General features: G+C 53.9%; 3 protein-coding genes across 5 annotated transcripts; 2 read left to right on the top strand and 1 right to left on the bottom strand.

The window, feature by feature from the left end:
* Nucleotides 1-12480: 12480 nt before the first annotated feature.
* Nucleotides 12481-17158, top strand: GPR132 (G protein-coupled receptor 132). Its single transcript, XM_063090183.1, has 3 exons — nt 12481-12707; nt 14388-14467; nt 16047-17158. The coding sequence occupies exons 1-3, from the start codon at nt 12481-12483 to the stop codon at nt 17156-17158; spliced, it is 1419 nt and encodes a 472-aa protein (XP_062946253.1).
* A 21119-nt stretch (nt 17159-38277) lies between these two features.
* CDCA4 (cell division cycle associated 4) lies at nt 38278-48551 on the top strand. Of its 2 annotated transcripts, XM_063089188.1 has the most exons (3): nt 38278-38365; nt 44235-44346; nt 46458-48551. In XM_063089188.1, exons 2-3 carry the CDS (start codon nt 44338-44340, stop codon nt 47172-47174), a joined length of 726 nt encoding a protein of 241 aa, XP_062945258.1. In that variant the 5' UTR covers nt 38278-38365; nt 44235-44337; the 3' UTR covers nt 47175-48551. The 2 variants fall into 2 exon arrangements, with proteins under 2 accessions (XP_062945258.1, XP_062945259.1); XM_063089189.1 differs by lacking the exon at nt 44235-44346.
* Nucleotides 48552-60639: 12088 nt separating this feature from the next.
* Nucleotides 60640-68346, bottom strand: CLBA1 (clathrin binding box of aftiphilin containing 1). Of its 2 annotated transcripts, XM_063091751.1 has the most exons (5): nt 67887-68346; nt 66481-66626; nt 64648-64777; nt 63193-63309; nt 60640-61405 (listed from the first exon to the last, which is right to left on the bottom strand). In XM_063091751.1, the coding sequence occupies exons 1-5, from the start codon at nt 68328-68330 to the stop codon at nt 61241-61243; spliced, it is 1002 nt and encodes a 333-aa protein (XP_062947821.1). In that variant the 5' UTR covers nt 68331-68346; the 3' UTR covers nt 60640-61240. The 2 variants fall into 2 exon arrangements, with proteins under 2 accessions (XP_062947821.1, XP_062947823.1); XM_063091753.1 differs by lacking the exon at nt 63193-63309.
* Between the last annotated feature and the right edge of the window lie 845 nt (nt 68347-69191).

Raw genomic sequence — 69191 nt, 5'->3', positions numbered from 1 at the left:
GGTGGTGAGGGGCGCCCGCCTCCCCTCCCCCATACCTTGCCCCGTGCAACTGCTCCCTCTGGCTGCTCTTGAGTTGTATCCTTTTATAATAAACGGGTAATTTACTGAACAAACATTTTTGCTGAGTTCTATGAGCTGTTTTAGTGAATTACTAAACCTGAGGCGGGGTAGTGGGAACCTCCAGTTTGTAGCCAGGCCGGACAGAAGTCAGGGGTGACCTGGGGACCCACCCTTGCAGCTGGTGTCTCAGGTGGGGTCAACCTTGTGAGACTGAGCTCTTAGCCTGTGGGGCCTGCACAGATCCCAGAAGTACAGGGTCAGAAGTGTAGTGAGTGTGAGCATAGGGGGAGAACTGCGTTCTTCCTGTACACCAGCTTCTCTGGCCTCTGGGCTCCACCTTCCTCTTCTGAGATCAACAACCCCAAGGACCCTTTTTCTCATTTGGGGCAATTTAGTCCTGTGGCTTGGGCACTGTGGGGAAAATAGGATAATTTAGACGGGCTCCCTCAGCTCAGGTCTGGTTGGGGGTCGAGCAGCACATTTCTTGTAAACAAGTTGTGTGTGGGTGGAGTTAGTGTACATGTGTGCTAATGTTTCTTTTTAGTTGTTGCTATTGTGTGTTCTTCAGTTTGTGAGGCAGGCTGGCTGGCAGAGCTCGCATCTAAAAAAAGAGTGTGTTTACTCTGCCTACAGCTGCTCAGTTTTCAGTTTATCTTTGGACTTTGCTTGTAGCAGTTGAGTTTTGGAGTTTCTCTTTGTACTGCCTAGCTCCTAGACATGTGTGTGCTGAATAAAGACTATTCCTTCTTCAACCAAGGCTCCAAGCACATTTTTGCCAGTTCCCTAGCTCATAGACCTGCATGTGAAGGGTTTGTGAATGGGCTCGAGGGGTCTGTGAGCTCCAGACCCAGCCCTAGCTCTACAGGCACCAGGCACACTCTCTGACCTGCCTGAGACCTGCCCTTGCTAGGTTGAGGAGAAGCTGGTGACAATGTGTCCACAGCATCACACGTCTTCAGCACCCACACACCCCTTCCTGCTTAGGAACAGCGCCCAGTTTTGGCCAGCACAGCTAAATCAAAGACTAGATTTCCCAGCCTCCCTGCCACCAGGTGTGGCCTGGGGACTACATGCTGCTGAGGAGACAGGACTGGAAGAGTTGGGTGGGGATGCTGGGGAGACTCCTCAAAGGGGAGGGTCTGTGCCATCTTCTCCTTTGTTTCTTCCTGGGACACGTGTGAAAGGCGGAAGTCAAGTAGCTGTCTTTGACCACAAGTTAAAGCGCTAGAGCGCGGGGGTTTCTGATGGTTGTGGGAGTTGCCAAGCCAGTCTTGAGAAAGAGAAAGCCCTTGAGTTATCGGCATGCTTATCTGGGGCTTCTGTGGTCATAGGCAGCCTGTCCCGGGCCTAACTAGGACACAACCACTTTGTCGAAAGCGCAACTTCTGACTCGCACTCAGCGCGCCCCAGTCAAAGGCGCATGGGCCGGCAGCAAGGAGTTTCAGAGTCGTCGAGTGCTTGGGCTGACGCTTTACAAAAGCCCCTTTCTTCCCCCACCTCTTCCCTCAGGGCGGCTGTCTTCTGAAAAAACCCCTCTCCTGCCCAGAGTCTGGGGGCCTCTTGCCCTCTTTCAATAGCGGCTGTGCCCCCACGGAAGCCCAGGGAAACCCCTGCTTCCCTCTTCTCTGTCCGGCCCCTGATCTGGCATCACTGAGGCCCAAAGGTCAAGGACAGAGCTAATCTCCAATGGGCAGGGGTGGGGGGGGGGTGGCCAGAGGAAGGGGCCAGAAAAGGCTGGGAAGACGCATTGTAAGGGGGAGATAATCCATCTTAGCAAACAGGACCGGGCGTCGCATTAACAGATGGGACACCCAGTGAAGCGTGGCTAGTATTTGGAAATTGATGGACACAATTTACCATAATAATGAATCTAAGGAGACAACTCAATATAAGGCAAGTGGATAACTTGTCAAATCTAGGTCAATCTGAGTATCAAGAATAATGACTGTGTTTGACATAAACACATGGAAGATATAAAAATCCACGAATCCTGTACATCCATGTTTCTGGAGGTGCAGTTCACAGTAGCCAAGAGGTGGAAGCAGCCCAGGGATCCAGTGACAGACGAATGGGGAAACAGAGTGTGATCTCTCCATACAATGGGATATGATTCAGCCTTTCAAAAGAAGGAAATTCTGTCATTTGCTACAACAGGGATGAACCCTGAAGACATCATGCTAAGCAAAATAAGGCAGACACAGAAGGACAAATACTGTATGCTTCTACTCACAACGCGCTGCCTGGAGTAGTCCGATTCATAAGGACAGCAGGTAGGACGGTGGTTGCCAGGGGCTGGCGAGAGGGGGAACGGGAAGTCACTGTACGATGGGTGCAGAGTTTTAATTTTACAAGATGAGGAAGTTCTGGAGATGGATGTTGGTGATGCTTGCACAGCAATGTGACTGTGCCTAACGCCACTGGACTGTGCACTTAAAAATGATGGAGATGGTAGTTTTTTGATGTGTATATTTTATCACAATACAATGAAAATAAAAATCCATGAGCCCTTAATGATACTCAGAGAAAGAGAAAAAAATAATAAATCCAAGTCCTTAGCCAACATTGGAAGAGACGGTTTTTCCGGACGCTTAGGAGGACACACGGTTTAGCCCCCGTCGATGAGGGGGAGCTCATCTCCCTACGAGCACGGCAGCTGGTGCATGTGCGGGAATCGCACAACTAGCAAACGGCCACGGCTTGCCCAGAAGGAGCGTGACTGAGAGGCAGAGCTCGCTGGACAGCTGACCGGGTGCCTCACCCACAAATACCCACACCCTCCTGGAGCCTCCTGGTGTGTCAAAACATGACCCACAGAGGTGCCCTGGCTGGAAATGCCAAACCGAACCTTACCAGGGCCTTAGGACCATCTTTGCAGGTGGAGGAAAGGCAGGCGTTAAGGGGATCAGATAAGTGACCCTGGGAGGACCCAATCAAGCAAATTCAGGATGTGGGACATTTTACAGAAAACTGGCCAGGTCACTTCCAAAAGTCAATGTTGCAGGTTAAAAATGGCAGCACCGCTTCCTGTGGAAAGAGACTTCAGAAGACACAATGGCCCGTTGCAATGCTGTCTGTGCTGAACCCTGATTTGAACAACCCACTGAATGAGCATTTGGGATATACCTGGGGGACTTGGCGTTGGGCTGGCTATCAGATGACCAAGGGGCCACTGGTGCCTCGGTGAGCTGTGAGAGTGGCCCTGGGATGGGCGGGGCACGCCCTGGACCTGGGACATGCAGGCGGAGGTCTCCGGTGCGGAGCATGGGCTGGATCGACTTTAAAATGTGGACATGTATAGATGAGGCCACCTAAGGACATCTTCGCCTTTGTCGAATCTAGGTGGTGGGTCTACGGGCGTTCGTGACACTCTCCTTTTCGTTATCAACCCCCTAGAAATAGGCAGGAGAGCACACACAGGTTGCCTGGGCAGGAAAGTTACCCGGGAAGGTTCCCGAGAGCCTCGGCCGCTGCGGGAGCTGACCGGGCGGGCGGGAGGCAGAGTCACGCCTGCCTACGCTGTGATGCCTTTTGAATTTTTTTTTTGCGTTTGGCTGGTATGGGGCCCTACTCTGGGCCAGATTCTGCCCGGTGCTGGGGAATGGACACAGCAGGAAGCGGCCGCCGTCTTCCTCAGTCCCTCAGTCCAGGGAGGAGCCCCGTGAGGGAGGGAGCCCCGAGACACCCGTGCAAACTTGTGCACTCCCATCGCCAGCCCCATTCAGGCTTCCTGCCCCTCCCCTCTGTCACAACCTCCTCCCCCGCCCAGGCAGTCTCCCCAGCCCCATCCATCCTCTGCACAGCCCACCTCTCCCACGGCCTGGCCCAGGCCCCGGGCACGCTCAAGGAGCCCATCCTGTTCCGGGTCCTGCTGGGGACATCCTTCCCCACCTCATGCTCTGGAAAACCCCTGGTGCCCTTCAGTGCCATTGGGTGCCATGTGGCCTGACTCTGTGGGTGCTGTGGAAATCTCCCATTGTGGGTTGCTGTGCCAGCCAAGACTTTGTGTCTCGTGTGGCTTTCTTTTTCTTTTGGTTTACATCCTGATGTGCCCCACTAGACTGGGAGCAACTCAAAGCGAGGAATGCGTCAGGGTCTCCAGCGCGCAGTGCCAGCTGCGGCCCCCAGCGCATGCCCAGTAAACCTCACCGGAGGAACTATTGGCATGGCTGAGCAGGGAGGGCTTCGTCCCTCTGAACCCTGTGCCCGACTCCAACCCACGGTCACATTTATGCCCATGCCGGGTACACGGCTTCCATCCCCTCCTCCAGCCCAGGCACCCCACCTCGAGGGCTAGTCCCCACCCCCAGGCCCTGAGCTTCCTCCCGGCCTCACCTCCTTGGGGTCCCGGCCCCTACCTGCCCAACTGACCCTCCCTGCAGGTGGCCTCTCAACTGTGACTGAGCAAAGACCCCCAACTACCCAGGGGAGCAGCCACTCGAGCCACCTCAGTCACGCTTGGCTCGGGAGGCAGCCATGCCCCCAACGGTGGGGCTAACCCTACAGGATCGTCTGTTTTGGGCCTGCCGGGTGGGAAAGGCTAGAACTGGCTGTTAAGACCGTGTCTGGCACCAGACGAAAGTGAGGACCCCGGGTGAGCGGGAGGCGGTGCTGCTGCCCTGGCCTCACGGCCCGGAGCAGTCCCCGCGTCCCCACTTCTGCCCTCACCAGCCCCCGCCAGCTCTGCCCGGGACGTCTCTTGCTCTGTCCCCCTCCACCCTATTTAACCAGGCCTCCTCTCCTTGGGCCCGGTGCCTTCGCAGACCGCCTGGAGGAGCTTTGGCAAGCCGGTTACCACTTTCGGCTTCTGTAGGGAAAAGCTGAGAAAGACTTTGAAACAGACCAAAACTAATGCTGGAGCGTTCAGGGGAACCGGGAGGTTCCCAGCGCGCTGTTGGTGGACGTGAGCTTGCTGTTGGGATCTGCACAGGGACCCCCCAAGAAAGCCAGGGGGTGCCGGTGTCCCCCTGCCTGTGGAGGGAGGTGGTCTGCCTGGGAAGTGCACGCTCAGCTGGGGCCGGAGCGGGGGGTGGGCGGACCAGCTCCATGACCCACACACCAGTTGTCCAGCCCAGGGAGGGCTGGGGACTGGAGGCGCCACAGAGGCCCAAGAGCCCTGCAGTCTGTGGGGTGCTCCCAGAACCAGCCGGCTGAGCCTCCAGCTCCAGAGGGGAGGGCGACCAAAGGCCAAGAGAGAGGAGTGGAGACCAGAGCTTGGAGCCCCAGGCCTGACGCTCAGAAACAGGCAGCGGGGAGCGGGCAGCCTGGCCCCTTGGTGGCTCAAAGACCTGGAACTCTCGGACGGGCCATGGGACACCAGCGGGAGCAGGCAGGGGCTGCCAGGAGGCCTGACCTCCCCTACTGGACAGGCCTGGACATGCCTCCTCTCTCCTCTGTGGGGGTTCAACCTGCCCACCCAGGGTGGCCCCAGCTGGTCTCGACAGGAACAGGCAATATGGGTCCACGCCCACAGGCTGTCGGTGGCCAGACTCCTGGGCTGCCAGCTCTGACGCCCCATCACCAGCCTGGCTTCTCCTCCTGGAGGTGGGGGTGGGGAGGGGTGACACGGCTGCCAACCTCCCCAGCTCACACTCACCACCTCCCGCCACCCAAGGGAGCCAACCTTCCTTTCTGGGACCCGACTGAAGAACCCAAGGGCGGACATGGCTAACCTAACTCGAACCAACCTTTCCTGGACTGACCAGCAATGCCCGGAAGGCGTGGGTGACAACAATGGCCTGGGTTGGATCCTGCTTCACTCCTGGGCCCCTCAGGTGGGGGTGCAGGGAGCCCTGGAGAACCTGGCAGACCACCTGGGGAGGTGCAGGAGGGAATGGATCCCAGAAGAGGTTGTCCCCAGCCGTTCCTTGGAGGTACAGGATCCACACTGGGCTGATGTGGGCTCTGCCCTGCCAGGACCCCAGACCTCCCTCCAATTCCCAGGTCCTTGGAGGCTGTTGTCGAGGGATGGTGGCAGATCTCGGGCCTCTCCAGAACCTCAGCTCCAGCTGCCACCATTGTGGGGGAAGCCTGTCCCGGGCCTGAAGTCCCTGGGAGCAGGAGACATAGTGGGCCGTTCCCATGGTAGACACAGCATCTACACCAGACCTCTGAGAGGATCACAGCCCCAGGCAGGTATTTCTGGAAAGTAAGGGGAGCCCTGGTTCAGACCTCACGCTCCACACCTGGCAGCCTGATGGGTCCTGCTTTCTAGGCGCTTGCCACCACCCACACAAACCCTCAAAAGCGCCTGCTCAGGGTGGAACCAAGAGGGGTGGGCTGTGACCCAGGTGTCTAAGGAAAGGGTGCAGAACGGGCTAGCCTCCACGGGGCTCTCCCCTGGGACACACCTAGGGGTGCGGCTGTCTTAGTTCATCGACCTTTACCATCCCAGCTGCAGTGCTGGGCACAGAGTCACCCCGGAGGTGTTCAGGGGCCATAATTCCTTCTCCTAGCCCAGCCCTGCTCCTGCTGCTAAAAGAGCCAGAATGGGCTCTGCAGCCCTTTGCAGGGAGACCCACACCCCAAAACTCAGAGCCAGCCAGTTGGGCAGAGGGGTGGCTGAGTGAGGTGGTGGGTTATGCTGGCAGCCAGCTGGTGTTTTCCAAGGAAGCTGGGCTGTGTGTTTGGTCCAGGATGTTTTAGCCTAGGGCTCTGCAAGCTGCGGGAAGCAATCAGTGCCAGAGGAGACTATGTCCCAGGCAACCCCCAACCCACCCACCTCTCATCCCCTATGTGGCCTCTCCTGGAGAAAGCCACCAGCAGAGCCACTGGGCTGGGCTTGGTTCTGGTATGAAGGAGGGCTCCGGGCAGAGCCGAAGAGAGTGCACCTCCCACTCCTCCTGCAGAGCCTGCCCCAGGAAGGGGGAAGCAGGAGTGGAGGGCTCCGGTGCTCAATGGCTGGGCCCACCCTGGGAGCCGGTCGCTGGAAGGTAGGTACCATCTGGGGGCCGCAGTGGGAAGTGCTTGGCCACAGCTCCACTCCCAGCACCCCACGGGGTGTCCCTGGGGAGGACAAACAAGCCCTACTCTGTGCCTGGCCGACCGAGCTGCAGAGGACCTGGATTCTGTCCCTCCAGGGTCCTTCCCCACTGTGTGTCCTACCTCAGCTGTCTGGGGACAGCACAGATCTGCAACTCCATCCAAGCTGGAGTCACGCCCGGCCTGGCCCCTGGCTGAGAAGCTCCTCTGCAGCTCCTCTGGGCAAAGGTGGGGCCTGGATCTGGGTGTTGTCCGAGAAGCAAGTCTGCAGCCATTTCCTGCCACCCCTGTCCCAGGCAAGTGATGAGGTCACACTCAGCCTGGGTTGGCCAACCCCAGGCTCAGCTCTGCTTTGTGGTTAGGGGAGTTCTAGAGAGAGCACACTTGGACCCCTGCTACTTCCTGAAACCTCCCAGCTGGGCCTGCAGAGAGGAGCTAGAGGTGGGCCAAGCGGGAGCTGGTAAGCCACTGGGTGCCACGTGTTGGGGAGTGGGACAGCGGGTGTGTGAAAGCAAAGGGCATTTGTTGGTGTAAACGTGGGGGCTTGGCTGAGGGCTCTTAACCTGGAATCCTTCCCTAAGAGAGAACCCTGGGGCTCCAGGGCCCACAAATGTGGCAGGGCAGGCGTATTTTGGGGGGATTGTACCTTTTGTGCCCCCCCCCGAGGCTTTCTTCTGGAAAGACCTTGCTGCTGGCTGCTGGTCCAGTTGGCTGGAGAGTCAGGGGCTGGACGCCATCCCTGGGACCTCTCCTGGCCCGTTTGCTCCTGAGGACCTCAGGGACTTCCTGGGTGCTGTGTGGTTGGGGCGGTGGGACATGAAGGGCCTGGCTCCTTCCCTACAGGGGCGGCCCAGGTGGAGAGACACGTGTGGACACGAGGAGGGGCAGGCAGGACTGCAGTGGTTCTGGGGGTGGTGAGGTCCTAGGACCAAGCAGCTCGCAGGCCTCTGAGGCTGGGTGTCCGGGTCCCTGGCACTGTGGCCAGGTGCATGAAGCCGGGCTGGACCTGCTCACTAGGAGCAGGGACTGACTGCTGAGGACCGCAGAGTCCAGCCGAGCAGTTCTTTCAGGCATCTCTCTGCCCAGGACAGGGCAAGATGATGTTTTAGGGGACAGACAGAGGTGGGAGGACAAGGACACGTGGCAGTGGATATAATAGGATGAGACAGATAAGGTGCGGTAAGATAAGGTGGCATGAGATAAGAACTGAGAAAGGCTCACAGAGATGGGAGAGGTCAAACTCACCAGTAATCACAGAAATGCAGATGCCTTTTTAAAAATGTACATTTTCAAAGTGTATCAAATTGGGAAAAGAAGAAAGGCTGATCTGCCCTGTTCCTGGAAGGGTGTGGTGACCCAGGGTCCTGGGATCCTTGTCGATAACGTGCTGTTGGGGCTAGTAACTCAGCAGTCCCCTCCCTGTGGTTTATTCCAAACACAAAACAGAAATGAGGCCGAGATTTGCGCAGGAGGTGGGAGCGAACCATGGGAAGTAACCCGCTGCCGCCACCGCCGCCGCTGTGGAGAAAGGGCTGCAGAGGCTGCGGGAAAGCCGCAGGACAGGCCTCCGCAGCCTGAGGAGCCGCGCAGCCCGCAAACGTGGGTGGGAGGGGCTGCCCATCGGAAGTGCCAAGTGGGACAGGTGGGGAGGACAGTGTGAATGACAGGGACACGGGGGCTTCTGCTCTGCATAATAAAAAGTTAAATGCCGTATTTTAGAAGACTGGACTGTGTACCAGCCAGCCATCAAAATACACACATGCATATGTAAATGACAGACGGACAGGGAGCCGCTACAGGACACAGTGCTCCAGGAATGGGAGTGCTTCTCTGATCTAGAAAGTAAGTTAATTTAAGTAGCATATACGGACAATGAGGGGCAATGCAGGGTAGGTGGGCATGCTAAGGGTGGAGCAACGGCTCCTGGGGACAGCAGGCTGGGGACAGAAGGAGGAGAGTGCAGAGGACGAGGGGGGCTGAGGAAGGCGTGTGAAGACCGAGCTGGACAGAAACACGGTCACTGAGCCTGGGGTCTGGAGATGAGGGGCGGATCGTGCCCCGATGGAAGGTAGAGGCACAGGGCAGTGCCCAGGCCCAGCGGGGCAGAGGATGTGGCTGGAGCTGGGGAGAAGGTGGCAGGGGGCAGCAGGCTGACCTGGGCCGCCCACCCTGTGGCCTTGTGCCCAGAGTCATCGAGTGACCTCACCATGCCCACCATGCTGCCCCAAATCCAATTGTGCAATGATGGGGTCTTGGCCTGTCCTAGCTCCCCAGAACACAGACCAAAGAAGCAGACCCCCGTGTCGGCCTGCCCAGGCGGGCATTGTGGGCTGTCCCTTCCCCAAGTCTCAGGGAGGCTGGAGTATCCACTGCTGAGTCAGGGCCGGGGTCTGCACCGGGACCCTTCCCACAAGGGTCAGTCACTCCCACCTATCCCAGAGCCAAGACAGAGTCCCCCACCTGGGCCAGGATGGCAGGGGTGAGGAGAGGACATCTGCCCGCGCATCTTCGGTTGAGCCACCACTTCCTCTGTTTTTGCAGAAGTGGCTGCAGCGCTGGCGCCGTGTGCCTGCTCCTGGGCTGCTGGGCGGCCTCAGGGAGGAGCGGGCAGCGTGGCCCCGGCCCTCTCGGGTCTGGCTTTCCAGTTGGCTTGAAGGTGGCAGGCTGTCCCTGAGCCCCTTCCTGGGCATCACGGATGGACCCAGGGCCTCTTGCCCGAGAGTCTGACGGTGCGGGCCTCTGGTTGGTGGGTTGCGAGGTGCTGGGCCTGCTTAGCGCTCACGACTGGAACCAGGAGGGTAGCGCTCGGTGCTACAAGTGGAGGCAGAACAGAGGGCGGCAGAGCTGGCCGTGGGCTCCTGGGGCTGGGCAGCAGAGGGGAGGAAATCGGGCCACAGGGGAGGCTGGTGGGGCTGCAGCCCCGGGACACTCTCACCAGCTGGACACACGCCCTCCTCAGCTGGGCTCACCTCCCAAGCCCCCTCTGTTTTGGGGGCAGCCCGAGAGCCCTGCATCTCTGCCAGATAACGCTGGTGCCACACGGGCTGGCGGAGTGACAGCAGGGAGGGCAAAGTCCTGCCCGCAGGGGCCACAACAGGGGCAGACTCAGCCACAGCACATGGAGCTCAGAACGGGAGGGTCTCAAAGACCCCTCACAGTGTCCACCAGCTGGACTCCCAGGGGGCTGACCTGAGGCCCAGGGAGGGAGGGGCAGGGGCAGGATGGGAGGCCCCAGGACCCTTCCAGGCCCACACCACCGGCCCGTACCCTGGAGGTGGCTTTTCTTGATTCTTTGTAGACACAACAGAGTCTCAAGGTCTTTCTTTACATGTCAGTGAACTTCCTGTAGTTTCAGAGTTTCAGGTAAACCTCTTGGCTTCCTGTTATTTCCAGTTTTCAGAAACACACTTGAGCAGGGAAGCTGGGGTGCTTGTCCAGTGGTGTGGGTCTGTGGGTTCTGCCTCGCTCGGGAGTGGCTTCTGGAGAGTTCCGGCTGCTGCTCCCAGGAGACCCTCTGCACCGCGGGCTTCCATGAGGGTCGGGCCTGGCAGCGGACAGGCAGGATGGGAGCCTGCAAGGTGACCCTGCTAGTCCCAGCCTTTGCCGCTCCTCTGCAGGCCTCTCAGCACGGTGGTGCCTGGGCCTCCAGCACCCCGTGGGCTTCTCAGGGCTGTGGCTGAGGGTGGCTTAGAGCGCTCGCTTCTCCCAGACCCGCTCTGACTGGCCAGGGTGGAGCCTGGTTTCGGGGCACCTCGGGTTAGGGAAAGAAGCGGTGAGATGAGGCCCTTGGTGCTGTGACTGCCGTGCCTTCCAGGCCTGCCCACTCTGGGAGCAGATGCCTCGTCCTGGGGGTCCTCCTTGAGGGTCCATGTCCCTTTCACATTGGGGGACGTGCTGTGATACAGCTTCAGGTCACATGCACTTCACACTTCGGGTAATTGCTTCACCGGGAATAATTCCTAGGAGGGGTGTTACAGGGTCCAAAGTTGCTAAGCACGTCTAAGGTTTCTGGACACATACTGCAAAGTTTTCCCGATTCACAGCTCCCTCAGTGAAGCGTGACGTCCACGCTTCCTCACGCTCTCGACAGCACTGAGTTAAAGTCCTTTATTTTTACCAACCTGATAGGCAAAAAACCCCAAAAGGCTGTCTTTTGGATGTCATGTTCACCTTTCTGTGGTTATAAGTGAAGTTGAGCATTTTTCAGATTTTTAGAAGCTACTTTTATTTCTTCTGTGAAAGCTCATTGGCTTTCTTTTTCCTCTCTCCCCACCCTTGCCCTCGCTTTATTAAGGTATAATTGACACATAAAAATTATACATATTTATGGTATACCACACGGTGTCTTGTGTTTTTTGTTTCACTTTTTATTTTAATTTTTTGGTGGCTGACTGGTACAGGGACCGAACCCTGGACCTTGGTGTTATCAGTGCCGCGCTCCAACCAGCTGAGCTGACCGGCCAGCCCCACAACACGGTGTTTTGATGCTGTTGGCTTTGACAATTTTTTATTAGGTTGTCTTTTGTTGATCTGTAGGGGTTCTGCACACATTAAGGATCTGCTGTTGTGTCCCACAGGTTAAATACAAGACTCGGCACATAATAAATGCTCACTAACCATTTTGTCAAATAAATTAATTTCTGATTTAATCTGATTTCCCTAAAACAATTTCGACTTTTTCTTTCTCCAGGTCATTTTAAACTCTCAGAGCACACTTCCCAACAGGACTGACAAGACGCATGGCGTGTACGAGAAAGCTTATCTGAGAGCCAGCCTGAGGCCGGAGCCCGCAAACATGCCAGGTGAGACCCTCCTTAGACTTTGAACATCGTGGGAATTTGCTATCATGCACATTGTCTGGTAATTCAAAAATTAACACACAAAAATAGATTCTCAGAATAAAAACTAACTCAGAGACAATAATTCCAGAGGTGCTCCATCAAGAAACCGGGAGCACCATTTCATAATTCTGCTGAAAAGTGCTGGAAGAAGCCAGGACTGGGAGGGCAGAGTCTGTGGCTCTCGGGTGCCTATTTCCTGTGAGAGTGACCCAGAGCTGAGCCACGGGGCTGTCCCAGGCATCCCACGGGAGCCCCCCACAACTTTCCTGGTGCCTGTCACCTCCCTCTCCTTCTGGGCTCCTCTGCCCCAGGAGGTCACCTGCTGGGGGAGGGAGATGGAGTGGGGATGGGTCATCACCAGGTGGGGCACAGTGGTGGGATTTGGTGTCCAAAGGCCGTGTGAGGACCCGAGCAGGAGGTGTGGGTGGGCAGGGTGTGGGGGCAGCTGTAGGAAGTAGGGAGGGGACCAGAGCTGCTTGTGGAGGCTGAGGGCTGGGGGCCCCTCGGACCACCGCTGGGCCTGGCTTGTGCCTGCATCTGGGTTTTGGATCCCTACATGCTCTGCCCCCTGGGTGTGTGACCGTCATTGACGTATTGCAGGATGGGGGGTCGGCATTGGGATGGAGACAAGGCAGTGCTGGGGGCTCCCAACCTGCCTGCTCGCCACAGCCCGGTCTCTCGTGGGAAGAAGTGGCAGGTGGATCTGAGGCAGCTCCTCATACCCCATGCCCCAGCGTCCCATCTGCGGGGGGATGACAGCACACACCCCAGTGTCCCATCTGCAGGGGATGACAGCACACACCCCAGCATCTCCAGTGCTGGCAGGAGGTGGGCAAGGGGACCGGGGAAAGGGAGTGGCATGACTCCCTCACACCCTTTAGGACGGATTACCAGTGAAACAGAAAACAGCAGTGCTGGCAAAGACGTGCAGAAACCGGGAGTGTGGTGGGCAGCGGGCGGACACACAGCGATGCAGCCGCTGCCGCATATGGAATGGTGGTCCTCAGAGCCACACACAGGATTACCTGTGGCCCAGCCATCCCACCTGCGGGCACATGCTGACGACATTGAGAGCAGGATCTAGAAGAGATATTTGCACACCCATGTTCATAGCAGCATTGTCCACATCAGCTGCACGTGGAAGCAACCTGATGTCCATCGATGGGTGAAGGGAGAAGCAAAAGGTGGTACCTGCCACATTCTGGAAGACTATTTACAATGGAATGTCACAGTGAAATATTCTGCCTTAAAAAGGAAGGGAATCTGGGCCGGCCTGTGGCTCACTTGGGAGAGCGTGGTGCTGACAACACCAAGGCCATGGGTTAAGATCGCCTTACCAGTCATCTTTAAAAAAAAAAGGTTAGAATGGGAAATTTTTTGTTATGTCCATTTTACCAAAATTTTAAAGACAGGAAACAACAGGTGTTGGCAGGACAGGGCGCAGGTGGCTACTGTTGGGACGATGTGCTCCATCACTCCAGGACAAGCTATCAGATCCTTCATGATGCACCTTTAGTTAAGAAAACATGCGGCTTTCTCAGTTGCCATCCTGCCTGGTGACCGTGGGCACTGGTAGCTGAGATCCCAGGGACGCTGCACAGCTGGCTGGAACATACAAGGCAATGTCACCATTTGGGACACGTGGAGTTTTCCTTGCTGGTTGGTCGTTCATGTGGAGAGGTCAGGAGGTCAACAGACATCAGCCTGCGGCCTAGGAGACAGGACTGGATGCTGCCTCCGGGCCCCTGAGCCCCTGCTGAAGATCAGGGCTTCAGCCAGAGAAGGCATCACAAAGCTCTGTCTGAACTCAGGTCTGTCCCAGCCTCCTGCTGACCTGGAGAGAGGCTATACAGGCTCTGGCCATTTATAGTGAAAGAAATCACAGAACCACGAGTGTAGCCAGACCGGAGATGCCAGAAACAGGAGCCTGCACAGTGACGCATGGCTCTGGGGGGCGTGTGTCAGGCCGGCCAGAGCAGGGTTGCTTAGAACGTGGGCAGGATTGGGTGGGGCTGGGGAGGGAGAGAGGGACTCAGTGGCTCCAGGGTGTGGTTCAGGCAATGGGTGGCAGGTTACTGTCCCTATGTGGGGTCACATGAGGGACAGGCTGGGTGGGAAGGAGAGGGGCTCTGAGAGTGAAAGCCACCTGGCTTCCCTCCCTGGTACTGAGTGTTGGGTCATTCCACCAGAGGGCACCTTGACTGTGCCCAGATATGCTGCCAGCGACTGAACCCTGGATGCGTCCCCCACAGTGTTAGTGTCTTCTAAGAGAGCTGGGAGGTCACCCCTCACAGCACTGTTCTTGTGACTCACCACACACCTGTGTCCCACCTGCCCCTGGAAACCCCAGGTGAGGGCCAAGGTCTGGGCCATGCATGGTCACACCAGCCTCTAATGTCTGGGACTGCACAGGCCTAGGGGACTGGAGTCTGTCTTGGGCACTCAGTGGCTTTACTGGCTTCCTTGAGCAGGAACGAGTAGGTGTCTGAGCTGAGTCCTCTGTGACAGGTGGGCACCTGAGCATGGAGGAGCCCCCAGCGTTCAGGCTGGGGCTCTTCAAGGGACACTCAGTGAGGACCTGCGCTTTGGTGAGCGGCCCTGCCAGGGCCCCCCTTTCTGGTGCTGTGCAGCCTGCATGGGCTCCCACTACAAACCACCTAAAAGCTCTGGGTCAAATGGGTCAAATGTCTGACGAGTGTTGCAAATACTTGGCTGAGCTCGCAAAGGGTAGGAAATCCCGAGAACCCAAAACCAAGCAGCATGTGGTGGAGAAGGGATATGAGAAAGCACCAGGAGGGGTTGGGGCCCCCTGGGCACAGTGTGCTGGGGCAGGGAGGGGTGCACCCCTGGGGTGGTGCAATGCGTCTCACCCCTCCCTGGTACTCCAGAGTCCTGGAATGTTCTATTTGCCTTGGACTTCATGTGACATTATACAGCAGTGACCATGCTGTGTTTACTGAATTGCAATGAGAATCAGCACAGGAATATTCACAGACCTAAGATGTTGCTAAGTTCGCTTTGTATTTATGTCCTGATTTATTGCTGTTTATTCTAATTGACCAGGACAGAATGTAGGCAGTGGGAGTCTCATGGAATGAGGGAGGGTTTGAATGGGGACATCTGCATACAGAACCCCAGAGGGCAGCCCTTCAGCGAGGGGTGCACAAAAACTCAGCTGAGCAAACCCGAGGACTCTCATCTGCTAGCTGCCAGAGGGACAGTACTCCCTGCCTTTTCTCGCTTTTAGGGGCTGCCTGCATTCCTTGGCTTGTGGTGCCTTCCTCTGTCTTCACAGCCACCGACAGCTGGTCAAGTGGCTCTCGCTTGCATCAGTCTGATCTCTTCTTTCTGCCTTTTCCACTTTTATGGGCCCTTGTGACTACATTGGGCCCACCCAGATAATCCCGGGTTTTATGGTCAGGTAATGAGCAATCAATTCCATCTGGAACCTTAATTCCCATTGCCACGTAGCCCAGCATATTCACAAATTCCAGGGATTATGATTCCGGCATCTGCCTAGACAGAGATAAAGAGCATCGCGACATAATGATAAAAGGGTCAATTCATCAAGAAAACAGAACCATTTTTAACTCCTATGCAGCAGCTAATAAGGGCTCCAAGTATGTAAAGCAAACTTTGACAGAAGTGCTAGGAGAAGTGGACAAATCCACCATCCCAACAGGAGCTGTTAGTCATCTTTCCTGGTAATTAATGGCTCTAGCAGGCAAAGAAGTGGTCGGACTGTAGACTAGGAGGAGACGGTGCCCACATTGGTGGGTGGGGTGAGGCTGAAACATGAAAGGTGCTGGAAGAGGGTGGTGGTAGCACCTGACTCTGAACACCGTTGAGAATGTGCTTGGAAGAGCACTAGCTTGGCCATCAGAGAATGAACACGCTTTCGAAACACACACGCCACATTTTTGTAAAGCAACCTCAACGGGTTGAAAAGACTCAGTACTGCCCTGTCCGTGTTCTGTGTCCATGATGCCATCGTGCTGGAGATCCGTGATCTAAGGGTCACTTTAAAAAATCCATGTGGAAAATTTGAAACACCTGGTGCATCTGGTCTGAAGTTACCACGAAACTTCTTATCCTTTCTTAGCACTGTAAAGTCTCTTTTGGGTGGTCTCCAGAGACTCTGTCCTCACGCTTATCTCTGTCCCACAGGAAATGCCACCCATGTCCCGCAGGCTTCCTCAGGCCTCTCCACCGAGATCTGCAACGTGTCCTTCGAGGAGAGCAGAGTGATCCTGGTGGTGGTGTACAGTGCAGTGTGCGCACTGGGCCTGCCTGCCAACTGCCTGACCGCGTGGCTGACGCTGCTGCAGGTGCTGCAGGGCAACGTGCTGGCTGTCTACCTGTTCTGCCTGGCCCTCTGTGAGCTGCTCTATATCAGCACGCTGCCGCTCTGGCTCATCTACATCCAGAATCAGCACCACTGGACGCTGGGCCTGTGGGCCTGCAAGGTGACCGCCTACATCTTTTTCTGCAACATCTACATCAGCATCCTCTTCCTGTGCTGTGTCTCCTGCGACCGCTTCATGGCGATCGTGTACGCCCTGGAGAGCCGAGGCCACCGCCACCAGAAGGCTGCCATCTTCATCTCCGTGTGCATCTTTATCCTTGTCGGGCTTATTCACTACCCGGTGTTTGAAATGGAAGACAGGGAAACCTGCTTCGAGACGCTGCCTACGGACGAGAGGATCGCCGGGTACCACTACGCCCGGTTCGCCGTCGGGTTTGCCATCCCTCTATCCATCATCGCGTTCACCAACCACCGGATCTTCAGGAACATCAAGGTGAGTGGGGGCTTGACCGCCGCCCAGAAGGCCAAGGTGAAGCACCTGGTCATCGCGGTTGTCGTCATCTTCCTGGTCTGCTTTGCCCCATACCACCTGGTGCTCCTCATCAAAGCCGTCGCCTTTTCCTACTACAGAGGAGACAGGGAAGCCGTGTGCGCCTTCGAAGCCAGGCTGTACACGGTCTCTGTGGTGTTTCTGTGCCTGTCCACGGTGAACAGCGTGGCCGATCCCATCATCTATGTGCTGGCCACGGACCATTCTCGGCAAGAAGTGTCCAAAATCCACAAGGAGTGGAAGAAGCGGTCCACGAAGGCAGACGTCACCAAGCTCACGTGTTCAAAGGACTCAATGGAGATGCGGTTGCCCCTGGCGCTCACAAATGACTACACATTCCCCAGGCCTGTCCCTCCCCCGGGGTCACAGCCGGGCATGCAGGGCTCGCCACGCACCTCCAGGAGGCTGATGGAGTTCTGCTGAGCCCACTGTGCTGCAGGGGGGGAGTCCACGGGCCAGCAATGTGGCTCCCCTGCCCCACGGAGCCCACCAGCCACAGCATCGTGGCGTGGCTGTGAGGCCCCCTCTGGAAGACACACTACTGGTTGTCGTTCCCGTAGCCACTCCCTCCACGAGCCTCTGCCCCTCAGGAGTCGCAGGCTCCCAGGCTTTCCCACATGGAAGGGGGCAGCATGGCAAGGTTGTGTGTGATGCTGGGAGCCTAGAGAGCGTGTGGCAGGCAGGAGGACCTCCTCATGGCAGCCTGTTCTGGCTGGCTCCCTTGGCTGTCAGCAAACAGCCCAGCCCTTGGCAGAGGCACTGGGTAGCTGCCCATTGGCATCCACAGTGCTTTTCTGCAAGTGTTGCCTGGATGGCTGTGACAGCACACCCCGGGGCCTCTGAGCTTCCGCCTCGAAAAGTGGATGTGAACCAAGCCAAAGGTCACCTGGCACCATCGCACTGTCTGCTCACTGAGGGACAGCCCAGGACCCACAAGGGGGCAGAAGCCCAGCCCTGGGGGCCCTTGTCTGGGGTTGGCTCTATGCTGAGCAGACACATAGCATGGCGCCCAGCAGGGCAGCCCATGTGTCCTCCATAGGGACCCCAGAATGTTTGTGTCAGGAATGCTAGTAGGCTGGAAGTGCTGCTGGACACCCCCAGAAGGGTGTGGCACCTGCCCCAGAGGGAAGGGGATGGTTGGCTTCATCATCAGGGGAGAATCCAACCTAGGGCTCTAGACAGGGTGAACCGGAGCAGACAGATGACTTCCCTCGATGCCCCTGCCCCTCACCAAGGCTGAACGCAGAAGTGGCTCTTCCCCTGATGAGCCCCGTCTAGGCCAGGTCACGTCACTGCCTCAGTATCCCCATCTGTAAAGTGGGGCCAATAACACCTACCTCACTGGGTCACTATCGGGGGCTGACCCTCCTCTCCTCCCTGAGCAATGGCCTTTGCCTTGGGCACCTTCACACACACTCGGAGCTCAGGGCTGAGCAGACCGCACCACCTGGACGGCAGGGCCAGCCACTCCGAGCCACATTTCAGGTGTCTGTTTCCAGGGAAGCTGTGCAGGGCCACTGCGCTAAATCATGTTCTCATTTCTGTAGGACAGCTGTCTACTGTCGCTGTTCACTGTGAGAGACGTCAGGAAAGTACATTTAGAAAATATGTCTAGAAATAAAAACACAAATACTCATCTAATCCTAGCTTCCTTCTTCAAAGAAACAGTGCAATTTACCTTTACAGGTGAACATCTTTCCTTCAGGGGTCTTTTGGGGGCCAAGCCCACGAGAGTAAGGTGTGCCCTAGGCTCACAGGGACGGCTGTGTCCAGGGACTGGAAGAGTAATGGTTGGGGTTCTGGGAACCTCTGGGACACTCAGGGCTGGGGTGAAAGCAGGGATCATGTGACATTCAACAGTGTATTAATTTTCTGTGGCAGCTGTAACGAATCACCATGAACTGGGTGGCTTAAAGCAACAAAAGTTTACTCTCACATTTCCGGAGGCCGGAAGTCCAGAGTCAAGGTGTGGGCAGGACCACACTCCCTGCGAGGCCTTGCACCTGCAGCTTCTGGTGGCTCCAGACATCCCTAGGCTTGTGGCTTCCTGGCTCCAGCCTCTGCCTCTGTCTTCACACAGCCTGTGTCTTCTCCTTTTCTGTCTCAAGGCCACATGCTGGGCTCCAGTGGCTGGGTTTGTGGTCCCCTGTGCCCCACCATGGGCTGGGGCACCACTGTCTGTCCTCCTCCCCACTGCCCCCACCCAGCTGGAAGCCTGCTTCAGGCTGACCGGGCTGCCCTCGGCTCAGGCAGGCAGTCCCAGCTGGCAGGTCCTGGGTCTCTCTCCACCCTTGACCCTGAGAAGCAGCCTGTGACAAAGGAGCCCTGGGACCAGCGTCTTGCGTCAGGAGAGGGACGGTGGCTGTGACTGGCGTTCACTGGGCACGCCCGACCGAGCCGTGTGCCAGGGGCTCCGTGGACCACACCCTCGGGCCTCCTAGTGGTCCTGACGCAGCGTCCCAGGCCCCGGGGGAACGCAAGGTGGGGCGGGGCTACAGCTGCGGTGGGTGGGGCTACGGCGCGGTGGGCGGGCCGGGGGCGGGGCCCGCAAGGAAAGGGGTCCCGGGCGCGTCCACCGACCGCAGAAGAACCGCGTCCCCACTGTGCGTTCCGGAATGGGGGTCCCTCGCCCTCGATTCCACCTCGACGGGCCCCAGGGTCGGCCCCGCCCAGGTCGGTCGCGCGCCCTCCGACGGCGCCTCCACCGTCGGGTCGCCGGGCTCCTCTCCCGCCATCAGCGCGCGCGCGCTCGGCTCCGCATCGCCCCTGGCCCAGCACCCCCGAAAACCCGGGTGTCGCCTGGACAGCGCCTCCGGTGGGTGACGGGGAGGCCCAGTCGCCCCTTCCCTGGGGTGGGGTCGTCTCCTTCCCGTCATGGCGCGGGGACTGAGAAGGCGCACGGCTGCTGGTGGGGATGGGGGTACATGGAGGGAGCTTCAGCAGCGTTGGTTTTAAGAAGCACCTATTCTTTTGAACCACCGAAAAAGCAAAAAGATTCCAGGCAGCGTAGGCGCCCTGGTGGGAGACACAGCGGGCAGGAACCAGAGAGCGCGGTGGAGGGGTCTGCGGCCACCACTGCCCAGGGGACCGGTGCTCTTCACCTGGCTGGCCGTGGGGTGCGAGGGGCGCAGGGTCTGGGCTGGGGCCAGCGCTGTCCCTGACCTGCCTGTCCACCGGGGTCGGTCTTGCAGCCCCGTCCTCCGAGCTCCTCTCACAGGACTGTCCGGGTCGCGGGCGTGTGTGCTGGACTGAGGTCCTCACCCCAGCAGAGGAGTTTCCCAACTGGTTCGGGGCCACCCTTCATGCGGGGGCTGGGAATCTCCCACTCAGGTGATAATTTTTTAGTTTCACTTTTTCGGTTTTTGCTGCCACAGAGCAACAAGTCAACAGCCCTTTTCTGTCTGTGTTGGGTTCCATCAAGTGCCACCCTGGGCCACCGTCTCACCTCGAGGGGTGAGGGGAGAGCAGGTCTCGGGGTTTGAGGCCCTGCAGAGCCTCTGGGTCAGATGAGGGGCTGCAAGGACGTGCTGGATTATAGCAGCACAGAAAGTCACCAGGCAGGGAGGCCGGGACACAGAGGCTGTGCTGAGGCCTGGAGGGGACACCTCCCACGGGGGCCTCATAGGGTATCTGGGAGTAATGGTGTGGGGGCCACCTGCAATTAGAAAATGGATACTCGGTGGGGGCGGGGGTCAGGACAGTTACCTCTGGGTATGAGAAGCTCTGACCAGAGAGCTTGGGTTTCTGCAACTTAAAGACAAATCCACGCCCCACAGCACGAAGGATGGGACCCCACCTGAGCGGAAGGGCAGCTACAGGGACCTTCCCCAGGGCCAGGCCCAGACGGCAGAGGGCCAGAGTCCTGCCACGGGGCAGCTCCATGCTGCACACGGGGGCACCTGGGGAGTGAAGCCCAGCCCTGCCCTTGAGAGGAGTGGGTGGCGGGCACCAGGCAGAATCCCTGCAGGAAGGGAGCAGCTGGGGGGTGGTGGGCAAGGGCTGGCCCGCCTTGGCATCAGTCCCTGCCTCCCTGGCCACATTTCTCCTTCCTGACGGTTAGTGACGGTCATAATATGATTTTATCATCAGTCACTGACCACAAGCCTTTCACCTGGCCTCTGACTCTGCTGCTTATGGAAACTTCTCAGGTTAGCACGGGCTAACCAGTGCTGAGAGTGGGCCAGACAGCCGGCTGGGGACAGGCACCCACGCACTCGCTCACGCACCCACGGTCTCACTCGCTCACTCACTCACTCGCTCACTCACTCACTCGCTCACTCACTCACTCACTCATTCACTCACTCGCTCATTCACTCACTCACTCACCCGCTCGCTCACTCACTCACTCGCTCACTCACTCCCTCACCCGCTCGCTCACTCACTCGCTCACTCACTCACTCGCTCACTCATTCACTCACTCACTCACTCATTTACTCACTCACTCGCTCATTCATTCACTCACTCGCTCGCTCGCTCGCTTGCTCGCTCACTCGCTGACTCGCTCACTCACCCGCTCACTCACTCACTCACTCGCTCACTCACTCACTCGCTCACTCACTCATTCACTCGCTCGCTCATTCACTCATTCACTCACTCACTCGCTCACTCACTCACTCACTCACTCGCTCACTCGCTCACTCACTCATTCACTCACTCACTCATTTACTCACTCGCTCACTCACTCACTCACTCGCTCATTCACTCACTCACTCACTCACTCATTCACTCACTCACTCGCTCACTCACTCGCTCACTCACTCACTCACTCATTCACTCACTCACTCACTCACTCACTCATTTACTCACTCACTCACTCACTCACTCATTTACTCACTCGCTCACTCACTCACTTGCTCATTCACTCACTCACTCATTCACTCACTCACTCGCTCACTCACTCGCTCACTCACTCATTCACTCACTCACTCGCTCACTCACTCACTCATTCATTCAATCACTCACTCATTCACTCACTCGCTCACTCACTTGCTCACTCACTCATTCACTCGCTCACTCACTCATTCACTCACTCACTCGCTCATTCACTCATTCACTCGCTTGCTCACTCACTCACTCCCTCACCCACTCATTCACTTACTCACTCGCTCACTCATTCACTCACTCACTCACTCACTCACTCGCTCATTCACTCACTCACTCACTCCTTCACTCGCTCATTCACTCACTCCTTCACTCGCTCATTCACTCACTCCTTCACTCGCTCATTCACTCACTCCTTCACTCGCTCGCTCATTCACTCACTCCTTCACTCGCTCGCTCATTCACTCACTCGCTCATCACTCACTCGCTCATTCACTCACTCACTCGCTCATTCACTCATTCACTCGCTCGCTCATTCACTCATTCACTCACTCACTCATTCATTCACTCACTCACTCATTCACTCATTCACTCAGTCACTCAGTCACTCACTCACTCGCTCGCTCACTCGCTCATTCACTCATTCACTCGCTCACTCACTCACTCACTCACTCACTCACTCATTCACTCACTCATTCACTCGCTCACTCGTTCACTCACTCACTCATTCACTCAGTCACTCAGTCACTCACTCACTAGCTCGCTCACTCGCTCATTCACTCATTCACTCGCTCGCTCATTCACTCATTCACTCACTCTCTCACCCACTCTCTCGCTCACTACTCACTCTCCTCGTTCTTCCCTCACTCCCTCCCTCTTTCCCCCATCCTTTCCAGAAAGTGCTCCATGCAGCACCCTGAGGTATTGAGGGAGGCAGGCCACAGTGAAGTCCATCCTGCCATGTTGAGATCCATGCAGGGAGATAGGGACCTAGGAGGGGAACCACCCTGCCACCCTCCCAGACTGTCTCCCCAGGTGCCTCCTGGGGGAGGGACACCCCTGCTGTCTGTTCACTGCTGTATCCTCAGTTCCTGAGCAGGGCCCGGGCATGAGTAGGCCTCCTGGTGATTGTTCTCTGAGTAACCACGTGAGGGACAAAGGACCAAACACCTGCTTCCCACATTCAGTGCATGCTTAGGGCAAGCGCCATGCTAGCATGTGGTGACACCCACCCAGGCTCTCCCTGACATTTTCAGCACTCACATAAGCCCAGGTCTTTAAGAGTTATGAACCAGCCCGGTGGACCATTCAGCCATATCCGTTCCAGCCCCCTACCTTGACAAACACACCTTCACGTCAGGGGTAGGGCCCCTCCTTGGGCCATCCCCACACTGCCTGGCATTGGGAGGGGCTGCGGACCCAAAGGTGCACACACCAGGTAGACCCCTTGAAGGGACAGCCCTAGGAGAGACAGCATGCGCCTGGGAAGTGGGCTCGGAACAGTTTTGTTGGGAATTCTGAGATCCTATTGCCTGGAGTTGGTCTAGGGGTTGGTTGAAAGCCTCCTGATCTGTGGGAGGGAAGTGGCAGGGACCCGGCCATGCGGGCCTGGCACAGCGTGTAAGGGGGTACTGCACACACCAGGCCGCTCTTGAGTGGTGAACGCGTGAATGGAGCGCACACACACTGATCAGCTCACTCAGTCCTGTCGTGGGGAGACAGACCCAGGCTATGCCGGTGCTGCTATGAGATCACGTAAAAATCCCCCAGAACTTCTAAGGCACAGCTCACTTTGGACAGGTTATTATTTCACCCCTCTGGGCCTCAGTTTCTTCATCCATAATTTTGGAATGGTGACAGTGACTGTCCCATAGGGCTGTTTGGGGCATTAACTGAGGTAGGGTATGTCCCACGCTTAAGGGATGCCTGACACAGAGCAGGTGCTCGAAAATAAGGTTGGGTCTTCATTTCAGCTTCCTCGTTGGTTTCCACCCCCAGCGGAGGATCCTGTCGGGAGCTCATTTACGGAAAGGCCCGTCGGTTCCCAGCAGTGGCCCTAGAGGGCGCTCGGTGGTGGGTCTTGAATGGGACCTGCTGGATTGAGCTGTCCTGAGAGTCACGGATCCTGGGGCCACCAGGGGGCAGCACTGCCCAAGATGGGAGCCTGTGGGCAGCCAGGCTCCGGGCGGGGGGTTCCCACTGGAGGCACAGAGCGGGGACGCGTGGGTCGGAGCTGCGCCCAGTGGCCACCGCCTCTGACCCCACTTTCTTCCTCTGAGGCCGACACAGGCTGTACACTCTTGCACATCCTTCTAGACCTTTCCTAAACATTGACTGGCTTACATGGGTGCCCGTGGAAAATATATGGTATTGTTTGTGTGTATGCTTTTACCCAACTTTTTATTTTGAAACAATTTCCAGTTTACACAAAAGTGACAAGCAGTACAAAGAGACCCTGGATATTCCCTTCACAGATTCCTCAATTCTTAACATTTTACTCTTAACACTCCAGACAGTATTTTGGAAGCAAACAGACTTTCCCATGTAATCACTGTCAACCTTAAAAATCGGGAAACTGGGCTGGCTGGTTTGCTCAGCTGGTCAGAGCATGGTGCTGCAAACACCAAGAGCCAGGGTTCGATCCCTGTACCAGTGAGCTGCCAAAAACAAAATAAAAAATCAGGAAACTAGCACCGATCCAATGTCCCTGTCTAATCCGCAGAGCCCTGCCAATCTCCCCCACTGTCTCAATGAAATCCTTTGTTGATCTTTGTAGAGTGCCCCTCACTCTAGCGCTGTCTGGTTTCCTGTGATTTCTGCATTTCCACCGGAACCCCCCGGAAGTAAGGCTTCCTAAGGGAGGCCCACGGTGCCATCCTGGCCATCTCCAGTGACGGTAACTCTTCTCACTGGGTAAGACAGTGTCTGCCAAGATTCCCCACTGCAGAGTTAGTTAGTAGGCATTTTGCATTCATTAATTAGTAAGTAATTATTAAACAGGTTCTGGAGAGAGAATTTGAGATCTCCTCTCTGAGGGAGAGCTTCCCTTTCTTATGGGTGTATGCATGCAAGCATGTGCGTGTGCATATTCTTATGGCTGTGTTTGTATCAATGTGAACTGGTGAGTTGCTGTTCACTCTCGGGACCGTGAGCTGTAACTTTAAGCTGGTTCCTGTGTCCTTTTGTCACATCTCACCATTCCTCAAGCACTTCCTTACTTCCTGGCACAACATGATGTTAAATTTTCTCTGCCTTGGTCCTAGACTTAACCATTTCTCCAAGGAGCCCTGGTTCCTTTCAGTGGAGAATGGTGGTTAGAAACCAAGATTTGGGCCCTGGTGTGCTCACTGCTACCAGGACAGCATTGTTTCCAGAGCTGAAAAGTATGTATGTATCTGTACATATGCATGTATATGTATCTATTTCTGTATGTTTCTATCTATATAAGCTGTGATTTTGCACTGATATCTCCATTTTCAGTATGGCACCTGGAAGTTGGGCCAGCCTGCCCCTTCTTTGCAGCTCCCTTCTCCAGCAAGGAGAGGTCCTGGAGTTCTTCATCTGCAATGCATTCACTTCCCCGCTCAACCCTCAGCCCCTCCAAGTGGGCTAAGAGCTGGTCCCCATGAAGGAGGAGGGAAGAGGGAAGGAGAGAGAAGGAAGAAAGGAAGGGTTTCAGTTCTACACTGCTTGCAGGCTAACAGGTGAGCCTGCCTGTTTTAGGGACATAGGCAGAAGACACGAGACTCCTGGGTCTGAGACAAAGGACTTTGTTACAGCACAGCAGGCAGCCTGAGCTTCATGCTGCCCCCTTGCCCCCCAGGCCCATGTGCAGTGAGGAGCGGCGCAGGTGGAGGCTGTGCACACGGCCGAGGAACCCTGAGTTTAGGAAACACCAATCCTTTAAAGGGACTGTTAGAAAACCTGCCCAATCTCCACCCAGAGGGAAACGCTACCTTTATTATCCTGGACAGCAAACAAATTTGCCCTCTGCCTGGAGACACTCACTCTCTGTATTGTCCAGGGTGACCTGCTGTATAATATCCCTGAAAAGACAATCCAAAGAAAAGCTGTCAGTGCCTCTCCTCAGAGGATAGGCAAAAACACAGGAGCCCTGTGGAGAACTGTCCCTCAGCTCCAACATATGCTTTTTCGCTTTTGTATGAGAATGGCATGCTCTATCTGTTTTACCACAATTTGCTTTTCTTAATCAATCATAGCCTTGAGATCCTTGTACAGTGGGGGCAGGGAGGAGAGGGTGGGACAGGGCCAGCACCTTACCTCACCCAATGGCCCGGAGCTCAGAGCCAGGTCTTTCAGGCTTTTGAGTTCTTAGTGCACTTACAGACGTGTGAACAGGCTGCGGCACAGCCTCAGGGAGGAGGCACAGCTGTACACAGCAGAGATGGGCCTTTGTTCCGCCTGCCCCTGGCCCACGGATGCTACTGACTGAGCTCCATTCCAGATGCTGGGGACAGAGCAGGGAGCACCGGCCTGGCTGTGGAGACACGTGTCGCCTGAGTCCACACCCCGGCGCTGCCAGTTACTCTCTGTGACCTTGGACAAGTGACCCAATATCTCTGTGTCTCACTTTCCTCATCTGTAAAGTGGAGACAATAGCAGCACCCAGGTCGCTGCCCTCTTAAGAAGGTAAAGTGAGACCACTAAATGACATGATGGTGGTCATCCCTGCTGCAAAGGGCTAGGTGGGCTGCGGACAGGGCCGGGCAGCCTCTCTGAGCAGGTGCTTTTGAGCGGGCAGCAAACCTGGCAGCTGGCTGAGGGGAGGAGCAGGGAAAAGGCCCAGGGCAGGGGGCACTTGAGGTGCTCCAGGGTGGCAGGAATCTGGGGGAGTGGAGCCAGGTTTGGGCTGGGAAGCAGGGCACCGATGCTGGGGTTTACTCTGAGTGCTTGAGGTAGGGCTGCTGGGGGGTCCTGAGCAGAGGCCAGCATAGCTGCCTTGGGCTTAAGGGGCTCCTCGTGGCTGGCAGGTGGGTGTGGGTGGGCTCTCAGGAGCAGTTGCAACTGTCAAGACATGGCTCTGAGGTCCAGGTGAGCATCTGGATGCAGGAGCAGCAGCTGAGGTGGCCGGAAGTGTGTGACTCTGGATCTGCCTAAAGTGTGGACTGGGGACACTGGCTGGCAGATGGGGGGGCAGGGATGAGCAAAACAGAGGCATCAGGAGGACCACAAGGCTTGGGATGAGCTCCGAGCATCACAAGGCAGATTGAGCTGCACCCGAGACTGGAAACTTTGGGTGGTGGCAAGCGACCCATCCAGAAGTGTTGAGTTTGCGTCGTCAGTGAGATGTCCCAGTGGAGAAAGAGGCATTGCCACACGTGTGGAGAGCAGGTGGGACAGGAGAGGTGGATTCGAGTGACACGGTGCCTACTCACAACTCCCGGTGGTCATATTCATCTCCTATTACCACACACTGACTTGTGCAAAACAACACCTGTTACCCAGCTCGCAGTCCTGCATGGCGTGGATGGGCTGCCTGCCCAGGCAGGAGTCAGGGTGACGCCGGCTGCATTCTCACCTGGAGCTCGGGGTCTCCTTCCAGGCTCACTCATGTCATTGGCAGAATTTGGCTCCTTGTGGTTGTAGGACTGAGGTCCCAGCTTCCTTGTGGCTGTTGGTGGCCACCGCTCCCTGCTTCTAGCAGTGCCCACATTCCTTCTCACGGGGTCTCCTCTGTTTCCCCACCTGCCACCAGCTGGAGAGAATGCTCCTCTTTTGAGGGCTTCTGTGACTAGGCCAGGCCCACCTGCAGTCTGGTGTTAAGCCCAGCGCTGCGGCAGGTCACGCACTACCTCACTACCTCGGCAGTGTCTGCGTGGGCTCCGGGATGAGGGCGGGGATCTGGGAGGGAGATGTGCTCTTAGCATCCTGCCCACTGCCATGCTGCTTAGGGTACTGGCAGCTCTTACACTCGGTGGCCTCATAGAGTCTTTGATGTTGAGATGATGGTGCTTAATCCATAGGACTGGGTGAGGGGTGCAGGGCCCTGGGGCACCGCAGCCTCTGGAGGGTGGAGAAGAGGAGGAAGCAGCAAGAGGCACGAGAGGCGGGGTGGGGTGGGGACGGAGAGCGAGGGGGCAGTGAGCGCTGGAGGAGCTGGAGGCCAGGACGCAGAGGCGTGTGTGGCCCCGGCTGGCGGGAAGATTTGGGGTGTTTGCTGGCAAAACCCCTTTCCAGTGACGTGGAGAAGTGGCACAGGTGGGCAGGGCTGCAGAGCGGCGGAGCGGCGGGGGCAGCCAGGCCTGCGAGCGGGAGGGGACTCCACGTGGCAGATGGGATAATGACGGCGGCAGCGGGGACGGAGACAGCTCGCAGCTACTCCTGCTCCATGTAGGGAAACTCAATATCCAGTCACGCCCGCTGAGGCCCCACCGCCCCTACTGGCCACTGAAACGCTGACCCTCCCAGGTCATGCTGGAGAGGCAGCTGCTCACCCTGTGGGCCATCCCAGAGGGCCAGAGGTGCAGGGCTGTGGGGAGGGGCGAGGGTCTGTCCACACCAGCTGCCCGCCCAGGTCCGGCAGTCTATTGCCTGTATGTAGCCCCAAGTTACCCTGGAGGAAGGGGCTGTCATGGGCATCTTTGGGGAACCAGGTCATGGCCTCCACCTGCTCTTGAAGTCTCAACCCGCTGGAGGTGAGGGTCTCCCCGCTCAGCTGGGCTGGTGGCACCAAAGGCAGATGTGTATGCCTGGAGGGTCTGCGCTGTTCACCTGGACAGGGAACATGGACACTGGGAGGCTGAGAACAACGTGGTCCGTGGATAGAGACCTGTGCAGAGGAGCAGCGAGGGGCCAGGGCCTGAGCGCACACCCCACAGCACAGGGGGAGTGCTGGGGTGCGGGAGGAGAGGACAGGCCTGCCCAGGCTTCCCGTCACTCGGGCGGCTTGCCCCGCAGACCCTTCCCTGCTTCCCCAGCCTGGGGCAGTGGCTGGGCTTCTGATACAGCAGCCAGTCCAGTCTTCGGGTTTTTTTGGCAGCCGGCCGGTACAGGGAAAGGAAAACAAGAGGGCACCAGAATAGGAACCACAGTCCTGTTTTAACCGTGATGGGGACACTTTCTACAATTGAAATAGCAACAATTCTGCCAGTGATAAAAATATAAAGAGAGGTGTTTCTTAACTTCATTTATGCCCCAATTTTAGTAAATAGTGTCAAAGGACAAAATCACAACAAATTTAACGATCTTAATTGGCTTTATTGAGATTCTAGAGTTGGGCAACACGTCATTCTGTAACATACAAGTGTCCCAATGGGCTGAGCAAGAAGCCTGGCTCTATGGACAGAAAAAGGGCTCAGGAAAGCAGAGAACAAAAGGCGGATTGGCCATTTCTTTTTGGTGGAAGCATGATACACAGGAAGTGTTTATTCCTATAAAACTGCTATTAAAACTTCCAAATAACCAATGCTGTATGTGCCAGGTCTGTTCCTGAAATAATAAATGTGCCTAGTTTTTACAAATTCCAGAAAAACAATAACATTTTACAATGGTAACATGTTCTTAAGGAGAAATTCACTGTCTATAACCACTTTGGAAGGACAGTGCAAATGTTGTGGTTCTTCAAATAAGCTCCAGTCCTCCTGACTTTAAACACTTTAAACACCACAAATAGAGGGAGAAATATAAACTTATTTCCACAATTATGTAAAGTAAATTTCTTCTTTTAACTCAGACATAAGTCTCCCTCCCTAAGGGTCACTGGCCGGCAGGTTGAAGAGTGGCTGCCTCCGACCCCAGCAGAGCAGCAAGTCAGCTGCAGAGGGCCGGTGGGAGCGTGGGCAGCAGCGGCGGCCCCTGAGGAACCTGCCCCGACAGCCTGCGGTTCTGGGCCGCAGTTACCTCCCAAAGCAGAGTCTCACTGTCCGATTGCATGTAAAAAATTGTAAGTCAATCTACTAAAATCTTTCTTGAAATAAAGAAAATAGAAGACATTGGGAGGAAGAAGCAGGCTGGCTTATGCAAATCGGCGTGCAGAGTCCGGTGCCCAGGAACCAGCCCAGCCCAGCTCATCCTTCCTAAAGGCACATGGAAAAGGGAGTGAAAATTGGGGAAGCCAGGAATGGCTACAAAATCTACAAAAAGCAAAGGCATTAATGGCCTACAGTGGTGCAAAAGCGGGGAAAGGAAAGGAAGGTTCCCACTAACCTGCTCAGTCTGTTTTTACCAGAGGGGCTCTGGGATTCATTTTCGATGCTCCACACTTGAACTGAAACACCTCTCAAGGCTTTGCTTAAAATTTAAACATATACCATATAGAAACAGTGGTTCTGTTACCTCTGAACACAAGTAAATTAAATTTTGATAAGCCAACGACAAAACCTTCATCTCAGATACCATCGTTGCCTTGAGCTTCCACCATTATAAATCTTAAAATCCTTTAGAATTGTAACAGCCTGAACAGAAGTGACTTGATTTCATTAAACCTTTGCATTTAAAAACTTGGTCTCTCCTGTAACCCAAACCACAGAGTCTGCAGCTAACTGCCAGAACACAGTGACGCCTGCTCACGCGGTACACAAATGATTGCAGACAAGTGATGAACCCAGACGGCCACTGCTCACTAGCTTACTAGCCTGGTCTTATCCGAGAGTAACAGGAACTGAACCCGTGGAGAACGGAGCATGACGCTGGTCAGCTCCCCCCCGGGAAGCTCCTTGACAATTACCTGAAACACTCAAGCATGTCTGCAGGTCCCTGCTTGGTGACCACGAATCAGCCTCCCACCCCAGACCCCTGCCCAGGCTGCTGGCTTCCTGATGAACGGCTGCCTGTCCTTACTCCAACCCTTGTCTTTCAATTATCGGCTGCTGAGCAGAGAGCAAATGGGCCCTTGGGGGCTTGGTAACAGAGTGGACAACTGAGAAGTGTGTGTGGGGGGGCGAAGCAACATCCTGTCACTAATTTTGACAAGACAACCTTTTTGTCTTCTGTTATAACTAATTATTCCAACTGATATAGACTTGCCACGAAAAATGAAAAGCATTTTCAACACTTGCCAGACGGAGCAAGATGATTTCCAAAATGACAAAACAGGAACTTCCCATAATAAGTAAGCTATCCCATTTACATGTCAAATTAGAAACCGTGGAGTACCAAAACAGACTGCTAAAGCCTAGTCGTCCCACGCCCTTCGTGGGTCCGGGACAGGTGCTCCCTGCACCGGAGTGCGGGGCTGACAGGGACGCCGGGGGCTTGGCTGCGGCCACCGGAGGTGGGCTGGAGGCAACGGCTTCCTCGCTGCCCTCTGTTGGCATGGGGCATTTCATATGGAGTTTTTGACTTTTTCTTTTCAGTGGCCGTGAGCTGTGGGACTGGGCCTCTGTGACGTCCTCTCATCACTTCAGCCATATTCACCAGGGACACCTACAGACAGCAGTAGTGCCATCGACTGCACAAAACAGTGGGAAAAGAAAACCTCCAAATGCCCACTTCACCTGTCGCCTGAGAAAAGCCTACGGTGTTAGCCAGTTCAAAATATGGACAACACTTCTTCATAGGTTTTCTGGGAAAAATGTGTCAAAGCTCTATTAACAAGCCAGCTGAATTGTCTACAAAAGGAGTACAGAGGGAAATGTGAGACTTTTCCCAAATTCCTACCAGGTATTTGTTGTCAAATGGTCTAAATACCTCAATTTTCAACTATATATAGTGTGAAACCCAAGTGTCACATTTCTTTTTTAAGCCATGTCTACAAATGTCTCTTTAGGTGGCCAGCTTCGCAGGAAGGGGCTTGAGGACAATTTCCAGAGCAAGGGAAGGTTTTTAGTTATTAATTAGATGTTTTAAAGAGCGTCTGACAATTTCTCATACCCAAGTTCCACTCAAAGTTCTGAATCAGAGGATAATTAAAGCCCGGCAGCCAGTGATCTTTGCTTCTTGGATCGGCCATTTCAAAGTTACTTTTCTTGTAAGGTGGGGACAGGGAGACAGAACAATAGAAAAACAACTGAATAAAATAAAAAAATAGAAAAATAATAACAATGTTATTTAACATTGGGTTACTTTTGTGTAAGGATTAAAACAGAGAGAAGTTCATTAACATGATTTTGAAGATCTAAACTGGCCTGTTTGGGAAATTAGCTGTCATCTCTCTCTTCAGATTTCTCAGAAGCTCAGACCACAACTTAGTTTGGGTTAGGTGATGTGGAACTATTATCATGGGTGACTCCATTTCAATTTTTAGTCTGGTCTGTGGGAATTTAGTCCAAAACAATGGCCTCCTATAATTTTTATTTAACAATCGTACAGAGTACAGACAGGGAACCCTTCCACGACTCTGCTACCTAAGTGTTACTGAACCCAAGTCTGGCAGCCTGCCCCAAACAAACACAAACAACTGAAAATTCAAACTGTTGGGCCGGCTGGTTAGAGTGCAGCTTTGTAATCCCAAGGCCACAGGTTCAGATCCCTATACTGGCCAGCCACCAAAGGGGAAAAAAAGTCAAATTGTTGGTGGAATAGGGAGTCAGTTTTTATTTGGGACCTGTAAAGGGGCCAGGTGCAACTTTTCGCCAAGGATCCTCTGGCTTCGGTTCTCATCCTTAAGGTTATCTCAGGGTCCTGCTGGATTTTGATTTGCTTCAGGGTGGGATCGGCACAGCTCTACTGATGTTTTCCTTGGTTTCTCAGGGTCTGGATAGTGTGTGTCTCATGGCAAGCCTGCAGTTCCAGGCTGGCTGGAAAACAACTTTACATTTAAGTAAATAATGTCATCTTGTCCCATAACCAAGGCTCAAAATATCAAGTAACCACGGGAAAAAGGGAATTCAGAGAAATGCATGCTACGAAAAAAGCCATGTCTTTTAAATTTGCCTATAGTCCAGGTGGTTTTAGGTTCCAACCCAGCTTCAGTCTTGCTCTCCAACATAAGTAGATAAGTATATGGCATCTGATTCAGTCTTGTCTCATTGTAAAAAAGAAAAAAAAATCACCAAAACAAATCACACATTTGGATGCTTAAAAATAATGTTTTATTAGAGTGTGGTGTCGCAACACCAAGGTCAAGGGTTTGGACCTCCAGACCAGCCAGCCACCAAAAAATTTTAAAAGTTTTAGGTGTTTAAATAAAGTTAACTTGTCAAAGCACTATTCTAAGCCCGACCACATATAAAGAATTAGTTAGTAAAATGAGATTGGTGAGGTCAATCTTGCCTAGTTTATTTGGCAGCAAATCCATCTCCTGCCCTTGCTGGAACATGAGGACTGGGGAGGCTTTGGGGGGTGGGGGGGAAATCGTGGCCGTGTGGTTTGGTCATGGGGCTGAGGTCCAGGGAGGCGAGGCCAGAGCATTTTCTCATTGGCTCTCTGGGCAGGGCCATCTGCGGGCTTCCCTCTGCGTATGGGCCTCAGGTTCCCACCCCACCCCATCCCAATAGCGAGCCCAGGGCCAGAGAAGTGGACTCCCCCAAGCCGTGGGCTGAGAAGCCCGTGTCGGTCCCAGGCCGAGCCCAGGAGTTGGCTGGGAGTCAGGTGGGTGGCAGAGGTGGTGGCTGGGACTGCAGCACCAGCCTCCTGCCCTGACTCTGAACCAGCACAGGCACGCTAGGCTACTCCCTGGGGAACTGCTCAGCCATGAGTTTGAGAATCTGAGGGCACGTTTTTCTTTATTAAAGATAAGACTGAGGGCTGGCCGGTTAGCTTGGTTGGTTGGAGCGCGGTGTTATAACACCAAGGTCAAGGGTTCGGAATCCTGTACCCGCCAGCTGCCAAAAAAACAAAAAACAAAACAAAACGGTGAGAGATTTGACTAGGTAATATATGCACATGGGAAGTAATTCCAAAGGAACGAGAAGACAGACGGTGTGATTCCTCCAGCCTGGCCTGAGCCCCTGCAGCCAGGCACCACCCAGTGAGCCTCTGTGGACCCTGCCTAAGATACCCGAATGAACTTATTTATTGGAATAAAAATACAGAATGCTCCAGAAGGGAACACGCAGAACAATGATGTGACGCCGCCACTCATATCAGGACAGCGGTAGCCACTACACATCTGAATGGCAGCGCTGTGCATCCCTCTTCCTGGTCCGAGCCTTACGCCTCAGTCTTTCTCAAGTCTGGCCTCTCCCCCATGCAGTGCACTTGAGAGGCCCGTCCCTCTCACCGTGTGCAGCAATGCTTTGTTCACTCTTGCCGACAGTGTGCCATTGTGGAAAGTACCCCACCTTGTATATCCAGTCTCCTGTTGATGGACATTTGGGTCGTTTTCAGTTTGGGCTATCAAAGGACAAAATTCCAACAAATTTAAAGATATCATTTGTCTTTATTGTGATTCTAGATAGAATACAGCAACACTTCATTCCATAAAATAGAACAGGTGTTCTAATGAGGTGAGCAGAGGAGATAACTTTTATAGACAGAAAAGGCCAAAGAAAGCAGAAACAAGGAACAAGAAGAGGATTGGTCATTTCAAAGTCACTGTTGCATGAGCAGGACCTCACGGGCTCTAGAATTTTTTTTTTTTTAAAGATGACCAGTAAGGGGATCTTAACCCCTGACTTAGTGTTGTCAGCACCACGCTCTCCCAAGTGAGCTAACTGGCCACCCCTATATAGGGACCCGAACCTGTGGCCTTGGTGTTATCAGCACCACACTTTCCCAAGTGAGCCACGGGCCAGCCCCAGAGATTTTAAAAAAATATTTTTGTTTTGGCAGTTGGCCATTGTGGGGATCCAAACCCTTGAACTTGCTGTTATAACAGGGCTCTAGAAGATTTTAAAAGACAGTTTTTTTCTTAGCATGCATTTCTCTGAGTTCCCTCTTTTCCCATGGTTATTTGATATTTTGAAACTTGGTTATGAGGAAGAATGACATTATGTAATATAAGTGTAAATTGTAACGCAAATTGTAAACTGTTTTCCAGCCAGCCTGGAGTTGCAAACTTCCCACAGGACACACACTGTCCAGACCCTGGGAAACCAGAGAAGGCATCAATTAAGCTGTGCTGATTTCACTCCGGAGCGGGACCCTAAGACAACAGCAAGGATGAAAAAAGCAGCAGCCCTGGCGAGGATTTGCACCTGGCCCCTTACATGTGCCCCTCCTCCTGCTTTTCATTTCCCACGTTTCATCCCCTCAGCCCCCTCTTTAAAACCCCTCAGTAAACCTGAGTCTCTGAGATGGCTTTGGCCTGTCCATTCTCCCTCAGGTGTACCAGAGAGGCGGGTTAGCCTAGCGTCTGTCCTCAGGTCACCGGGACTCCTGAACAAAGCTGACTCCCATTTTCATCAACACGTGACTTCTGGGTTTATTTTTGTTTGGGGGCAGGCAGCCGGACTTGTATTCAATAGAAAAATAACTGATTATTTAACATCAGGTTAGTTCAGGCTATCCTTTTTTTTTTTTTTGGTAAGGATTAAAGCAGAGGGAACTTCATTATGCCTATTAAAGATTGAAACTGGCCTGTTTGGGAAATTGGCTGTTAATCTCTTTCTCCTGACTTATGGGAAGGTCAGACCACAACCTAAGTGACATGGAACTTAGGAGGGGTGACTAATTCTGATTTTTAGTCTGGTCTTCTGGGGCCTAGTGCTCAGTCAAAGAGAGTGTCCTCCTATAACTTCTATTTTTCAGGGCTATTTATGAATAGCCCTGCTATATACATTCTTGTACAATTCTTTTTGTGAACACTTGCAGACACTTCTGTTGGGCACATCCTCAGGAGCAGAACTGCTGGGTCACAGGACGTGTGTGTGAGTAGCTCTAGGGAATCAGCCACAGTTCTCCACAGAGATAGCCCCAGCTTGCAGATTTCCTGTTCTTCTTTAAGATTGTCTTGGCTCTTCGTATTTCCATGAGTTTTAGTATCAGCTTCTCAGTTTCCACAAAAACAAGTTGGGACTTTGATTGGTATTGCAAGGAATCTGAGGATAAATTTGGAGATCATTGATACCTTTATAATAGTGAGTCTTGAAATCCACGGACCAGGTATATTCTTTATTCCTTCATTTACTTCAATAGTCATTAAATTCTCTCAGAAGTTTTTTTTTTCTTTTTAAAGATGACTGGTAATGGGATCTTAACCCTTGACTTGGTGTTGTCAGCACAACGCTCTCCCAAGTGAGCCATGGGCTGGCCCTCTCTGCAGGGTTTTGTAGTTTTCTGTGTAGACATGTTGCATATTCGTTGCTAGATTTATCTCTAGATGCCGATGTTTCTGGTGCTTTCTTTGCAAGTGATATCATTTAAAAATTTTTAAACTTTATAACGGTTACTTGTATATAGAAATATAATTGACTTTCCTGTATTGACTGTATCTGATGATCATATTTAATACTTTATTAATTTGAACAGTTTATCTGGACAGTCTTTTGGATTTTCTACATTCAAAATCTTACCTTCTGGTATTAGTGATGATTTTAGTTCCTTTCAAATCCTTACACCTCTTACTTCTCCCGCCTTCTTGCACTAGCTAGGCCCTCCAGCATAACGGTGGGCAGCGTGGTGGAAGCCGTATTCACAGGAGAACACCTCAAGTTTTCATTATTTCACAATTCATTGTAAGATTTCCTGTAGGCTTTTTGTAAATACGCTATTCAGATCAAGGAGGTTCCCTTGTTGTGTAGTAAATAATTTAACCTTGCATAGAGAGCAGTCTGGTTTTTGCCCTCAGGTCCTGGGAAGTGGTCTCTAAATCCTTGGAATGTCCATCCTGATACAAGTGTCTCCATGCCTGAGGGTCTAGAGCCACACCAGATGGTTAAATGGTGTGCTTCAGGGTGGGGGACTTGGGTCATGCTCTATCAGTTTGACCTCCGGAGGAGGAAACAGATCAGTCATGTGGGCAGTCTACCAAGCCTGCAGAACAGAGCCCCAGCAAAAACTCTGGACTCAAAGCTTGGGTGAGCCTTCCTGATGGAGACTCTATGAATATTGGCACACACTGCCGCCACGAAGAGTGCTCCACTGGGCAGGGACAACTGGAAGGTCAGTGCGTGGACCTCTCCTGCACTCTGCCCCATATGCCTCTTCCCTCGGCTGACTCGATCTGTGTCCTTTCATGGTGATAAACCACAACCATGAGTGCAACAGCTTTTAGTGAGAACTGAGAGTACTTCTAGTGGATTTTCAAATCTGAAGGTGGTATTGGTGACACCCCAACTTACAATGGTGTCAGAAGTGAAGGTAGTCCTGTGCACTATTTCTAATTTTGCACTTGTATATTTACTCTAAGTATTTTTCTGATGAAGGGTGTTGAATTTTATCGGATGCTTTTTCTACACCTACTGAGGTTTTCATACCTTTTTCCCTTCTTCATTCTGTTAATATGAATTATGTCGGTTGATTTTGGAATGTTAAATCAACCTCGCATTCCTGGAGTGAACCCAAGCTGGGTGTGATGAATTATCTTTTTCATAGATCACTGGATCTGATTTGCTAATATTGTTTGAAATTTTAAAGTATGGTCATGAGCGAGAACAGCCTGTAAGTTTTCTTTCTTGTCATGTTCTTTTCAAGTTTTAGTGTTAAGGTTATGTTAGCCCTGCAGAACAAGTTGGGAAGAGTTCCTTATTTTCTGGAAGACTTTGTGTAAGATTGATGCTGTTTCTTCCTTCCAAATCTTCTCTATAGATTCTAGTTCTTTGTCATCAATCTTTCTGAGTACACAGATTACTGTTTTTTAAAAATCTAACTCAGGGCCTATGTCCCAGCTGGTCCCTCTGCCCAGAACTCCATTCCTCCCTTCCTTTGGGTGTCTTCCCAGACGCCCCCTGACCCTGGAGTCCTAGGCGACCCGCGGCCCCGTCTCCCGCTCAGCCTTCTCTGACAGCGTTAGCTCCTGGGCTGGGTCATTGGCATCTGCTTATCTCCTCCACGATCTCTGCCCTGTTCACATTAAACAGAATGTCTGCGCTCCTACTTGGCTCTCGGCTGCAGCTCCGGCCTGCTGAGCATACAGTAGGCGCTCGAAAATGTTACTTGAATTAACGGTTTCAGGAATTTGTATCCTATTTAAGATCATTTCCACTAAGAAAAAAAATTTCCAAATCTGCCCTGCTTTCTTCTGTCACAGTTTCGTTTCTTACACGTGAACCTGAGAAGCCCCTGCAGTTAGCCCGGTCCCGGGACAGGCCGGAGAGACCGCCAGGGGGTCATGGGCGCCCGCGTCCGCGACCTCTGCTCTCGTTCCTTCATCGCCTTCCTCCCGAGCCTCCCTCTCATTCCGAATACGCCTCCCCGCCACCTCCTGATCCTCTCCTTCAGCACGCGTGGCCAAGCCCACCGCACCGCTCCCGCGCAGCCCTGGCGGGCCCCTGCGCAGGCGCGCTCCGGGGCGGGGCGGGGCCGAGCGCGCGGAGTCCTGGGAGTCGGCGGGGCGGGTCCGAGCGCGCGGAGTCCTGGGAGTCGGCGGGGCGGGGCCGGGCGCGCGGAGTCCTGGGAGTCCGTGGGGCGGGGCCGGGCGCGCGGCGTCCAGGCAGTCAGTGGGGCGGGGCCGGACGCGCGGAGTCCAGGGAGTCTGCGGGGCGGGGCCGGATGCGCGGAGTCCAGGCAGTCCGTGGGGCGGGGCCGGACGCGCGGAGTCCAGGAAGTCGGAGGGGCGGGGCCGGACGCGCGGAGTCCTGGGAGTCCGTGGGGCGGGGTCGGGCGCGCGAGCCCCAACGGCCGCGGCCGCCTACGCGCGGGAACACGCGCGGGCCGAAGCTCCTCCCCGCGCAGTTTGAACCGGAGGCCCTGCCCCGCGGGCGCTGATTGGCGGGCGCCGGGCCTCCCTTTGTGGGCGCCTAGCGAGGGGCCTCCTTTGGTGGCGCGGGGCGCGGGACGCGTGAGGCGGCGGCGGGCCTCGCGGCGCAGGTGAGCGGCCCGCGCGGGGGCTCGGGGCTGGCGGCGGCCTTCGTGCCGCGGTGGCGGGTGCGTCTGCCTCGGGGGTCCGGGCCCCCGCGCCGTGGAGTCCCCGCTGTGCCGCCGCGCTCCCGGCCCTCCGCGCGCGGTGCCCATTCGGTGCGGCCGCGTCCACCCAGCCGAGAGCCGGCGTCTCCGAGAGGGACCCGGAGCGCGCCTCTCGGCCCCGGCGCGGCGGCCTGGCAGGACTCGGCGCCGCCCGCCCGGGGCTCCCCGCGGGGGGAGGGCGGCGCCGCCGGGCCTCGTGGCCCAGTGGGGGCGCCGGGCGGGGACCCCGGAGGGCGCGCCCACGCGAGCTCCTTTCTTTGTGTCCAAGCTCGGTGGCTCGGGAGGAGGCTCAGCAGGTCGTGGGGTTTCCGTCCCCCGGCCGCGGCCCCCAGCCTCTCAGCGCGTCAGGGAGCAGAGGACCACCACCGTGGGCGTCCCGGCCGCCTGGGCCGACGGATGCTGCCCGGGGAGGAGGACCCCAGGCCTGGGCGGCCGAGGGGCCGTCTTCCCGGGCCCCTGGGCCTGCTGCGGCACCGGGCAGGGGTGGGACACGCTTGCGGAAGTCAGGACGAGCCGAAGTCCGCGTTTTCAAAAGCTCTTGTCCTCAAGATAGGGTCACCGGGACACTAGTCTCTTGACAGTTGGCTGGGCGATGCCGTGGGCCGCAGAGGGTTCCCTGGCGCTCTGCCCTGGCGGCCCTTGCGCGGGACGCACGAGGCTGTGGGACTCGGTTACCCGTTTTCAGGGTGAGCCCCCGGGGAAAGTGCTCGGTCGCCAAGTCAATTTAACATCTATGCACTTCCACATACAACTGCTCTGTGCTTTCAAGTGTCACCATGTTTCATAATTAGAGAGGGAATTCAGGATAAAAAGTCAGTTGCGACCTTTTCGTGGGAGAGCAGCAGGTTTGATGGAGAGAGGGCCAGGAAGTTTCCCACAACTTGCCATTGGAGCACGTTCCTAGGCAAAAGTTTGTCATTCTAAGTGACAAGAGCACTTGAAACTAACATTTTAGTAATTGTTTATGAAGAAAGTCTCAGACAGTAGTGGAATGATGAACTCCCACAGATCTGTCGCTCTGAGTCCACGGGTCTCACGATCGCTGTACTGGCTCCATCATTAAAGTATTTGATAGAAAGTAAAATTGTTAATGTTGGTTTGCTTTAAAACCCCAAGACTCACGAGAGGACTTGGCAGTCAGTGGCTACGAGGCCAGCCGGGATGGTGCCCTACCACCCCAGCCTTACTGATCAGAATCTGGGGCTCTACATTTGCAGCCAGCCTGTGGGATTGCCAGGCCACTGAGGTGTGAGAACTGAGGTGGTAAAAGTGATTGGAGGTGAGCATGATGGATGCGGATGTCCCTGAGCTGTAGGTCGCCTTTACCCTGGGTGTGGGTGAGCGGTCACAGTCACTCCAGCCTGTCTCTCGTACACGAGTTGCTCCATCCCTAGTATGTGCTGGCTGCTCCATGATTTCAATTCCCATCATGCAATCAGGCTTAGCTTGTCAGCTCCCCAGTCCTTCCGGCCCTCTTCACTGTTATGTCTGGTCTGAGCTGACTGAGGAGTAACCCCTGAGGGCCTTGGCTATCCAGTGGACACCCTGAGAAGTTGGTGGGATTTTAGGCATTTAACTACATGCGTGGAAAGATCTTCAGAACTTAGCAGGGAGCCAGGCTTTGCAGTTACCACAGCCCCAGAGACATGGGCTTTCTGTCATCCCCATATTAGAAAGGGTTAAGCAGTTTCAAGCTGAAGTCACAGGGGCTGGGCTGAGCCTGTGGTGCACTCCCGAGTGCTGCGCTGGGAGCGCAGCAACGCTCCCACCGCGGGTTCGGATCCTATATAGGAATGGCTGGTGCACTCACTGGCTGAGTACTGGTCACGAAAAAGACAACAACAAAAAAAGTGTCACAGGGGCTGCTCATGTCACAGGAGCTGCCGATGTCACAGGAGCTGTCCCCAGATCAGCCTAGGAAGGTCTGTTCCTCACCTCTGCTCTTTGCATCTCTTGGGGCCAGTCAGAACGATACTCCATGCTGATTTTGACCCAGACACACGTAACTGGGTAGGATAATCCTCACAGACCACCTTCTTGGCCCATCCTTTTCCCCTTCACTTCTGAACTCGGGCTCTGAGTGACAGCACTTCAGGGTCACGTGATTGTAAAAACTGCCTGTGAAGTTTACTCTTTACTATAGATTTGTAGTAGTAAATATGTCAGCACTTCTTTAATATTGGGTATAACAAGATTAACAATTGCTTAGGATTTGGAGCATTGGAAAGGAATGACTTAAAGTAGCTCTGGACATGTATGTTGTCACAGCACAGAGAACGGTATCCAGAGCACTTAGTGAGATGCAGGAGAGGCTACGTCTAGAGTGGTTTTAGATTTTTAAGTAATGTGGAAGCCTCCCCACACCCATCACCTTATTTACTTATTTATTTTTCTTTATAGTCAAGCTATAATTTAATATAGTGAAAGGAACAGATATAGTACAGGTCAGTGAATTTGGATACATGTGTGTGCTTGTGTAACCTGGGCACCTGTGTAGATGGGGTACGTTCCTCGAGCTGCAGCCATTCTGTTCTTTTACGACTGAGATTAGCTTTGCCTGTTCTGAAGTTTCATTCAGATCAGTAGAGTCACACGGTACATATTTTTTGTGTCTCGCTTCTTTTAGTCAGTGTAATATTTTGAGATTCATCTATGTTGTTGCATATATCATTAGGTTTTTTTGTTGCTGTGTTATAGTCCTTTGTCAGAATATACCACAGTTTATCCATTCAACTTGTTTATCTTAAATCCTAGAAGAAATTACATCTGAGGGGGGAGGAAGCAAGGCTAGTGGTAGAGTGTCTGGTCCCAGCAGAAGAATGATGTGGAACGTGATAGGAGGGAGCTGCTCTGGGTACAGTATTCCCACGTCAGGAGGGAGTGCAGTGGAGAGGGTGGCCCGAAAGGAGTATTTAACTGTGGAACCCAGGTAACTGGAGTCTACAGGCAAATGTGCAAAAAATTAATGCAGAAGAAATTGGTGGAGGATTCAGCCTTCCTAGAAAGCAGCTCGGTAATGTTTATCAAGTGCCTTAAACATGTTTGTACCCTTTGCCATAGTAATAACTCTAAGGAATCGAGGCTAAGGAAACCAAGTGCTGGAAATATCAAAGAACCCAAAGTTAGAAACCAGTATTATTTGTGATTGGGAAAATCGTAAATAGTATGGATGTTGCGGATAACAGTTAAATACAAGGTAGCATGTTTATACATTGTAATAAACATACAGCTATGAGAAATGATTGTAAACTTTTTATTTAACATGGAAGATATGATTAGGAAAAAAAGCAGAACTTGTGGTGTACTCATACAGAGAAGAAAGTGCTTAGGGAAGTGGCTGGGAAGGAGGAGTCACATGATGGCTGTTTTCTCTGAGTGGTGAGGATCCTGCTGGCATTGTGTTTTGTACTTTTTGATACTCTTGCAGATTGTCCACTGTGCACTGTGGAAATCACCCGACCCACCAGTGAGAGCACCAGTGAGAGGCTGCTTGCTCCGAGCTTGCTGCAGTGAGGGAGTCAGCCGTGCCATTTGTGTTTGGCAGAGGCTGGAGGCAGACTGGGAGGGGGAGCTTTGGGTGGAAAAAGGGCAGGCTCTGGGATGCCCTCTGATGGAGGCTGCTGCCTAACCAGAAGTGGCCTCCTGTGTGATTGCTTAGGGCGTGTCTTTGGTTTTCTCTGGTTGGTCCTAAGTTGGAAGTGGTGACAAAAACTGGAGAGGGTGTCAGTTGTTAATCATGTCCTGGCCATTGGGGCTGATTGTTGCAGGAGTTAATGTTTGGCTGCCTAAGTTGTTTCTGGGGATAGCAGGCTGGCTTCCTGGCTGGTCACCGTAGCTCTGGGATTGGTTTCCTGGGCTGACTGGTGCACATGTGGATCAGAGTTCTCTTTCATATGTGGTCCAGCTGCTGTTTGTTTGTTGTTCAGTCTCTCAGAGCAAATGTGGTGACCTCTGGGCTTTCTTTTTCTGGCAGAGCTGTGTTCCCAGGGCTGCCCTTGGGGCTGACTGTGGCCTGTCATTTCATCCAGCCTCTTAAGTTCGCTGAAAGGAGGCTTCTAGAGCCCATTTCCAGTTTTCAGAGAGGGTGTGAGGGTCTCTCCCTGTGCTTACCCCCACTCATGGACTCATGACCTGGAATTTCTAAGGACTCTTCTAGGAAAGGGAAGTAGGGGCCCAGAGGGTGTTAAGTGCTTGCTGGAAGTTCTTGAACTGTCTCCAGTGAGTTGTGGGTTTCTGTGGCCTGCCCATTCTTATTCTTGTTCCTTTTGTGAGCTGCCCCCGCCATCCCCTGGTCTCTTACACTGATGTACTGTAGACCCACCTGACCTGTCTTGCCAGGGGGATTTCCAGGGTCAGCGAGGCCAGCGGGGGAGGGGGACCAGGAGTTCTTTTGACTGTAAACTAGGGCTTAATTCATGTAATTGAAGTAGATTTGGTTTGGGTCCTAAATTAAATCAGTTGTCATGCAGAGTCAGAATTTTAGATTCTGATTGAAAAGAGATACCAAAAACCAGTAAGGTAAAGTGACTTGCCACAGAGGAACCCTTGGGACAAGTGATTGGGCTGAAAAAAAAAAGACCTCTGTACAAGTTAAATTTGCAGCCCAGATGAAACATTTGACTACTTTATTACCAGAAGTAATTAAAATGTTGGTGGTAAACTCTTAGTCATTTAAAAATGGTTGACTAGCCAGTGTATACAAGGTGTGATGATAGGGACGTGGTGGCTCATGAGTCGCACCTGCTTGCTATCTTGGGGGAAGTTAGTCTTGTCAGGAGAATGACCTGTGGCCACTTGTTATCCTTTTAACTTTATTTTGAAGTAATTACAGATCCACAGGAAGTTGCGGAGAAATGTTTGGGAAGATCCTGTGTGCCTTCCCCGCTCCCCAGGGTCGGCATCTGGGGAAGTTGCAGGCAGAGCACACTGGTCGCTTGGTAGAGCCACCACCACAGTCCAGGTGCAGAACCATCCCTCACCCGAGCCCTTTATGGCCGCACCCACCCCTCAGCTGTCGTTGTGAGAACATAACATAAATGGGATCACACAGTACGTGACCTTTTGAGATCAGCTTTTCTCTCTCAGTATAATTCTCTTCAGATTCATCTAGATCGTCTTGTGTGTGTCTGTAGTTCGTCCCTTTCTATCGCTGAGTTGGATTTTGTGGTGTGGATGGGCCAGAGTTTGTTAATCATGCCCTGGTCGAAGGGGATTGTTTCTAGTGTGGGGCTACTGGGAATAAAACTGATATGAACATAATTGTACACGCTTCTGTGTGAATATTGGTTTTCATTCTCTGGGATAAATGCCCAAGAGGTCACTTAATTTCATAAAAATGTAAGTGTTAAATGCATGGTAGGTGAGATCTATGACATTGAAAGGAAATTCAGAGGGAAAGGGGAACTTTTTCACTGTCTATTCAAGGGTAGAGCTGGCAGGAGTGAGCCCTCATAGGGGGTTCCGGGGAGGGGTGCGGCCAGCAGCCAGTTCTCTCACATTGCAGAACTTCTCTTCCTGGGCCATGGGCTTGAGCAGGGATGGCAGGTGCCCCTGTGTACACACCCCAGCTCTCCAGAGGTACCTGGGCTCACTCTGGCTACAAGGATTTTTTGTTTGTTTGTTTTTAAAGAAATCTTCAAGTTGGCATATTTAAAAGATTCTAACCCTGTTTATGAATAACTCAAATGAATTATTTGAAATAAAAATGTTTAGCTACATTACAAATATGAGAAGAGAAAAACTTAATGTTTTATGGTTTAACTTTCTATTCTAGGAAGGGTTGTCCTCAGTGGAATGCTCGTTGTGTGTTGGATGCTGCTGCCCTGAGCCAGCTCCCGAGGTCCTCCCAACTTCCCATGAGGTGGCGCTGACTCAAGATGGCACAGGTCAAAAGCCGGAGCCCTCCCTCTTCTCTGCTCTGCTTTTCAATTCCCCAAAGACCTCTCAGTTTAGAATCAGTTCACAAGAACAGTTTCTGCATGTTTTCACTTCTAAAAGTGCACATGCGGCTGATGGTGGGTCCATCAGGCAACGCACCTGGGCGGGGCCTCCACCCCTGAGCTTTCCTGGGTGTGGGCTGGGTCCTAGGAATCTGCATGTAAGACCTGCGGCACCAGTGCTCTGCGTCACACGCTGGTTACTACCTCCTTGGTTGGCTGTCCACTGCCATATAGCACTGGTGGGGAAACCACCCCTGCAGCATTTTGGTTCCTTTGAAAACAGAAAGGAGTTGGGGGGTGAGAGGGTGGGCTGAGGCCTTGGTCATGCAAGCTTGTGCCCAAGCAGAGCTTTAGGTAGGATTTTAGAATCGTACGTGAGGGGCCATCATAGAGAATGCAGACTGGCAGAGCCTCTGCTCCTTGGGAGAAGTAAACCGGGGAGAGTCCCAAGAGTCAGTGTGAGCCTGAGGCAGGCTGGGCCAGCTGCAGCAGCATGGTTGTGGGGCGTCCAGGGAATGGGCTCTGCCAGGGTCTTTGTGTCCCTTCTGAGAGTACTGAGGCAGAGAGGACAGCTCCTGTGAGCTGGCACAGGAGCATGCGTAGGCCATCCCTGCTCCTGTGTGGTTGTGGTGATGCAGCTTTTCAGGGGCTCTTTGTGGTGAATACAAATATGTGGGTTAGTAAAAGCATCAGGTAGGGAAGGAACAGACCCTTCTGATGTGCAGAAGTGACTTTGTCACTAGTCATGGTCCCTGGTAAGTTAGCTTCAGAAAGCGGGTGCTGTCCTGCAGACACCAATGCCTGCCTACGTGGCTGCCCAGCACACACCCTGCCCTGCCCTAGGCCCCTGCTTCTCGCTGCGTTGCATGGCGCACACTCACCTTGATATAGGTCGGGGGTGGTACTCAGCTCCTGACTGGGGCTTGCCAAATCTTGTTACTGGGCATAGGTTTGGCTGTCTGTCCCAAACAAAAAACCCTAGCTTGGCTCACCAAAATCTGTTACCCCAGGGCATTTCGTTCTTGGCTGAGGCTTCCCAAAATCTGTTACTGAACCCAAGTCCGGCTGCCTGCCCCCAAACAAAAATAAACCCAGAAGTCACATGTTGATGAAAATGGGAGTGAGCTTTGTTCAGGAGTCCCTGTGACCTGAGGACAGACGCTAGGCTAACCCACCTCTCTGGCACACCTGAAGGAGGTTGGACAGGCCAAAGCCATCTCAGAGACTCAGGTTTACTGAGGGGTTTTGAAAGAGGGGGCTGAAGGGATGGAACGTGCGAAATGAAAAGCAGGAGGAGGGGCCCGTGAGCTACGAGGGGTCCACACCTGCGTGTCAGGTACGAGGTCTCGCAAAGCTCCGTGTGGTTTCTGCTCCTGTCCTTGCTGTTATCTCAGGATCCCGGTGGAGGGTGGGGTCAGCACAGCTTTACTGACGGTTTCTCAGGATCTGGATAGTGTGCATTTTCTGGCAAGTAGTAGATTCAGGCTGACTGGAAAACATTACATTTGTGTAAATAACGTCATCTTGCCCTGTAACCAACGTTTAAAATGACAAATAACCATGGGAAAAGAGGGAACTCGGAGAAATGCATGCCAAAGAAAAAACTGTGTCCTTTCAAATCTTTGTGCACCCATGCAGTTTTCAGTCCCAACATGGCTTTAGTCCTGCTCGCTCCAACAGTCTCACTCCACCACAAAGCCTCTGCTGTCAGAGGCACAGATGACTAGGTTTTGGTATAGATTCTCAGCCTAGGCATTTAAAGGTGTCTTTCTCTTTAGTTCACTTCTCTTTTTTGATGGAGAAAATTGTGCTGCATACAGTTTAGAGGTCTGTCATTTGTAACAATCGGACTGTGCCTGAATTAGAGACACAAAGGAACGTGGCTGTCCTGAGGGCAGAGTTGTCTTCCACTCGGTCCCTGGCTCCCAAATCTGTGTCTTTGCCGCATGCTGTGCTGTGACCTCGCATCCCTCTGACAGTCAGAGGCTGGACTGTGGGGGCGTTGTTGGATAGAGATTCTGAGATGTGCTAAATGGCATCTTCCTTGGTTTCAACAGGACACGATGTTCGCGCGAGGACTGAAGAGGAAATGTGTTGACCATGAGGAAGATGTGGATGGATCCCTGGCTGGCTTTAAGACGGTCCCCTCCTACAGCCTGCAGCGGCAGTCGCTTCTGGACATGTCCCTGGTAAAGCTCCAGCTCTGCCACATGCTAGTCGAGCCCAATCTCTGCCGTTCAGTGCTCATAGCCAACACGGTCCGGCAGATTCAGGAGGAGATGACCCAGGATGGGATGTGGCGGGCAGTGGCGCCCCAGAGTGTGGCGCGGGCCCCTCTTGACCGCCTGGTCTCCACAGAGCTCCTGTGTCGCTCGGCGAGGGAACAGGAGGGGGAGCATCCTGCTCTTGAGCTGGGCCCAGTGTCTGAACGTCCACTGGTCACCTCAGCACAGGTGCCGAGGAGCCCTCAGAGCAGCGTTTGGGAAACAGACAACCCTCGAGAAAATAGAGGAAGCTTTCAGAAGTCGCTAGATCAGATATTTGAAACACTGGAGAATAAAAACCCCAGTTCCATGGAAGAGCTGTTTTCAGATGTGGACAGTTCCTACTACGATCTGGACACGGTGCTGACAGGAATGATGAGTGGCGCCAAGTCTGGCCATTGTGACACGCTGGAGGGCTTTGCCTCAGCAGCCGCCCCACCCCCCAGCCCCAGCTGCAAGTCCGAGCTAGGTGAGCTGGACCACGTGGTGGAGATCCTGGTGGAGACCTGAGCAGCCTCCTGGCAGGCTGCCCCTCGGCCCTGTGCCCCAGCTGTTCATCAGATGCACTTGTGAGCTTCGTAACATTCGGCGGGCTTGGCCCTGCAAGGAGTGTTCTGGCCCTCTGCAGCCAGGGGCCAGCCTTGTGTGGTTTGTGTATTGGTTCTCAGAATGTCCAGGAACGGCTGGTCATCAGTGGGGTCTGCGGCCTCCAGACCTGTCCCTGTCCCCTTCCCCTCTGAGGAGGGCAGAGCAGAGGCTGGTCAGACGGGAGCTCACCCCTGGGCCAGTCTCGACCCTCTCAGAGCCCGTCCCCTCGTGCCTCATTGTGTCCTGGCTGCAGCCACTGTGGGCTGAGCCGCAAGCTGCATCCAACCTTGTTTAATTCTAGATGCGTGAATTTTTTAAAATTAAGTTTTGTATGTTTTGGGCAGTATTTTGTCTTAAGGTATATTTTTAAAACTTTTTATACTTTATCTCTTTAGATTTTTTCAGCTATTTTCTTAAAAGTATATTTTTTCTATAAACATCCCCTGCTGCTACATTAGCAACTTTTATAGCCTAAACACTTGCAGTCGATGTATTTCTTTTTTTAAAGGTTTAAATAAGGGAGTGTTTTTGCAGTGAGCTTCACTGCACTCGAGTCAGCAGTATGAATGTGTTATGATTTTTTACCTTGAATTTGTGTGTGGCCCTTCCCTATCATTTCCTATGTTACAGTTAGAGCTTCATTAAAATTGAGAACTATTCACAGCCACGACACTTTTTTTTATCATTGGAAGATCCACTGTGCTAGCTGTGTCTTCCTAGACTGAAGTGTAAATTAAGGAGAGTTTTATTTATGCCTATTTATATGTAAATGTCATTGGAGGCAAGGGTCAGATATTAGTCTGTTTGGAAATCATGAGCACCAGTTGATCTTCAGAGATGCGGAGTCTCTCGGTGGTGCCTCCGGCAGCTTGTATTTCTGTAGGGCCCCTCCTGTCAGATTCCCCAGTATAGGACCTGCTGGGGCACCCTGTGCCAGGCACACGCAGGTTTTAAAGGACATGTCTGTGTGCTGTTGGATTGGAAATGCCTCGGCTGGCTCTGTTAAATTGGCGCTGAAACAAAATTTTAAGGTTAAATTTAAATCTAGAATGAAAAATCTGAATCTGTGTACTTCGTGGCCCTCGATCTTGAGGGTCATTGAGGTGCTGCTGTTGGAAGTGAGTGGGCCCCAAGCGCCCCTGTGCCTGCAGAGCCTTGACGTCTGTTCACAGCCAGGCTCCTCCCCACCTACCTGTTTCCTGTTTCGCACATGCATTTTCTCATTGCCCCACCCCTTAGCCAGAAATGTTTCTTGTTTTCTTCTGTGCACATGACCATTCTTGATGTTGGTAATGTAAACCTCACTTTATTAAAAATTATCCAACAAAGAGATGAAAATGTGTTGTTAATTATTCACCATGTCATGACATGATCCTTGAGTGGACCTTTTTCCTAGTTTGGTTCAATCATATTATCTTAACTGTGCTTTGCAGTGGTGGGAAAAGAATTTCGCTTGCGTGCATTAAATAGGCACTGGATTACTTTTATTTTCCCATTCCCAACCACACAGGATTCCAAAGCAGAAGTCCCCTTTACCTTGTTCAGCACCAGCTCCCCTCCTGCAACTGCCCTCTCCTCCAGGTCTTGTAGCTAGGGGCAGGGTTAGGGAGTGTGCCCGCCCCGCTGTGAGGCTGTAGGTAAACAGCTCTCTTCTGAGTCTTGACATCCACTGATGGCTTCTTGTTTTGAGTTTTCTTCAGGAAAACTAATTTGAAGGGTGTGTGTCTTATAGCAATAAATCTAAACCAGCATTTCGTTCCTTTGTAGCATTGCTGTCTTTTAAAAATATCATTTGTTCAGTTTCGGCAGTAGCTCTAGTGTCTTGGCAGCCTTTGAAAGTGTGAAGTATGCAGAGAGAGTGACTTATGAGAGCATGTTGGCTTTAGGATGTTTGATTAGGGGGGCAGACCTGGTACACCTGGTCTGTTTGAGGGCCCGTGCAGATGTGGACGGTCAGCTCAGGTGAAGCATCCTGCACTGTGCAGGTGGCTGTGGGCCATGTTTTTGCCCTGGTGAAGAGCCTGCTAGAACTTAGAAATGTGGCCTCCATCTATTGATGGAGATTGAGAGCCAGTGTAGTCGGTGCCTTATTCCCTGGACTCCTGCATAATTTGTTATATTTGTAAGCCAGAAGACTGCTTGCTTCTGCCATAGTCTACAGTAGCTACACAATTGATTGCTTGTCCAGAAACTTCTTTACAAGTTTGGTACATGTGGTATTTAAAAATATGAAGGTAGAAATTAATTGGAAACAGATTTTCCAAGTGTTTGGTAATGTTTACAAGGAGTCTACTCAGTGGTAAAAGTACAAATTGCGGTCACCTAAAATCTCTGCAGGGCTAACTGGGGCCTGCCCCAGTTAAGCCGTGGCTCCCCTGTGCCCTGGGTGTGGGCATTTCACTTCAGTTGCAGTTTATCACATGACTACCACGTTTATTGTCCTACAAGTATTGAGATGGTGACCCCAAGACCCGAGGAGGACACGTGGGGGCGGCCCTCGTGTGGGCCCAGCGCGTTAGGCGCACAGCTTCGTGGCCCCTCTCATTGGAAGTGTGTGTGGTTTTTAAGTTAGAGATGCATACTTACTTTAAGAAGTGGAACAGTGCGACAGTGGAAATCTGAGTCAGACCTCCAGGTTGCATCACACCTGGAGAGTGTGCTTCCACAGTCCTTCCCACGACGCCTGAGTGTGCCTGCTCAGAACAGGATGGCCCGTGTGACCGTGGTACAGTACAGCCATTGACTCCAGAAGAGTGACATTGATGAGGGGCCTGCGCAGCGCTGTGTGCAGGGTCCCACAGGGCCAAACCCGGGCTGCTTGGGCCCAGACCCCTCCCAGACTGAGTGATTAAAGCCAGACTCCCAACCTCAGACCAATGCCTGGCATTCTTCTAAGTGCCCCATGGCAGCTCACATGCAGCCGCATGGTCTGCTTCAGGAGCTGGTCTGGTGGCCGGTGGTCCCCCTGAGCCCTTGGACCTCAAGGCAAGGAGCCTGGCTTGGGAACCATCTGCCAAGCTCATGGCGAGGCTCTGTCTCCACGTTTAAACTGTAAACACTCTTGTGTTATGTATTGGCATCTGCTTCAAGAGTTATGGGATCTTCCCTTTTCATAAACTGTCATACTTGGTATCAGGTTACTAGGAGTTTCCATCTGCAATAATATGTGGTGTCCTTCTTAGGACTTTGCTGCAGCCCAACTAGGTTATTCTCATGGTGGTGTCATGAGTTGGATCATTGGGTCCACACATAGGAATGTCCCCATTTATCATGCCCTGTGCATGGGTGGCTGTTTGAACAGTCCACAGTGTCCTCAGGGCCTGCTTGTGTGTTTAGTGGACACGGAGCAGCGAGGGGGGCAGGTGCTGTGTGGATGTCTAGGGTTTAAGTGTAACATCCATTTCTCAGAACAATGACGAGCCTTTGCAGTACATTTAGGACTAGTGAGCACTCGTCCACAAGGCTGTAATTGCAGGCCACAGGCCTGGATGGAGGTGTCACCTGTCACTCCAGCAGGTCCCTACTGCAGCTGGGGCACCTCGAGCCTGCCCCTTTGCAGGCAAGCACTTCATCAGGCCCACCCAATTCATTCTGCCCTGCCCGGTGGGAGATAAGCACCTATTTCTCAGGGTCTCCCCCCGCAGTGCCTCCCATACTGGGCTTGAATGGGCTCTGTACTGCCCAGATCTGGTGGCTCTGGCTGGTCAGGCTTTGCAGAGTGGCCAGGAGCAGCTCCATGGATTGTTTCTGAGGTTGTCAGAACCAGCTAACTGGAGGTGCCTGTGGGTGGGGGTAACCCACTAGGTCCACTTCTTGGATAACGATTTGGTCAATGGCCAGAGGAAGACACTTGGACCAGATCTCTAGGTTTTCCTGGAGGGTCCAGGAAGAGCACTAAAAATGAGATGCTCTGAGCAGCCCAGAGGCCATGGCCACTGAGTGTGTGGGATTCTTGGCCCTCAGAGTCTGGGCTTACTGCTACCACTGGGACCTGTGCGTAGGACCTTTGGGGACCCCTCAGCACCCTCATCATTTTTGTAAAAAATGCACCCAAATATGTAAACTGCAAAACTGCTTCCTGCGTTTGGGTCAGCTGAGGCCTTGTGACCTTGGTGCTCCTTCCCCCAGGTTTTTGCAGATAACCAGGATCTGGGGCAGTCCCCTGATCTGCTGCTTACAGGTTGGAAAGCTGCAAGGTGGGTAGTGGCTGGCTGGGTGGGTGTCCACAGGGAGCTAAAGGTCCCAGGGTGCCTGCCAGGTGGAGGCCGAGGGGAGTCAGGTTCCAACAGAAGCTTCAGTGTGACTAAACACATGAGCCTTCTGCCATCTGTCCAATGTCCTCCATCCTGTGCTCACACGCGTACTCCCTGGAGCGGCTGCAGGCCACACGCTGGTGGGCTGGGCTTCTGGTACACTGCCTGGTCATCCCCCAGGTGTTGTCTTACTGCAGGCTGACTCCAGCAAAGCCAGGGCACTCACTGCATTGATGGACACAGGATTTTCACAAAGAGAAAGGGGCTCACTTCCCATGGAGGCCAGGGAAGTGGCTTTCCCTGTGTAGACTAAGACCTGAGCGAGGAGCTGGGGGGCAGCCGGGGGCCTGCCCCGCTGTTGACCCCAGCAATTTGCTGAAGTGGAGCAGAAGCCTGCAGGGCGGGAGCCAAGTGGGGGCATTTCCTGCCCCAGACCTGGATCCTGGCACATGGGAAGCCCACCTCCAGGAGGGTTCTGCTAGGCTGTGGCTGAGAGCGTCAGCAGTGCAGTGACCGTTGTGGACCCAGGCGCCATGCAGGACAAGCCACCCTGTTGAGGGGGGTAGGAGGACAAGGAGCAGGGCCTGAGTCCTCGGTGGCACCCGTGGGCTGCCAAGCACAGAGCCAGGGACCTTCCACCAAACACACCCTCAGGCTGTCTGGGACCCACTGACACCACGGCCAGAAGCTGAGTGAGGCGGGGGGCTGGCTGCGCTGCGCCTGTCTGCCTCAAAGCCATCCCCCAAGGTGACGAAGGCCGTGGGAATGAGCTTGGCCTCAGCTGGTGGCCCTGCTGTGGGGAACTGTCCAGGGCGCAGGGGAGGGTGTGCCTGTGTGCATGTGCACAGTGGTAGGGTCTGGAGTCATGGTTTGGGGTTTTCACTGTCACCTCGGTGCCCAGCCAAGGACCCTTGCTCATCACCCCACGTCACTGTGACCGCAGGGCCCTGTCCCTCCTGTGCACTGACCCCTCGTGTCTCACCCACTTTTTGCTGCTCAGAAGCCATCCGGTGTTTGGCTGCTGAGATCTTGGCCCTTGTGTTTCCTCCTTGTGGACAGAACCCTTGGCCTTGTGCTGGGGGCACTGAGGGTCCCTTGGAGGCCACAGCCCCTGCTGCAGATGTCTGCATGCTTGGGTCGCTCGGCTTCAGCTGTGTGGTCCTGCTGCGTGGCTTTCTGGGAGCCAGAGGAGGACATGGTGTGACTGCGAGGTGCTGGAGGGTGCTCTGCCCACAGAAACGCATTTGTCATCACCGTTTCACATGTGGAGTTGAGGGAGCCCTGGGCCACAGCCTGTTGATTGGTCATCAGCATTGTTTGTTTTTGTGAAAGAATTTTAAAGCACATCCCAGATATTGAGACATTTTGACCCTAAAAACAGGTTGAACTTAAAAGATAAGGACATTTTCTTTTTTTAAATTTTTTAAATTTTTAATTTTTTAAAATTTTATTTATTTATTTATTTATTTGTGACCGGTAAGGGGATCGCAACCCTTGGCTTGGTGTCGCCTGCACCGCGCTCAGCCAGCGAGTGCACCGGCCACCCAGGACATTTTCTTACAAAGCAGCAATACCTTATTGTAGTTAGAAAATTACTAATTGCTCAATATCATGTAACACTTGGTTCATATTCATATGTCTCTGGTCCCCCCTCCCCCAAACTTCCCTTTTACTTTCTTTTTAATTTTTATTTATTTATATCTTTTTGGTGGCTGATCGGTTAAGGGGATATGAACCTCTGACCTTGGTGTTGTTAACACCACACTCTAACCAACCGAGCTACTGGCCAGCCCCTCTAACTCTTACAACTTAGGTACCCCATCAGAGTTCCCAACATGCCCAGTTCCTCAGTGTCCACTTGGTGACAGTTTACAGGGGAAGATGCCCCAGTGGTTACTTCCGGTCAAGGTGTGGAAGGTACCAGCCCCCCAGCCCCAGCAGGGCCCCCACCAGAGGTGACTGCCCTCCCACACACCCACCAGGGGACCTGCTGTGCTTGAACTGAGTGGGAATGGAGCTCACGGTGTGTCTGTGCCTTTGCCAGCGTTGTGTGCGCCTCTTCGTTCACTTTTCCTACATTGATTTTTTTAACTGACAAGGATAAACTGCATGCATCTGTGGTGTGCAGCACGATGTGTTCTAACACGTGTACACTGTGGAACAGCTAAACTGAGCTGATTAACATATGCGTCCCTTCACATTCCTGTGCTGAGAACACTAAATCTACTCTTAGCAATTGTCAGTTACACAATACATTGTTGTCAATTCATCCTTATCAATCAGCCGCCCTCTCCCCAGCCTCTGTCACCACCGTTCTGCTTCCTGCTTCCACGGCACCATGTGAGTGGGGGACATGTGGTGTTTCTCTCTCTGTGCCTGGCTTATTTCACTTCTCATGATGCCCTCCAGGCTCTCCCATGTCTGCGCAAATGACAGGATATCCCTTTTTAAGGCTGAGTGGCATTCCATTGTGTGCACACACCACCCTTCCTCTATGCACTCATCTGCTGAAAGACACGCAGGCCGATGGTGTATCTTGGCTATGTGAATGGTGCTGCGATAAACACAGGGGCGCAGATATCCCTTTGATATGCCCATTTCATTTCCTTTGGGTATATGCCCAGAAGTGGGATTGCTAGATCTTACGGTAGTTCTGTTTTTAGTTTTTTGAGGACCCTCTGTACTGTTTTCCAGAATGGCTGTCTCATTTATGTTCCCACCAGCAGTGTGCAAGGGCTCCTTTTCTGCACATCCTCGCCAATGCTTGTTTTTGTCTTTTTGACAATAGCCATTATAAGTGGGGTGTGGAGATATCTTACTGTGGTTGTGACTTGCATTTCCCTGGTGTCTAGTGATGTTGAGCATTTTTTCATGTGCTTGTCTATTTGTATGTCCTCTTCAAGAAATGTCTGTTCTTTGCCCACTTTGAAATCACGTTGTTTTCTTGCTCTGGGTGTGTCTGAGCTCCTTGCACGCTTGGGATGCCTGGGTTACCCCTTACCAGATGCAGCTCGTCTCCTCAGTCTATTGATTGCTTGCTTCCCTGGCCCGTAGAAACCGTCCGCTCTCTCCTGCCGTTCACAATCCCAAACTGTCGTGGGGATCAGGACCCACACGAGAGCCACGCCTCTCACTTGGTGTCATCTCTTATGGTCTTCATTTCGGGCCACCCCTTTTTTCTAGTGTTCGCCCATTTTCTGTTCTGGTGATTTCTGCTTGTAAAAATAAAAATATTTCCTTTCTTCTACTTACTTTGGGTTTAATTTGCTCTTTTTCTAGCAACTTATAAAAGCTTAGGTAATTGATTTTATATGTTTCTTGTTTCCTAATATAAGCATTTAAAGCTATGAATTTCTAAGCACTGCTTTTTCTCAATTTATTTATTTATTTATTTTTGAATTGAAATGTAATCGAAGGGCTGGGTCGTGGCTCACTTGGGAGAGTGTGGTGCTGACAACACCAAGTCAAGGGTTAAGATCCCTTACCGGTTAGCTTTTAAAAAAAAAAAAGAAAGAAAGAAATGTAATTGATTGTAAATATCTGTGGGGCATAGCATTGAATATCAATACTTATGTGCAACACGTGCTCCTCAAGTCAGGATAAATACTATATTTATAATTACTTTATTACCAATTCCTTGCTAACCCCCCCATTTTTCTCAAATTTTGATAAGTTGTATTTTCATTATTTAATTAAAAATATTGCCTAATTTTCCAGTGATCTCTGTTGGTCCACTGGTTATTGGGACATGTGTTGTTCCAGTTATCTATTGCTGCTCTTAAGGTAAATTTGGCCTGGGCCAGCTTGTGGCTCACTCGGGAGAGTGTGGTGCTGATAACAGCAAGACCGTGGGTTCGGATCCCATATAGGGACGGCTGGTTAGCTCACTGGGTGAGCGTGGTGCTGACAACACCAAGTCAAGGGTTAAGATCCCTTTACCGGTCATCTTTTAAAAAATAAAAAAAAAAGTAAATTTGGCCTGAGTCCTTACACAGTGAACTGCAACCTGACTTAGTATATAAACTAACGAAAAGCCTAACTTCGGCGCATACTCTATAACAAACAGCGGAGTCCCAGCCAGTCACAACAGCGGAGCGTGTCAGTTGCACAAGTTCAGCTGCGGGCCCAGCTGTAGGCACCTCCGTCCGTCTTCCGCTCACACACACTGCCTGACCACCTGCAGGGCCGGCCTTCTGTGAACCTGTTCTTGTCCTGAGCACTGCCGATTCGTGAATTGCTACTTGCTCATTACACTCTTGTACTGAACTTGTCTGAGGTTCTTCCTCTGGACGCGGGGTAGCCGCACCCTCACTTCATGCCTGCAGCAGCCACGCTCGGTCATGGCGCTGAGGCCTCTGTCTCTCACGCGGGTGGTTCTTGCTGGGACTGCCGAGCCTCGTGGTCAGGTAGGGCTGGGGCTGGCTTTGTCCTGAGGGCTTCCTTCCCCCTCGCAGCTGGCACCTGGGCTGAGACTCCCGCAGCTGCGTCCTTGGACATCTGTCCACATCTCTGTGGGGTCAATAGACGTTTGTCCAGCTTGGAGGCTTCAGGTCGGGCAGAGTTTGCATGATGGTGATGTCTCCAAGGCGCTGACCCTCAACTCTGCCTGGTGACGGCCTTGCACATGAGCTGCTGCGGCGAGTGTCCTTTGTCCACTCGGAAGGAGTGGGCCTGTGCTGTGGGTGGAGGACTCTGAGGTGTCACTTAGTGCACGTGGGTCGGTGGCTACATTCGTGAAGTTCCTCCAGGAACCAGGTGTCAGGATGGGTTTGCAAGTGCAAGAATTTTATCTGGTGATGCAGTGGTGCAGGACAAGAGGGCGAGGGAGCAGGAGCAGGCGCAGGAGTGGGGGCAGGAACGCTGCAGGCCAGGAGGTGGCCTGGCACTGGAGGCCCGCATTGGCAGAAACGGCCGGCTCAGGGTCCGAGCTCAGCACCACTGGGGACAGCAGGCAGGGTGTGGCCGGGTGGGAAGGCATAGCTGCCAGCCAGGAGCATACCCCCCGCCCTTGCAGGCTCTCTTAGGGGCTCCAAGCGCACCCACAGGCTGTCGGGATTGTGGCGCTCCTGCCTGTGCGTCTTTACTGGATTTCTGCCCACTGGTCCTGCCGACTTCTGAGACGGGTGTGGAGCGGCCCAGCTCTGCTGGTGGGTCGGCCTGGCTCTGCCCTCTGGGGGCACATTTATTTTACACTGAAACTGTTACTAGGTGCACACACTTAGCGTGCTGTGTGTTCTTAGTGAGCCAACCCCTGTACCCTGTGACAGGGCCCTCATTTTTCTGGTAATACCTTTGGTCTCTCTCACCAGCTTTCTTATGCCAGGTGTGTTTGCTCGTACGATCTCTACCATTTAACTTTGTAATTTATAATGCGTCTATGTGCATTTAAATGCACTTTTTAAGTGCATTTCTTAAAAACAGCATACATAACACCAAGGTCAAGGGTTCGGATCCCAATACCAGCCAGTCCTTCTTTTTTATCCAGTATTTAATCCATTATATAGAAACCTTTTATTTTAAATAATTGTGGGTTTACAGGAAATCGCAGGAGTTTGGAGAGACCCTTGGCAGTGCCCAGCACCCCTGGCTGCATCTTATACAGCCACAGGCCGTGTTGATGCCTGGGAACGACCCCAGAGGGGTCCATCTACAGAGCTCGCTCAGACTTCCCAGTTTATGAGCACGGGAGCGTGTGTGCATGTGCACACGCATGTCTGTGCGTGCTTCTGTGCACTGTCGTCACATGTGGCCCCTGCAACCTCCACCACAGCGGGAGGCAGAGATGTTTCCCCACCAAAGGGCCCTTTGTACCCGCCCCGGCACTTCCACCCCCAAACCCTCACCCTGCCAACCACTGATCTGTCCTCCATCTCTTTAATTTTTTCATTTCAGGGATGTTATCTAAGTGGAATCATACAGTATGTGACCTTTCGGGGTTGACTTTTTTCACTGACTTTAGTGAGAGGAACTTCATTCAGCATTTCTTACAGTGTGAATCTGCTGACTCAAATGCTCTAGAAGAAAGCAGGTACATACACACTGTATTGGAGGATAAACAGTGCTGAGGCAGTCACTGGGTCAGCTGACAGAACTGGAACACGGACGGTTCCCTGAAGGTGACGTTATTTGAGAGAACGTTGCCATTCTCAGGGGCGCTGGGCCTGAGAGGAGGCGGCCACGTGGGTCTGGAGGTGGGGAGTGCTTTGGAGATGCCGTGCCGCCGGGCTGGGAGACGCAGGAGGCCCGTGAGCGGCCAGCAGCCCGGGAAGCTGGGAAAGGCAGGCCCGGCCTCCCCAGGGCCCTGCAGGCAGCACGGGCCACCCCGCCTTCATCTCCGCCCCGTGAGCTCTTCGGATTTCCGACCTCTGCAACTATGAGGGGAGACGTGTGTGTTGGCGTATGCCACTAAGTCTGAGGTGCTTTGATCCAGCAGCCACAGGAGACCAACACAAAGCCCTCGTCGGTGACTTTGACTTTGGCCCCCTCCCCGGCATTGTTTCATTTGCCACTGTTTCTATGTTTATCCTTGTAAACTGGTAACCAGTCTGTGGGGAGACACGGAAGACCTTATAGACATCCTTCTGCTCCTGCTCAAAATCCCCTCCCTGGATTTAGCATCCGTTGATGATTTCATGTGCACCAATCTTTATTGTGATGGTTACAAAATGATGATTTCCAACTTTAGCACTCCCTCCCTGCACAGTTACCAACTGGCAGTCAGCATTCTAAGAAAAGAAGAGCCCACCCTTCTCCTGTATCTGTCCACCCGCCACCTATCTGTCCATCCACCTAGGTATCACCACCTGTATCACCATCAGTAGGACCTCATGTGCTCCTAGGTTTTAAGGACTTAATTCACTAATTTCCTAAATTATTTTTGTGTTCAAATTTGGACAGCGCTTAGATTTGGCCAGTGCAGCCTGCCTTCTGTGTCAATGATCAATTTATTGCCTCTTAGCTCCAAATCCACCTTCCCTTCTCCTGTTTTGTGATGACGCTGTAATCATTTCTCCTTTGCCAGCTGGAGGAATATCAGGCTTTGCCAGTAGAATGCCCTGGAGTGACACTGCAAGATGCCTCCCTGTCAGGTCTGGTCCTCTGTTGTAGTTCAGGACAGGAGCCCTGCTGCTGCGCGCTGGGCCCCTGCTGCTGCGCCACCCCCGTGGGACGCTCCCGTGGGCACCTGTCCTCCCACCCAGCCGGCCCATAGACCAGCTCACTTTCCTTGCTCGTGCCTGTTCTGGTGGCAGCCATGCCCTCTCTGAGAGGCCTGCATGTTAGCCTGGGAGGAGGGGGCCTCTCCCAGGCCTGTTCCTTGGTGGTCCCCAGCGTAGAGGAGAAGCAGCTTCCTGACTTGCTGTTTCAGGACCCTTTAAGTCATTATTTAAAAAAAAACCCACAAAACCCTTTTAGTAGTTAACCACCTTTTACTAGTTAGTAATTCTTTATGTTAATTTGTAGCTGGTGTGGTTTCTATATCTCGGCTGGATCCTGGCTGATAACACCTTCATTTTTAAAGAACGTCAGTCAGATATGAAATTCTAGTTGACTTTCCCCTTTCCAGCACAGTGCAGAAGTTGCCCCGCTGCCTTCTGGCCACCACTGCTTCCGGCGAGACATAACCTCAGCCACATTCCAGAAGCAGGGAATCTCCTGCTTCTACTCTGGCTATTTGCAAGAGCTGCACGGCTTTCTTCATATGTAGCCCGCTTGGGGTTACAGAGATTCTTGCATCTGTGCATTATTGTCTTTCATCACTTTTGGAGTGTTCTTAGCCATTAACTCTTCAAATATTTCTTTACTGTTCTCTGTTTCCTCTGCTTCTGCGATCACGTCACTCCTGCTCAGACCATCTGATGCTGGCCCCAGGCTTCGTACACTCTGCTCTGCTTCTCCTCCCCTTTTTTCTCTTTGTGTTGTCTAGATCTTTCCTGCTGGCCAGTCCTCAAGCTTGCTGATTCGTTCCTCCAATGTGTCCAGGCTGCCGTTAAGCCCATATAGAAGCATTCATTTGTGAAGTTAATTTTCATCTACAGCATTTCCATTTTGTTTTTTAAGCCCCCATGCTCCTGATGAAATGTCCACCTCTTCCTGTTGCCGTCACTCTCTGTGGGCCCCGACCACCTTCCCCAGTCACTTCACAGTCCTTGGCTTTAATTTCATCAGGCCGTCACTGGACCTGCTTCTGCTGACCATGGCTCATGTGTTCTGCTCTTTTGTGTGTCTTGTGTTTCATCGTACACTAGGTGCTTTGTATGAAAGAGCAGTAGAGGGTGCAGTAAATATTTATTCCCAGAAAGGGGCATTGTACCTTCATCTGTCGGGTTACTGGAGTGGGAAACGTGCCATTCTTACCTGTGGTTGAGCTGGCTCAGGACTTGGCTGTGGCTCTGCTGAGGACCTCAGATGCTTTATGAGGGGTATCAGGACACTTGCTTGAGCAGGCCCGAGGCCTGAACACTGGCGAGATTCTTCAGAGCAGCCTGCACCTCACTGCCAAGCTGCCAGCTTGGGTGGGGCAGGACAGAGCTCGGGTTTGGAGCCTGTTGAGTCGGAGGCTGCTGTGACAGAGCCACAGGGAGGTCAGGAGAAAGGCCCGGCCTGCTGAGGGCTGTGGATTACTGCTCACAGCCGGTATGGGGACTCAGGGCTACCACGGAGATGTACTGACATGGCAGAGTCCAGATCTGAAGCTCTGAATGGGAGAAGGCAGAGTGGAATATTTTGGGTTGTAAAAGTCTAACCTTTAAACCAAAGGTTAGGAAACTAGAACATGTCCCAGAGGGTCTCTGCTGACAGGGTCCCCAAAAGACCCCCAAGCAGACAGTGCCTTTGAAGGATGCAGCATGTTAGAAAAGCAGTCTCCAAATGCCCACCCTCTTCTGGTTGAAAATGAAAAATTAAGGCAGCTTTCCCAAACATCTGGTACCAAACAAACAAAAAAAATGTTATTCCCTTGTTATAAACTCAAAGCCAAGTGCACCCTGGTGTCTGATGTACAACTGGTGTCCCTCACCAGTATGGCCTTTTTGCCAGCCCTTCAGGCCCCAGGCCGCCCCAAGGGACAGAACTTCAGGCTTTGGTCCCTGCAGAGCCAATGAATCAGCAAGAACACAGGCTGGTCCAGGCCGGTTTATTCATGAAAGCTTACACAGTCAGTGCTGATTGCTTGACTCCACCTTGGAGGCCCTTGGCCCTCAGATGCTCCAGCACCGTGGGGGAGAAAGGCCTGTCCCCAGGCTACGGGACAGGGCCCGCGGGAGCATACTTGTGAGACTCTGGGGACTTGCGTGGAGCCCAGGGTCAAGGGCTGAGCATGGAACAGGAGGGTTTCCTGGGCGCTGTCAAGAGTGTCTCCTTGGCAACATTTCTATGTTGTCTCCTGTCTTCTGAACCCACTGATCCAACACAGAGAGGTGTCCCCAGGCAATGAAGCCAAGCCCGGCGTCCTTCACTGGGTGCCCTGTGCTGCCACCTGGAGCCCGACAGCTTGCCAGCGCACCCAGGAGCCTCTGCCCACCCTGTGAGGGCTGGCCCTGCCGAGGGACACACCCCATTTATCCTGCTCAGACCTGGAACCAGCCAGGCGTACAGGACGGGCCTTGAGAGACAGATCCTAGGAAACTGACTTGGAATTTGGGAGATAGCCCCATAGAATAGGTCTGGTTTCCAGGACCAAACCAAACCAGTAAGAAAATGTAAAATTCCTCATGACAGTACAAAGGACTCTTGTGTTTAGCAAACATCACTATTAAAGAACATCATTTTTAGGTTACGTGGAGTGAATATCTTCTTTTTCCTTGGAATTGTGATGTGTTGCCTGTTTCCGTGCAAGGGGGTCTTTAGAAAGAGGCTGTACGTAATCAGGCTTCCGTGCCGGCTGCCGGGTGTCCCTGAGAGCTGAGGGAGGAGGAGGACAGTGGTCAGGTGCCAGCACACACGGCAACTCAGAATGCCAGCTTGTGGCCTCTGCCCTGCCCACCCTCCCCTGCCTCTGGCCCCTCTGTGTTCCCCCCTTTGTTGTTGTCATCAAAACCTTCCCATTATGTGATGTGAGCAGAGAAGCACATGGGTAGAAATGTGCGGGAACCCGGCCCATGAGGGGTGCCGCACTGCCCGCCCTTGGGCCTCCTCTCTTGCAGCAGGTACCGGCAGCTGACTTCCCAAGCGACGACGCAGCTTTCTATGACTCCACGACACTGGCTTCACCCTGACACAGTGGTGGGTCCCTGGTTCTCAGGTGGCATCTCTGCCCTTGTGCTATGTGTCTTGTGCTTTTTTCTAGAGGCCACCACCGCACTCTGCTCACACCCTGCAGGATCCGCTGTTGGACTACACCACGCACGTCCACCCAAGCAACTGCTGCTGGACACCCCGTGTTGGCTATCGTGATGAGCAGCCTGAACAGTTTTACATGTCGTGCTGCTTTAAGACAACCCCAGCCTCTGCAAGTTTCTACCTCCTGTCCTAGGGTGTTTTCTAAAGTGCAGATGGGGGCGGGCCCGTGGCTCACTTCGGAGAGCGTGGTGCTGACACCACCAAGTCAAGGGTTAAGATCCCCTTACCGGTCACCTTTAAAAAAAAAAAGTGCAGATGGACAGAATCCTCAGAATCCCTGGAGACGGCTGGTGTGTGCTGATGATGAGGGCCCTCTCCTGGGTGCCCCACGGCACCTGTCACCATGTGTTGGCCATTGAGGGCGGCAGCCATATTCGTACCAAACTCTTGGCAGAACCTGGCCCCAGCCACCTCCTGCTGAGAGCCACTGCCTTCCACGCAGCCCTGCTCCCTCCACAGGCTGTGTCAGAAGGGTGCAGCATCGCGTGACTTTCCCAGCTGGCCCCTCCACCATCCTGCCGCCCTGGCTCTAGCTCAGGTCGTCACTTCCCAGGGGGCCACAGGGCAGTGCCTCATACCTGCCCCTCCCTCCACGTCACTCCACGTGATGACCACCACTTTCCAGAGCAGATCCTTGTGGACACACTACCCATGTGCCACTCCCACCATGTCCTAGGTATACAGAGGAGCCCAGCTGTGCTCTAGGAAGGACCCTTCTCAGGCTGAGCAGGAAGCCCAGTGAGCGGGGCCTGGCCACCTCGCCCCTCCTGCAATACCGGGTCCAAGGGTGGGCACAAGACCCCAGCCTCTAATAAAAGAAAGAGCTGCAAGAAGAAGCCCCCTTTTCTGTCCACCGCCTTCCTCCTGCCGTGGTGATGTGATGAAGTGACTCTGCCACAGGAGCTTGAGACCATGAGAGAAAAGCTGCTGGACAGGCCCTGCAGGTGCCTCTGCCAGACTGCTATGGTAAGTGGCCTGTGGCTGAAGCCGCCACAGTCACCTTCTTCCTACAGCTCCCCACAGGGGAGCCATGTCCCCAGCCCAGCAGTTGCAGGCCAGTCCTTCCTCGCCTGATGCTGGGGCTGTCCAGCAGTTGTCCTCACCACCCCTCAGCCCGTTCCCCTGCAAGACTCCTCTTCTCCTGGGTCCTGGTGGAGGAACGTTTCTACTCGGCACCCTGCAGGCCATTAATGCTTTGCCTGTCTGCTCTAGGTGGCAGGAATGATCATTTTTCACAAGTCCATGAGAGTTAAAGGAAGAAAGTGAGTGAGTAGCTGGATGCAGCGGCGCAGCGCTGCGGTGGCGGGTGTGGGCGGTGCAAGCCGGGGCCTCTCCCTGGTGCTACTCACTGTGGTCTGGACCAGGGCTCTGCAGTGGTGCAGACGGAAGCTGCCAACAGCCAGGAGTTCTTCAGGCTCTTTAAGGTTGGAACCTTCCAAAATGTGACCCTGGCCTCCAGAAAGCATCTAAGGAAACAAATGCCCACCAGCCAGCCAGTCACCATTTTCTCCCATTTTATCCTCTCAACCCCAAATTTCATCCTAACATCGCAAAGTTGTCTTGATTCCCTGCACACTCAGGCTCCTCCCTCTGAGGTCAGGCCAGCCGGTCTCCTCTGCTGGGCCCTGCCACCTGCTGTCCATCACCTGCCTGGCTCACAGGCCTCCAGGACCACAGTGCTCCTCAACCTGCTCCATGGAAAGCTCTTCACAGCCCCTCCTCGGTGAGCCCCCCTTGCCCTGCCATCGCCTGGAGCTGTCCCTCCTCACAGAGCCCCCATACAGGGTGCCCCCCACTCCCTAGCCTCCTGGTTCTGTTTCCCTCACCCAATCACACAGCCAGGGCTGGCCTCATCAGCGTCTCTCCATTCCTTCCAGGCCCCCCCTTCCTTCCTGACCAGCCTAGTGTGGCCCATGGGCCAACACAAGAACCATTCCGTGCCCCCAGTCTGCGTGACCCCAGTCGGCCCTCTCTGAGTTGGAAGATCTCTGCCATCGGGCTCACCAAAAGGTGGGTCTCCTGGTCACTTGCACTTCCTTGGATAACTCGGGGGCGTGAGCATGTGGGTGTATGCACCTCGCCATGTCATTCCCTTCCCTGCCCTCTGCTCGGGCTCCTCCCACCTCAAGCATTAGGGATTCATCCCAGGGCCTCCACACGTGGACTGGGCTACCTAGTGACCCATGCCCATGTAACCCCGCACCTCCACCTGCACCCGCTGCTTGGCTGCATGCCAGGCCCATCTATCACGTTGCTGCAGGGCGTTTCCATCTGACATGGCCTGATTCCTCACATTCCACATGTCCACACCAATGTGCCCCTCACTGGCACTCCCCGTTCCTGTGTGTCCACTGTAGGCAGGCCCCGGTCCCCACCCCACCCCCTCCATTAGCACCTGCGGTGCAGAGCACACTCCTGCCTGTGCTTGCGCCCTGCCGACCCCACCACCCTCCACGGCTCCTCAAAGGGGGGTTCCCAGGAGGCCATAAGCAGGTCCTGTGGCTTGTGCACTTCATGGCATTCTGCTGTAGCACCTTCCCCCACAACCCACCAAACCCACGTGCACAGGGTGTCCCCACCACTGTCACCGGCTGCAAGAGCCTTGCACAGGGCCTCACAACCTTGGGTAGAGGTGGTCTTCCAGGTCCTGATGCAGCTGTGCCCCACTGAAGGCCAGCGCGTTCTCCCCACCCGCCACCCCATCCCAGGCAGATGGTCTCCAGGGGGTGCGTGGCCATGGGCAACAACTATGGGGAAGCCCATCCGCACTCCCAGGAGCCCCATCTCAACCTAAGCTGCCTTACCTTCTGAGCAGTATCTATGCCAAGAACAAGAAAGAAGTTTTCCTGGCAGCGGGATTCACTCCAGAGGCGCCGTGAAGCAGAGGTGGTATCTGTGCTCTGCAGAGCTCTCCAGAGTTTTCTTGACTCAGAACTGGAAAACAGATGCAGTCATTAAAAGGTGACCTCACGTGAGCAGAGTACCTGGCCTTTAAGAACTCTAAAAACAGCATCCCTGCAGCAGTGCTTGCTGTCTCCCTAGTCTGTTCATTGATTCAGACAACACTCACTACTCTGCAAAGCACGCTGGCACATCCTCCCCCTCGCCTGATTTCTGTCCACAGAGGGCATCCCCAGGCAACGGTTTACTTATTTTCATTATGAAGCATCCCCTCCAAGGTGGAAAAACTCCTCGAGGCCAGATATTTTGCTGGTTTTGTTCACTCGAGTGCCTATAACTGTGCTGGGTACAAAACGGATGGTCACAGACAAAGAACGCCAAATGCCTGAGGACGAATGAATGAACAAGGGGCAGGTGAACGTCTATTGTGTGTCATGTGTTACTGTGGGGGCTGAGAGGGGTGGCCCATGAGAAGTTCACGCTCTGGTAGGGAAGGTAAAACGGGCACACAAATAACTCTAGGGGGAGACGAGCCATGGTGAATGCCAGGGTTGTTTCCAGGAATACCCTAGTGGTTCAGAACATGCCTACAGTGCTCCAGTCTACCCCCAAAATAACCCCCATCTTTCTGTCTCATGCCTGTCCAGCCCTACCGAGTCCCAACACCCAGGCCCTCCCCTGCCTCTGGGTCCCCAGGCTCATGTTGCTGGGGTACAGTGATGTCAGCACTGCTGCCAGCTTGCTGGGGTTGCCCCCTCGGCAGTTTCTCTCCAAGGATCATGGTTTGCACAGAGGGCACATTGGCCATCTGGGAAAAACTGATTGCAGCCTCTGAAGCTCCAGGCCTCACTCTCCTGGCCCCTGTGAAGGGCCCTGGGCAGGCACTGAATTGGACCCCAGCAGTGCTCATGATGGGCCAGAGCCCAGAATGGCCTCTCTGCAGAGCTCTCTGACAAAGTCCAGGCCTGCTCAGACATGTACAGACCGTTGCAGCACACAGACCTGGCTTTCCCCCAGCTCCTGGGAAACCCGCTCAGCAAAGCATGCTGAAGGCCCCGGGAGCAGCTCACCCCAGCCCTCACCTCCCTCTCTCTAGGGCCTTGGGCCAACCTGTCTTGATCTTCTCAATCATGACACATAATCCTCGCAAGCACTGTTTCTCTTTCAATGCTTGGTTGAAAGTGTGTCCTTAGAGAATGGCCATCTGCAAACAACTGCCTTTGTCATTTCCCCTGGGGGCCTGCTGGCAGCTCCAGGAGCACACACATGGGTTGAGAATGGCACTCCAGAGCACTGGGTGGCCTCTATGGCTCCCAGAGGTATTTTCTATAACTCTGTGGCCAAGAATCACTAGGTTGCCAGAGACCACCTAGCTGAGTCCCCCAGGAGGCCCCTCTGCCCAGGCCCACCAGTCCCTTCTACTGCTTCTGCACCCAGCACTTGCACTGAGACACAAGAGGAGCTGGAGGTCAGGCCCGATTTGCTCCAAGTGAGCTGGTGTGGGGTGGGAGGTGGGTGGCAGGCGACTGAACATAGACTCAGAGAGGAGGGCTGAGACTAGAGCATCAACGTGTGCTGCCCAGTTCCTTGTGGGGACACTACAACCCACAGATGGCAAGACTTCAGGAGAGATGGCGCTCTCTAAAAAGGTGGAAACAAAGCCTCACATCCACTTTCTTCAAAGAGAAATGCAAAATTGCTGTGAGAAATATTTAGTTCCAATTTAAGTTCATTACCACAATTTATGTACAGATGCAAGGTCAGATTTTTCTCCACTTCTTATTTCTAAGAATTGGTCTAAGGTGGAAACATCCTCAGTTGCCTGTTGGACTGTTATTTCTTGAAAAGCAAACTTAAAAATGTTCTCATAGCTGAGGATGGGCTAAAAGAGAAAAACATACCAAAGTTAGGAGAAATACACACATTACCTTATTCCAAATAAATAATCTTGGTACATATAAAATTTGTAATTGAATCATTGACTTTTAGAAATGCATATGTCAAGTGTCCCTCCTATCTCTTAACATACTTGTTCCCAAAAATCACCATGCTATGCAAATCACGTGATGAGAACCCCAGGGCTCATGGGAAAAGTGGGGTTAGAGCACAACTCTTTTTTTTTAAAAAGATGACCGGTAAGGGAATCTTAACCCTTAGCTTGGTGTTGTCATCATCACGCTCAGCCCGTGAGCTAACCGGCCATCCCTATATAGGATCCGAACCTGCGGCCTTGGTGTTATCAGCACCGCACTCTCCCGAGTGAGCCACAGGCCGGCCCAGAGCACAACTCTTAAACCTCATCTGTGATGCATGCCAAAAAGATGGCCAACGAATGACGTTAGCACTGTTTCCATGTTACTTGGTTAAGAAATCCGCACGTACTACCATAAACACAGCACCTCACCATGAAGAAGACCTGAGGTTTGCGGCCGAGTCGGTATGAGGTGGTGGAGGGAGGGCTGTCTGAGTTGGGTCAAGTCCTAACTAGCTGTCTGGGGAAACTGCGTGGTTTAGGAAACAATCCATCTCCAAGAACCAGCAACACGTTTCCTTCCCTTACTTTGCTGTACTTATCTTTTTTTCTCGTCGTGTTTGGGGTGGATCATTTGGGAAGACATAGCAGAGAAAGAAGCAGTGGAAGGAAGAGGAAGACAGAAAAGGAGAAGGCTCAGAGGAGTCACAAAAAAGGAGGACGCTGTCCAGCAGCTATAAAAGAGCGAGGGAGAGGCGACTGGCAGGGTCGGGCACTGCCCAGTTCACGACAGGCGAACTGGAATGCAAGTACGTGAGTTTAGGAGGCCCGAGAGACTTCCTAAATCCGTAGATTCCGAATTCAGACAAAACGCTCCCTGCCCACGTGTCCTCAACTGGGGCCAGGAGAGCGCAGCCCCATGGACTGAGCGTGGACATGCCTGGCGAGGGGTGGTCAGAGAAGGCGGCCCAGCTCGGGAGGCTCCCACCCGGCCACCGTGGGTTCCACTCCTGCAGCCTCCTCTGTCAACCCACTCGTTCCCTGGCCTCAGGGACGACGTCCAGGAGAAAAGCAGACCCTCGAAGGCTGGCAGAGCGCTCGCTGGACAGCGCACCCAAGCCTGCGAACCCTTCCCGCTCAACGTGGTGACGACCAGCACTTTAGAAATACCTGAGACGGTGGCAGGGCGGCGGCTCCTGTCACCCCGCCCGGCTGCGGCTGCGGAGAACCACGTTCCTCTGGGGCGGGAGCGGGTCTGTCCAGAAGTCCAAGGGACCGAGAGAATTGTTCAGACTTGGCTGAAGATTCCCGAAAGCCTTCAAACTCCCCCCAGGCGCTGCTGTGCTCCCCGGGGTCGGGACAACGGCTGAGGCGGGGGGACGGGCCCTGGGGGCGCTGGGGGACGCTGGCTTTCCCATGCGACACGGGAGGGTCGCGGCGGATCCCCGTCCATTCCGGACTCTCACCAGCCTGTCCCGCGGTCTCCTCGAGGAGGGAAACCCCGCCTGCCTCCCCTGCGAGGTCGCTCGGAGACCGGCCCGCGTCTCCCGCCGGCCCCGCATCCCGGCGGCCCCGGGCCAGCACGGCCCCGGAGGGGAGCTGCTCGGGGGACATGCACGCGGCGCGCAGGCGCTGCCCGGGCCGGCGGGGCCTTCCCGGGAGGCCCAGGTGCCGCGGGGCCCGCACGCCGGTGCCGAGTGCGGCGCGCGGACGGCGCCGGCCGGGCAAGGCCGCGTGAGGGGGTGGCCGCGGGGTCCCGCGCTCCACAGCGGGGGCGGATCCGCAGGGAGGCGGGCGCCGAGGGGAGCGGCGGGGTGCGGAGCCCCGGGAGCGGGGCGTCCTCTCGCGGCGGGCCCGGAGGGCAGCCCGGGACGGCTGAGGGCCCGGCCCGCGGCTTCTGGACGTCGCCGGCTCGCACCCGCCTCGGCCGCCGCGTCGCCGCCTCGGTGGGGCAGACCCGGGAGAGGCTGACAGCCGCCGTCCCCCAGGCCCGCGCCGGCCCGTTGCCCGGCAACGGCGCGCCCCAGCGCCGCTTCCGGCGTCCGCCGTGACGTCACACACCGCGGCGGGGCGTGACCAGCCCCCAAGAGCCCGCATCGCCCCTGCGGGAGCTCGCACGGACCGCCGGGAGGGGGCGCCCCCGAGACCGTGCCGCTCCGCCCGAGGTCCCCGCCTGCCCGTCCCAGGCCGCGGCACGCCCGCCCTGGCCGGCCCGGGCGAGGGGCTCCTGCCTTTCTGTGCCTCCATCATCACTAGGAGCCCCTCGTGCCTCGGGTGCCCCCGACGCTTCAGCCCCGCACAGCGCATGTACCCAGCCCCAGGACCAAGAGCGTCACCGTGCTGCCCCCACCCGCGCCACAGCCCGCTCCTCTGCGCTGCGCCGTTCCCCTGTCGCCGCCTCCGGCCCGGCGGCCGCCCGCGTCCTCACCCCGCTGCGGCCGGCAGGGGGCTGTCTGTGCAGCTGTGTGATGTTTC

Source organism: Cynocephalus volans, chromosome 3 (assembly GCF_027409185.1).
Source record: "Cynocephalus volans isolate mCynVol1 chromosome 3, mCynVol1.pri, whole genome shotgun sequence".
Taxonomy (NCBI): domain Eukaryota; kingdom Metazoa; phylum Chordata; class Mammalia; order Dermoptera; family Cynocephalidae; genus Cynocephalus; species Cynocephalus volans.
Note: the sequence above shows the minus strand (reverse complement) of the source record. Positions and strands in the feature narration are given on the sequence as shown.

What these genes read in the sequence shown, in the direction of transcription:
- CLBA1 (XM_063091751.1), bottom strand. Translation starts at nt 68,330, where the DNA reads ATGTCCCCCGAGCAGCTCCCCTCCGGGGCCGTGCTGGCCCGGGGCCGC. An exon ending in GCATCTGTACATAAATTGTG is followed by an intron (nt 64,778 to 66,480) that starts GTAATGAACTTA and finishes TCTGTTTTCCAG; the next exon opens with TTCTGAGTCAAGAAAACTCT. An exon ending in GCATAGATACTGCTCAGAAG is followed by an intron (nt 63,310 to 64,647) that starts GTAAGGCAGCTT and finishes TTGTTTCCTTAG; the next exon opens with ATGCTTTCTGGAGGCCAGGG.
- GPR132 (XM_063090183.1), top strand. Translation starts at nt 12,481, where the DNA reads ATGGGGGGTCGGCATTGGGATGGAGACAAGGCAGTGCTGGGGGCTCCC. An exon ending in ATCTCCAGTGCTGGCAGGAG is followed by an intron (nt 12,708 to 14,387) that starts GTGGGCAAGGGG and finishes CCTCTGTGACAG; the next exon opens with GTGGGCACCTGAGCATGGAG. An exon ending in CAGTGAGGACCTGCGCTTTG is followed by an intron (nt 14,468 to 16,046) that starts GTGAGCGGCCCT and finishes TCTGTCCCACAG; the next exon opens with GAAATGCCACCCATGTCCCG.